This window comes from Quercus robur, chromosome 2, assembly GCF_932294415.1.
Source record: "Quercus robur chromosome 2, dhQueRobu3.1, whole genome shotgun sequence".
In the NCBI taxonomy this organism is placed as follows: Eukaryota; Viridiplantae; Streptophyta; class Magnoliopsida; order Fagales; family Fagaceae; genus Quercus; species Quercus robur.
Window position 1 is genome coordinate 16,213,275 of NC_065535.1, and position 60,948 is coordinate 16,274,222.

The 60,948-nt window shown below is 33.4% G+C and overlaps 4 protein-coding genes and 2 non-coding genes across 8 annotated transcripts; 1 reads left to right on the plus strand and 5 right to left on the minus strand.

The window, feature by feature from the left end:
• Window positions 1-5,449: 5,449 nt before the first annotated feature.
• On the minus strand, window positions 5,450-9,869 carry LOC126712625 (probable inorganic phosphate transporter 1-9). The gene is made up of 2 exons (XM_050412028.1): window positions 8,869-9,869; window positions 5,450-6,523 (listed from the first exon to the last, which is right to left on the minus strand). Exons 1-2 carry the CDS (start codon window positions 9,579-9,581, stop codon window positions 5,692-5,694), a joined length of 1,545 nt encoding a protein of 514 aa, XP_050267985.1. The 5' UTR covers window positions 9,582-9,869; the 3' UTR covers window positions 5,450-5,691.
• An 18,940-nt stretch (window positions 9,870-28,809) lies between these two features.
• On the minus strand, window positions 28,810-29,005 carry LOC126716235 (U2 spliceosomal RNA). The gene has a single exon (XR_007652048.1). It is a non-coding gene; the product is annotated as a U2 spliceosomal RNA (small nuclear RNA).
• Window positions 29,006-32,465: 3,460 nt separating this feature from the next.
• On the minus strand, window positions 32,466-41,774 carry LOC126712627 (increased DNA methylation 3). 2 transcript variants are annotated; one of them, XM_050412029.1, is made up of 3 exons: window positions 41,512-41,774; window positions 33,197-33,418; window positions 32,466-32,903 (listed from the first exon to the last, which is right to left on the minus strand). In XM_050412029.1, the coding sequence occupies exons 2-3, from the start codon at window positions 33,363-33,365 to the stop codon at window positions 32,632-32,634; spliced, it is 441 nt and encodes a 146-aa protein (XP_050267986.1). In that variant the 5' UTR covers window positions 33,366-33,418; window positions 41,512-41,774; the 3' UTR covers window positions 32,466-32,631. The 2 variants fall into 2 exon arrangements, with proteins under 2 accessions (XP_050267986.1, XP_050267987.1); XM_050412030.1 differs by having other exon boundaries at window positions 32,466-32,900; window positions 41,512-41,771.
• A 1,264-nt stretch (window positions 41,775-43,038) lies between these two features.
• Window positions 43,039-47,931, minus strand: LOC126712628 (increased DNA methylation 3). 2 transcript variants are annotated; one of them, XM_050412032.1, is made up of 3 exons: window positions 47,621-47,931; window positions 45,359-46,347; window positions 43,039-43,862 (listed from the first exon to the last, which is right to left on the minus strand). In XM_050412032.1, the coding sequence occupies exons 2-3, from the start codon at window positions 46,320-46,322 to the stop codon at window positions 43,627-43,629; spliced, it is 1,200 nt and encodes a 399-aa protein (XP_050267989.1). In that variant the 5' UTR covers window positions 46,323-46,347; window positions 47,621-47,931; the 3' UTR covers window positions 43,039-43,626. The 2 variants fall into 2 exon arrangements, with proteins under 2 accessions (XP_050267989.1, XP_050267988.1); XM_050412031.1 differs by having other exon boundaries at window positions 45,359-46,359.
• Window positions 47,932-56,826: 8,895 nt separating this feature from the next.
• Window positions 56,827-56,911, minus strand: TRNAM-CAU (transfer RNA methionine (anticodon CAU)). The gene is given in 2 exon segments: window positions 56,827-56,862; window positions 56,874-56,911. It is a non-coding gene; the product is annotated as a tRNA-Met (tRNA).
• A 633-nt stretch (window positions 56,912-57,544) lies between these two features.
• On the plus strand, window positions 57,545-59,212 carry LOC126712629 (heavy metal-associated isoprenylated plant protein 28-like). Its single transcript, XM_050412034.1, has 3 exons — window positions 57,545-57,984; window positions 58,283-58,355; window positions 58,760-59,212. The coding sequence occupies exons 1-3, from the start codon at window positions 57,979-57,981 to the stop codon at window positions 58,954-58,956; spliced, it is 276 nt and encodes a 91-aa protein (XP_050267991.1). The 5' UTR covers window positions 57,545-57,978; the 3' UTR covers window positions 58,957-59,212.
• Window positions 59,213-60,948: the final 1,736 nt, after the last annotated feature.

The window sequence follows — 60,948 nt, forward strand, 5'->3', positions numbered from 1 at the left end:
AACCAAAACCACATATATAAAGCCCTCACATTGTCAGTAGAAGGTACAGATACTGACACTCTAAGAAAGTACCCATTACTATTCTTGTTCATTCATTTCCATTTCACGAATTGCTTTTTTGTTCTAACTTTGGCATTGGAGGCGTTGTCGCAGGCACCACACCGATGACCCTCTTAAAGGATACATTGGTGCTAACGGGGAGTTCCATCTGCCCATTTCGACTGACGAATTCACGCTTCATCACCAAGTTTACGGTATCAAAACATAATTTAAAACGTTTGGTAGAATATACTTTTTGGTAAGAATATATTTTTTGCACTAATAACATTATTTTTTCCGGTGGTTTTTCAAAATAGTAATTATAGATTTATATTTTTTTTAAATAGTAATTATAGGTTTACATTGTATTATCAATACAAATCATATATTGTACACATTTTTTTAGTTTATAATATTACAAATCTTATATTCTTAGTACAATAGAAATTTAAAAAAAAAAAATCTTTTCAAAAATCATAAATTAGAAAAGTTGAACCAAAGTTACTGATGTTCACAGAAGCTTTCCGTATTTGATTGATGTTTATATCATATTAGAATTCATGACTGCATAGTTCAAAGATGGGAAATAGTTTGTTCTCTACTTCCATTTGCCATACATAGATTTTGGGGGTCTTTGCAACTTGCATGTATTAATGTACCACACAGGGATGGAGCTAGGACTCCTAGTTAGGGGGGCTGAAGTAAATAAATAAATAAAATTGGAAAACTCCAAATTTTTTTTTTTTTTTTTTGATTGAATATTATGAAACTCCAATTAGTATTGGTAAATCAAGGAAATCAATTTGACTAAAGAAACAAAATATTTCTATACCAGTTGACACTAGTTTGCCATTTTGGAATTACCGCTACTTTAATATATATATATATATATATATTTATTGCACACTATATAATATCAATATATTAAACTAATATATAGTAATATGAAAATATATTATACATGAACTAGAATTATATTATCTTTTCTTTAATATATTATACTTGAACTAGAATTATATTATCTTCACTTTAGTTTTCCGTTTCCCACATACTAACCCACCTACAAGCCAAGTTTTTTGTTTTTGTTTTCATCTAATTTATTCTCCTCCACTCATTCCTTTTCTTCTAAACCTTTCCTTTACTTTTTTTTTTTTTTCTCTACCTTTTCCATATCCACATTGATGGACAAGATAATTACCTCTGTCCAGGAAAGCCAACCTGGACGAGGACAGACTACCACGAAGGCCACCATTCAATGCCCCGACGGTTACATATCAGCAAGAAGACCATTGGGGCTCTCATAAAGACCAAGTTAAAGACTAGAGACATTACCTAAGCAAGCTTTAATTCACCATTTAAGAAGAACAACGGCTAGCGGAAATCCCTGAAGAGGGACAGATTTTCATTTTGACTACTTATTCTTGCTCTTGCAACTAAACTCTCTTGGTTATTCAAGTTCCATTCACTGACTTTATTATCAGAGACTCCGTGGCCGACACCACACCGGTGACCACACAAACTCTATTCTCAACCTTGCAGGAACGAGGATGAGCCCATGTTGATTCATCGGGACGAACCTGATCAACTGATGATTTTAGCATCATCAGTTTGGCATCATCTGTGGGGATGATAATATCTCACTTCAATTCGAAAGTGCAATTCCATTCAATCCTAGAGTTCAAATGGAATCTAGCATGCCACAAGGTTCTGCAGCACTCACCCTGCAAATCCAAACACTCACAACCAACATAGAGGAGCTTATGAGACAAAACCAAGAGATGAGGTTGCAACTGTAGGAGGAGGAGAATTATTCTAGGACTAACCAGAATGACAATGAAGACAACCATAGAAGAAACGATCACTAACGAATGAATATGTAATACCCGAAAAAAATAAAATAGAATAAAAGGAAGGTTATTTAAGTAAATTTGTTTATGGGGACAATTTTATAATTAATAATTATAAGGGAGTTTTTTAGAAAATAAGGTTGAAACCCTAACTATATAAGCTTATTAAATCAACGTATATGGAGAGATATTTTGAGAGAGGAGACTACCCAAAAGACTGAAGTAAAGAAGGATTGATTACACCTTTGAGGTAAGAGCCTAAGAATCTCTTTTTATCAAATCTAAGCTTTATTTAGAATTAGAGTATTCTTTTAGAGGAATATTTTGGCCAATAGTGAGACTGTTTATATATGAGATTAACGATGTAAACAAAGAAGGATTTGATTTTTTTTTTCTCTGTGCCTGTGTTACGTTAAGTGTAAAAGAAGGCTCTTGGGTCCGATTCTGCACAGGTTTAGAGATTGGGGTTTTGGCAAATAGCAAAAGGTTATGGTGATCATATAGGCTTGATTTTGTATGACATTGAATATAGTACCTTTTTCCTAGTTTTGTCCTGATCTCCAAGAGAACTAGGGGTGAATGGAAAAAAAAAAAAAAAAAAATGAGCACAATTATAGAAGATTAGGTGGTGTACTTTTGACCCTACATGGCTACACGTATGGTGTATCTATAGGCTTTGTCCCTTGGTACTATTAATGGCAGAAAGTGGAGGAAATACATATATATATATATATATATATATTATGAATACGGTGGATTTTTTTTAACTAAGATAATAGTTGAAAATTATTAGATATTTTTAGCAGTTTTTCTTCTGGTCGGGTATTCATATAAGTTTTATTTAAAAATATTAGATTATTGAGTAAATGATATTTGAAAAAAATGTTTAGGTGATATCTAAGTTTTTAGAGGAAACACCAGGGAGAAGTTCCTTTTGATATGGCTTTTTGAAGTAAGTAACCTTATCCTAATTGGTTTTATTTTGCGTAATTCTAACTACTAAAAATTGTTTACAGTTGTTATAATTTTATTTCCATTGTATTATTGATTTTAAGTAAAGAATTATCACAAATATATCTGACTACTGAATATATGATGTATTTTATTTAATTGTTTTTTTTTTGCTATATTGATTTTAAGTAAAGAATATAGAAATATCACAAATATATTTGAATATTGAATATATGATTATATATACGTATTTGAATAAGATATATTTTTGTTAGAAACTATGATTTGATATATATGATTATGGACAATCTAACTATGAAATGATTCTGATACCCAAACCAATGGGGATTATTCATTGGTAATCTGATACCCGGTCAATGGGGGTTATTCATTGATATTTTGATACCCAAACCAATGGGGGTTATTCATTGGTATTCTGATACCCAAACCAATGGGGGTTATTCATTGGTACTCTGATACCCAGCCATTGGGGGTTATTCATTGGTACTCTGATGCCCAATCACGGGGATATAGCGTGACCATAGTCATAAGATTGTTAAGAATATGAATTACGTTTGAGTATTTGAACTATTTTGAGTCACTAAAACTGCTTATGTGTTTTTGGAACCTATTGTAAGTTATAGCTTTTGATATAAGGAAAACTGACTATTTTCTAAACCATCTATGATATATGTGTAAGATTAAAGTATGTGACCTATGTGCAACTTATTATTTTAAGATTATGAAACTTCTTCAGTTATTTTGAAAACACATAGTACATTATAACTTTTGAAAACACATATTACATCTTATACTTTACAAAATCTATTGCTTGATAGAATTTATTAGGACTTAGGTTACTTATTGAGTTGTCAACTCACCCCCTTTTTCCACTCCAGTTTCAGATTGTGAAGAATACCAAGTTTTGGGAGTTTTGATGTTGTGTTGTGAGCAGGAAAAGAAGCTTAGTGATTTTGGGATTGGATGGTCTTGTAATAGTTTTATATTTATTGGCCAATTGGCATTATGTACATGAGGTTTGGATTTTGTTCCTATTAAATTATTGGAGATTTATTCATAAAGAAATTGTTGAGGTATTTTGGATTTATTTGATTTTAATTTTTGAGGATAAATTTTAGTTGCTAAGAAGGCCTTGCACACTTGTAGGGTGCTTACTTTATAAGCGTGCGGCGGTTGTCACGTGCCTATCTTTGTAGTTGGGTTCGGGGCGTGACAGAATATCTCTGAAGAAACAAATGCAGACCTCCTCAAGGAAATGAGGAGAGAGATGGATAAGCTGAGAAGTGCAGTAAGGGAGAAGACAGATCGAAACTTGGATGGGATGGTCCAAAGGACGGATTCACCCTTCACAGTGAGGGTCTTGAAGTGCCCTATGCCCCGAAGTTTCGTCTTCCACTATTTGAGTCGTTCGATGGTCTGAAAGATCCACTGGATCACATCACCACCTTCAAAATGACTTTGAGTCTGCAACAGCCCCCAGACGACATTAGGTTGTAAGTTATCAATTATATCAAAAGAACCTATTGGTTCAGCAACACTTCTTGGTTACAAATCAGTCCACTTTGAAGGAAATACCAAAATTATTATTGATTCCATTAATGATTCAAGCCTGAATCTAGGTTGGGAATTCCAATCCACAATTGCAGCCATCAGATCTTATTTCCCCTGTTTCACTTATGCTTTTGTTTTGGGTCCCAAATCCTATTATTGGTTTGGCTCAAAATTTAGCCCGTTGGGCTTCTTTTTGTAAGATCTGGGGACCCATTACTGTCCCACCTTGGGCCCTTGAAGATGTGATGGGCTGTTCCTCCAGTCCTCTTTCTGTTTCTCTAATAAAATTATTCCTATTTACCCAAAACAAAAACAAAAACAAAAAAACAAAAAACAAAACAAAATAGATTTTAAGTCATCGATTAAAAATAAAAAAGATTCTATCAAAAGAATTGTGTAGTTATCACTTATCAGGCATGTTGTCATTCTGAAAATGACTAGCATGAGTGCCATAACCTGGACTCAGAGTCATGAATTAGGATGTCATACACATTATTGAAAGACTTTTTTTTTATTGTTGTCATTTTCCTAATTTGTTATTATGTATTTATCTTCTTCATTTCAGATATTTTTAGGACTTTTTTAAGTCAAAGTCTTTATATGATAATCTATTAGAATCTGTTTAGAAATGTTTTTACTCAGAATAAAATGTTTTTTTAGAGACATCAAATTAGCCCCTAAGCCATAAAATGAAAATAGAGAAACCTATTATAAGTAAAATATCAGCTTTTTATTTTCCATTTTTCAAGTGGAATATAGATTTCGAAATTCTGAATTCCATGTGTCATTAGGATCTAACCGTGTATCTGCCTTCCTCCGCTATCACAGCATCGGCATAAGTATTTATATACAAACTGCTTTATGTTAATAGCTTTTACTATCCAGATTCCAGAATGTATGAGGTCAAAGACGCATTTGTGCACTTCTATAAAGCCTTCCAGTTCTGTATGACCAAACTACAAGGAATGTGTTAGCTAAGACTAGGAATTTCAGACAAATGATGCTATCAAGGCAAACATTTCACTCTCTGGGCAGACGTGTTTCCAGCTTTATATACAAGAACTTTGCCATTTCAAATACAATTACAAGTTCTCTGCCATACCTCAGCACAAAATCTAAATTACACAAATTTCTCTAGCCTAGTTTGTGCGTGAGGCCGGAGGAGATAAAAGAGACTCATCATGTCTTTGATATAAAAGTACACACGTAGAAAGAGCTCCAGGCAGCCCCAGCTTCGTTGAGAAATGAATATGAGTGGGTATAGACAGTACACTAAAAAAATTTAATTCACATTCTCATCCTCACTTTCATTCTCATTTTCTTCTAATGATCTCCCCATGGTTTCTCTTGTGAAAAAAGTTGTTACCAACAATCCCGTAATACAAACTAAGCCCAAAATTACCAAAGAGATTTCCATTCCAATTGCTTTGGGATAACCATCCTCTTTCTTGTTATGTGAAGCCCACAAAAATCCAACAGACCCAATAATTGCCCCCACCTTGCCAGCAGCACCAGAAACACCATGACATGTAGATCTAAATCTAGCGGGAAAAAGTTCCGCAGGCACTATGAAAGTGGTAGTGTTGGGCCCAAAATTTGAGAAGAAAAAGGTGAGCCCATAGAGGACCATGAAACCTACATTTGTGTTATGCTCCCAATACGTGTAATAGGGTATTCCAATTGCTAAATAAACAATTGCCATGAATAAGAAGCCCATTTGTTGAATTCTCACTCTTCCAATGCGATCAATGAAATAGACGGTGAACCAGTAACCTGGAACTGTGGAACAGATTGCTACGATTGCTTGAAGTTTTGCTACATTGAAAGCATCTTGATAGGCGTTCTTTTTTCTTCGGTCACCAAGGTACTTTTTATATATCTGAGATTGGAAGAGATTGTTGCTGTAAAAGACAATGTCAAGAAGAAACCATGAGGTGGCACAAGAGAATAGGTCACGGCCATGGCGACGTAAGAACTGCTTTGAGAAGAGGGGATAGGATGGTTGATGTAGTGGCTGTGGGTCATCTTCTGCAATCTGACTTATTGAAACATCTAACACTTTCTCCATGTCCTTGGCTGCTTGAAGAACATTTAGCTCTACCAAAGCTGTATATCTGTCATAAACGTACAAATGAATTATGATAGATTATATCAAAGCACGGAACAACAAGAACTCATACTTTTTAAAAAAATAAATTCAATAGTTGCAATAGAAAAAATGAAATTTGAATCCTAAATATCATAGACATATTAGGAGATTTCAATTAATTGAGTTACAAGGTTCTTAACAACAAAAACTCGTACTTTGGTTACTAAAAAAAATCACTTTTTCAAAAAAACACTTATGGTATTTATGATAAATTTAAACATTTATTTTATATTTTCTATATATGAGTGAATTTTCCTATTTTGATAAGTGATAAATTATCGATTATATTAAAGCTTTAAACTGTGACAAAGTAGTAAATTTAATTAACATACACCGGAGTCCGGACCATTCAATCGGGTCCTGTTCTTAGTCAAAAGTAATTAACTAATTAAGAAAAGCTCATACATTGGAAGAGCACTTTTGATTCAAATTTCAAAGGGGCCATAGAATTCCAATTCAATCTGATAGCATCGACTGTTTTCCTTTTGTTTTCTTCCAATTCCATGTAGAAAATTAATGAGCGGTTGGTAGGTTGGTACAAAAAAATTTATTGTTCAAATTAAGCCCACCAATATATTTGTTTCGTCAACATTTCTTCTCCAATTTTTTTATTTTTTATTTGTTGGTGTGTGGGTCAGTATCACTTCTCCAAATCGATATTTTTTCATCCGTTTATTTTTTTCATGGTTGTGTTTTTGGTGTGGTTAATTTGTTTAGTCACATATATAATTTCGTTGAATTGCGGTTGGTGTAAGACTTTGGCCAATGTTACTTCTTCTTAAGCTATTCTATTAATTTACATGTATAAGAGGTGCTTCTCTTATTATTATTATATTTACGAAATTTCTCTTCCATTTGGCTTCTTTTTAAAAAAAAAAATAAAAAATAAATTCAATAGTTATAATGGTGTAGAGGATATTTGATTCTTAAATGTTTCTATTAGAAATATTAAAAAGTATCAATTTGTTGAAATACAAGACTTTATATCTCTTTTGTTTGTCAAATATTAGTTTACTGTAAATTAAGAATCAAAATTTAGGTTTTATATTGTTTTTATATGTGAAATTTTCAATTTGACATTTTTTTATACTTTATCAATAGGATATTAATTGAAATTCAGTTGTGAAACGTTTTGCATACATGACAAGAATTAGAACATCTAATTTAAGGTTTAAAGAATGAATAAAATCTAAATTCAAACGATGAATCGTAACACCAATTATTTGCATACACATCATGAATATGTGTGGAATGATATGCATATGTGTTCTAAAATAGCAACGTCATGATGACATGCATACACGCTTGAAAGCAAAAATCTTGGGCAAAACAAACAAATTCGCAACGTTAGATGATGCATGCTGGACCTACATTGCTTATTGCCAAACTCAGCCCTGTTTTTGTTCCCCAAGTCATTAAAAAGTAAAAACTACCAGCCTAGAAAGAAAAAAAACCATTGAAGGAAAAACCACGTTACATGTATTTCAAGTTCACAAGCTGTACCGTATACTACACGGAAGTATATATATATATATATATATAAACTTCTGTCAACTATACGAAACAAAAATACCCTAAATAATATAGATTTTTTATTATTAAACATGTACAACACATGTATATTAAATTTTCTATATCATACTTGTGCAAAAATCCTTCAACTTGACTGATCGAGTTTTAATACTCTTATCAACAGTTTAATTGTTTACTTTGTTTAGGTTTGTCATTATATATGGATCGATCGTGACGATAAAATTTTCAAAATTAATATTTTTAGTTCCATATTTTACTATATATATTAAAAGAAACATTTTAGTAATTTTAGTATAATCTTCGCTTTTTTTTATCTATTAGGCTTTCTATATAATTGGAACAATTTGATCTTATTACCATATACAATAATAATATATATAATAACAATAATAATAATAAAATAATTCAAATCATAATAATATGATATAATAAATAAATAATTTCTTGCTAGGTGAGTAAATGAATTAATACTTGCTACTTGAAAATAAGTATATATATTAAAATGAATTTTCTTTCTACTTGAAAATAAAAATTAGAACTGAAAACTAAAAAAATACTATATATTTTTTTTTAAATAGCTGAACATATATAGCTGTTGCTGTTTTTATTTTTTATGGGATATACTACATTGTTTGTTTTTAGACGAATAGTATTACCACTCTAAAACCAAATACTTAAACCCTGAAAGGTACAGTGTGAGGACACATGTATATGAATTGTCAACCAAAACATAAATAAATAAATAAAATAAGAAGATAAGGAAAAATGTGTGGTTACCTGGCAGTCTCAGGCATCATCATCCTCCAATAGTATGTCAATGCAGCTGGTACAGCACCCAGCATCAGTATCAATCTCCATGCAATATCAACTCCTCTCGGCGTGTGATCAACCGAAACTGTGTGTGATGTATGATCGTGTGATCTCGACACATGCTCGAATATGGCACACACGACCATCGTGACCGTCGATGATGCCAAGATTCCAAACCCTTGCATCGAAAACACAGCGGCTATGAAGGCTCCACGTGTCCTCTTGTTAGCGAACTCCGACATAATCGTTGCCGACAGAGGGTAGTCCCCACCAATCCCAACCCCCAAAAAGAACCTGAAAAACGAGAGGCTCACCAGAACGCACTCTCTCGATTTGCAAATCGAAAAGCCACAGCCCAGCGAGCTCAGCACCATTATCATCAATGCTATGCCGTACACGCGTCGCCTTCCTATTCGGTCCCCGAGTCTACCGAACACCAGTTGACCAATCGTGGTGCCCAACAGAGCAATCGCTACCGTAGCTGAAATAACCCCAGGTGGGATCTGGTACTTTAGCTTGTCTTGCTCATAGTACACCCTTCCGATCAGACTTAAAATCGGAGGGATACAAAATAGGTCATATGCATCAGTGAAAAGACCCATCCCAGCTACGATTATGGCTTTGAAATGATATAACTGAGTTTTTGCAGTGTCAAGCGCTGAAAGAACCTTCAAACCCATTTCTGGACTGGAAAAAAAAATGGGGCTGTCTTTTTTTCTCTTTTGTTGACAGGGTAGGGTTTTAGTTATATATACGGGTATATTTATAAAAATTAAAACTTTGAAATAAGTCCGATAGGTTAATTCAAGTTGATCAACACGATGGCGTCAGGTTGTTTCGTTGACAGTGATGGAAGGGTGGACCATTGACTTGTTTGGGTCTATTATTCCAGTGAAGATGCGGATCCCATGATTTCAAGAATATTTCTATATTGAATTATCTGAATACCACTGTATATATTATGGTGCCCCATGTTTCTTGTACTATTTGCTTTGCTTATTCTATTTGTTCAAAGGGTTGGGCTTTTTGAGAGACGGTATTGTATTCTCAGTCATGAATTTCCAATACCAATTGCATTGCTGTGAGTTTTCTTGTTTTGTTTTCCTGAGACAACTTTAAGGTTATGGTTTCCTATTTGATTCGTTGGATTTTCTAACTTAACAATGTTAGCCCCATTAAAAAATAAATAAATACATTGTATATGACCATGTTTATGATGGCATATGAATATATTTATGGTCTTATTGGTCACTATGTCCTTAAAAAACAACAATACCGGGTTCTGATTTTTTTCCCCCCCAAATGCATTTCGGCTTTTGATAGATGTGCACATAGTTATAAGTATAGTACGATACGCAATACATATCGTATCGTGTGTAAAAAATTTTGTCTCATATTGACGTATCGTAAGTGCTCGTGAATCGTACAATATAGTGTGCATATCGTATCGTATCATAAAATCATATGTATCGTACAATCCATAGAAAAATGCTTTAAAATGAGATTTTTTTGTTAAAATTTGTACTTTTATTTAAATCTAACAAGTTGTTAGACTTGCTTCTAACACAAAATTATTAGTTCACTTCATTTCGCCTAATAAAATAACATATTTATAAGTTTTTTTCCCCTCTTTTTCCTATAAAATTTAGACTACACAGTTCCCACTTACACTTCACTTTAATATTTGCAAATTTATTTTCTATACTATGAATAAGATATTAATTGACAATATAATTATTTTTTTTATTTTTTTCATTATTGTTATAAGTCCAAGAAACTAGAATGCCAAGAAGAATTTTTTTTTTTTTTTTAATTATTAAAATAAAAAGAACAAGGAGAGATAGTAAATGTTAATGACGATGAAGAAAATTTTAATGAAGAGATAAGTTAGCAAAATGATAAACATGATGATAGCATTGACTTAGATGGGGTTTATTAGGCAATGTGATGAAAATAAATTATTATTTTTGGATCATTTGTAATATATTATCACTTTTAAATTTAAACCATTTGAATGTGTATGTTATAAACGCATGCTAGGTTGATTTATTTAATTAACTTGTTAAATATTATTACTTAAGTGATGAATAAATTAGTTATTAGTTGAATATATTTAAAATTTATAATGAATATACCATTTATATATGTATATCTATAATTTTTTATAAATTTTATTAAATGTTTATGTATCTTACGATACACAATATGGAAAAATCAAAAATCGATTCACGATACGATTCACGTTTTGATAACTATGGATGTACATAATAGAATGTGGCTTCTTCTTTTTTGCTTTTATTTTTCCTTTTTCGGCCAGCTTGTTGGGGAGAGGGGTGTTCTTTCAAAATGTCAGTTTTGAATACAAAACAAGGGGCCTTGTTATAACTATGGATTTCTTAGAGCATCTCCAGCAACTTCTCTATATTTTTATACTGTTTGAACAGTAAACAGTGACATTTACCTTTTACCTACCTATTTTTTCAAATACATCTTCCAACAAATTCTCTATCCTTTTTCTAGTTCATTTAAATATTATTTTTTTCATTCATTGTTTATTCATATTTTAACACACGTCCCCATACCCCCCATCCCCACTCCTTTCTTTGCTAATTTTTTATTTTGTTTTATTTTTTTGCTAATGAACAGTAGCACATCAAGTTTGGAGAATGACTATTCATTAGCAAAAAACTTTTTGAGTTTTAAAGAAGTTGTTGGAGGACTATTTTTTGGTTTCATTCTCCATTATAGAGATTAATTTGCTTTTACCTAAGCTATTGGAGATGCTCTTATAGGTCCAATATCTAAGCCTAACCAAAAATATAACAATCTCGGAAAGAGAGATCTTTGGGTGGAATAATTATCATAGGACTTATATATATTATTATACATTTTCTGCAAATGTGTACAACATTTACCATTTTTTGTTTGTTTATAATATAAGTTTACGTTGCTAGTACAATATAATTAAACTAAGAATTTTCCATAATCATATAAGCAGCGAGATGTTTCTCAATCAATGGGTTTCATACATGTGAGTTGTGAGAGACATGTATCTATAACAAAATGAACAGTGTTTATTACACTTCACAATTTTAGTTATTTTTTTATTTTGTTAGTGTGTAAGTGTGCCTAAGAGCATGTGTGTAATAACTTTTTCCCAAGAAGCACCTTTTTTGAGTGAGTTCTCTTCTATTTTGGGAGTTTCTACTAGTACAATCCTTCTTCTCTTTTTGCCTTTTTTTTTTCCACTAAAAACCATTTTTTATTTTAATTTATATATCCATATTTTCAAATACACATCCCAAGATTATTTTTATTCTTTAATATTTCATTTAATTATTATATTTTTTTTCTTATCTTCTTTTCTCTTTAGCAGTTAAACATTCGTTCTCCCAAATAAGTATTGCGAGAGCTTCAAACCAATTGCCAAGATCAAATTAACATCAAATTTATCCAGGTCAAGACAAAAATTAGTTTGATTCTATGTGATTAATTTAGTTATAATTTCAAATATATTTATTTTAATAAAAAAGTTTATAAATTGTAAGATGTGTGGGGCTAGGTGGATTAACACGAATTAAAGTTTTATGGGACGAGGTCTGCTGAGCCACAAGGGGCAAAAATGGGGCAAGACAATTTGCCTGTCATGCAGGACAAGGTAAGAAAATAATCATCCAGATGGGGGTGAAGACCCTATCCTTCAACTCTGCCACGCCCCATTGTTATCCCCAAACTTTGGCTCAACTAAACATATCGTGAATGTTTGCCAAAAGTTTCTGTCTAAGCACTCAATTTCTATTACTGATCTTGTATTTTCACTCGATTGAAATCTTTAAATATGCATTCGGTCTAACAACCTATGTCCACAAATGAAATCCTTAAGGGCTACATATTTAATATATGAGTGAAGTATAATTCATATATTATAGTGAACTCAATATAAGTATTTATAATAGGCTTAACCCTACATTAACTATAGTTAATGGACTTGTAATACAAGTATATGTCTTGGCTTGCACACCAATTATGTCTAGGCTTGGGCCTTGACTACTTGGACTAATATAAAGAAGTATCTTAACTGTGCAATAATTTAACGTTACCATTGGTATCCTAATAAATATAACTGGTTGAAGAAAAATATTAACTACTAGTTAGTATTATCTATAACAAAGTATCATTTGATCATAAGTATAAAACTATGTTACTATGTAAATTTTATATATTATTATATTCGTTATGCGGGTCTATATATTTTTCAAAAAATTATGGATTAACATATTAATAATATTAGAGATATGCAATCTCATTACTAGAATAAGGCTGGGTCGTCAAAACTTATAAAACATTAGAAATTATAATATGAAATATGAAAGGCATTATCAAAGTTGTGTATGGACTTGAGAGTAACCCTTCATAAAACTTTTCATAATTTGTAATTAATGGATAAAAAGTGATCATAATGACGAACCTATGTTTTAGATAATCAGAACTTATTATTTAATTATAAAAATATTGTAAAATATGTTATTTCCTTGCTTGTGCCTACGGTGTCAACTTTCGTACTTAAACAAATGAATCTCTTATTTAAAATGGGTTCATTTCATAATCACGCCCAACTTGTGGTTCACATTAAAACATAAAAGATGTGAGGTAACTTAATTCTCAACCAAAAAGAAAAACTGATATGTGAATGAGGTACGACTCGAGAAGGGGAAAAAATGATGTGACGTAATAAAACGTAAGCCAAAAATTCTTTGTAGGAGGGCAGTGGAGCGTAATTAATGTTATGTAAGTGTATGAGAATAAGTTAGTGGGTTTAGAATAAGCCAAAAACTCTCTTTTGCAAGTAGTCTAGAAACTCTTTTTTAGTGGGTTTGCCTTGGGTTAAATTACGGCATAGTAGTTTTTCTTTTGAATAAGTTATTCATTTGTTTTCCATTTCTACGCCAACTCATATATATTATTAAACACTTTCTGCAAATGTATACAACATTTATCATTTTTTGTTTGTTTATAATATAAGTTTACCTTGTTTGTAAAATATAATTAAACTAAAAATTTTCCATAATCATGTTTCACAATCAATGGGCTTCATACATGTGGGTTGTGAGAGACATGTATCAATAACAAAATGAACAGTGTTTATTACACTTCACAATTTTAGTTTTTTTTTTTTTTTGTTAGTGTGTAAGTGTGCCTAAGAGCATGTGTGTAATAACTTTTTCCCAAGAAATTCCTTTTTTGAGTGAGTTCTCTTCTATTTTGGGAGTTTCTACTTGTACAATCCTTCTTCTCTTTTTGCCTTTTTTCCCACTAAAAACCATTTTTTATTTTAATTTATATATCCATATTTTCAAATACACATCCCAAGATTATTTTTATTCTTTAATATTTCATTTAATTATTATATTTTTTTTCTCATCTTCTTTTCTCTTTAGCAGTTAAACATTCATTCTCCCAAATAAGCATTGCGAGGGCTTCAAACCAATTGCCAAGATCACATTAACATCAAATTTATCCAGTTCAAGATAAAAATTAGTTTGATTCTATGTGATTAATTTAATTATAATTTCAAATATATTTAAATTGATAAAAAAATTATAAATGGTAAGATGTGTGGGGTTGGGTGGATTAACACTAAGTTTTATGGGATTAGGTCTGCTGAGCCACAAGGGGCGAAAATGGAGCAAGGCAATTTGCCTGTCATGCAAGACAAGGTAAGAAAAAAATCATGCAGATGGGGGTGAAGACCCCATCCTTCAACTCTGCCACACCCCATTGTTATCCCCAGACTTTGGCTCAACTAAACATATTGTGAATGTTTGCCAAAAGTTTCTATCTAATCACTCAATTTCTATTACTAATCTTGTATTTTCACTCGACTAAAATCTTTAAATATGCATTTGGTCTAACAACCTATGTCCATAGATGGAACCCTTAAGGGCTACATATTTAATATATTAGTGAAGTATAATTCATATATTATAGTGAACCCAATACAAATATTTATAATAGGCTTAACCCTACATTAACTATAGTTAATTGACTTATAATACAAGTATATGTCTTGGCTTGCACACCAATTATGTCTAGGCTTGGGCCTTGCCTACTCGGACTAATATAAAGAAGTATCTTAACTGTGCAATAATTTAACATTACCATTGGTATCCTAATAAATATAACTGGTTGAAGAAAAATATTAACCACTAGTTAGTATTATCTATAAAAAAAAGTATCATTTGATCATAAGTATAAAACTATGTTACTATGTAAATTTTATATATTATTATATTCGATATGCGGGTCTATATATTTTTCAAAAAATTATGGATTAACATATTAATAATATTAGAGATATGTAATCTCATTACTAGAATAAGCTAGGCTGGGTCGTCAAAACTTATAAAACATTAGAAATTATAATATGAAATATGAAAGGCATTATCAAAGTTGTGTATGGACTTGAGAGTAACCCTTCATAAAACTTTTCATAATTTGTGATTAATGGATAAAAAGTGATGATAGTGACAAGCCTATGTTTTAGATAATCAGAACTTATTATTTAATTATAAAAATATTGTAAAATATGTTATTTCCTTGCTTGTGCCTACGGTGTCAACTTTCGTACTTAAACAAATGAATCTCTTATTTAAAATGGGTTCATTTCATAATCACGCCCAACTTGTGGTTCACATTAAAACATAAAAGATGTGAGGTAACTTAATTCTCAACCAAAAAAAAAAAACTGATATGTGAATGAGGTACGACTCGAGCAGGAGAAAAAATGATGTGACGTAATAAAACGTAAGCCAAAAATTCTTTATAGGAGGGCAGTGGAGCGTAGTGTTATTTAAGTGTATGAGAATAAGTTAGTGGGTTTAGAATAAGCCAAAAACTCTCTTTTGCCAGTAGTCTAGAAACTCTTTTTTAGCGGGTTTGCCTTGGGTTAAATTACGGCATAGTAGTTTTTCTTTTGAATAAGTTATTCATTTGTTTTCCATTTCTACGCCAACTCATATGTTTGTTTATTTATATTTCTTATTTTATATTTGTAGGTACCTAAGGCATGCTTAGGCATGCAAGGCAACGTCCTAGGCATGCAAGCAACGTCTTTGGCCGTCCTCGGCATGCTTTGCTAGTAGTGGTACACTACTCCTTCACTTCAAAACTTATAAAGTAGAAAGTGAGGAGGATTTCTATTCGATGTGGGACAACTAGGACTTTGCAAGCATGCCGAGGTCAGCTAAGGACGTTGTAAAGCATGCCAAGGACGGCCAAGGACGTTACTTGCATGCCTAGGACGTTGCCAAGCATGCCTTAGGTACCCACAATATTATTTTGTGAATTGTTGATTTGCGGTATATAATACTAATCTTGCGGATCATGTAATTGAGGCAAATCGATAATTTATTAATAATTTCATGCATATTTAATAAACAAGAATTTTTTTCAATTTTCCTTCTTTTATAAACCCTTAAAGAAAATAAAGTCACATCTCTTTTCATTCCATTTCGTATTTATAAACTTCCAAACATTGTACAAGAGTCTCAGATGTTAAAGAAGATGAGTAGGTTTACATTTCCTAACATTTTGACACCAGAAAAATAAATAAATAAAAATAATAAAGAGATTTATAATTATAAATAAAAAAATCCAGAAAGAAGTCTCCTAATAAATATTGCAGGGGGCAAAAAGTCGAGATGTGTCCTTCGGTAGCGAGCTTGGGCTAGATCTTGATCCCAATACAATTAATTTCTTAGAGGTGGATGTGCAGGTCAACACTTTGGTTCCTAGGATTACCAACTTGATGAGTAAAGAGAAAATATTGAGTCCAAGACTTGGTTAACAATAATGAGAATTAAATGAAAGCGAAGTTCTTATTTATCTTCCTCCTCAGGCAGGCTGAGGATCTTTTTTATACAATTGTGAACTATAATTTCTATCCTAAACCTCATTTTTGCTTTTTTCTCTGAACCCTGTTCATGTGGGATCTTCCCCCTTTTATAGTCCTTCGATTTACATCTTAGCCTTCCACTTGGAGGGCTTCCAATGTTCTCCTTGATACTTGTCCCATCCTTGCATGGCTGGTGGTGGTAAAGTAGGGTATAGGCTAAAGGTGTGCGCAAAACCGAGAAACTTAAAAAACCATCTAAAACCGGCCGAATCATTGCCAAAATTTTAGTTTAGTTTCAAAGTGGCTCGGTTTCGGTTTTCATTTCTTACAAACTGAAATTTTCAATTTCGGTTTCGGTGGCTGGTTTGTAGGCACCGAACCTGCCAAAACCGAACTGAATTATAATATATTTTACATTATATATATAATATAAAACATGTATTGGGCCTTGCAATGCTAACATTGTGCCTTTTTTATTTTCATAAACATTGGGCCTTAGGCTATTTAAAACCCATTAACCCATTAGATTAACTAACTAACATTAAACTTAAACTTAAACTAATTACATTAAATATAAACTAATTGAAAAAAATAAATAAATAAATAACCCTACGGTCCCTACCTACCCCACATTTAGTCCCTCTTGTCTCTCACACTCACATGCCTCCATCACTTCGTCTCACACACACCGGCCTCCATCAATCTACATTTGCCGCCAGCCTCCACACTCCGACCTCCACACGCCGACCTCCATGGCTACTCCACATGCCGGCCTCTTCGTTTCTCATGGAATGATTCTTTTCATTTATTTTTCTCTTTTCTTTCTCTGTCTCTAATTCTGATATATATCAACTTTGTTCTTGCTTCGTTTCCAGCAATCTCTCTCTCAACTGAAAACCGACCGAAACTGACCACAATCAAAATAAACCAAAACCAATTGATTCTCAATTATTTCAGTTGATTTTGGTTGAGAATTTCACAAACCGAAATTTTCAGTTTCGGTTGGCCAAACACAAGAAAACCGACCGAACCAAACTGATTACACCCCTAGTACAGGCTGTGCTTGACATTGTTCAGGTGTCATTCGACCATTAATGCAATGAGCTGGGTTGTTATGGTATATTTAATGCGGATGCGATGGTTGCTTTATTTGGAAGTTTCATCTCCCTTGCCTGCACTTGTCACCATGTCTTTTTGTGGTTCTCTATCTCTCAGCCTGAGTTGCTTCCTCCCCGTTTCACACGAGGTGCACTTTATGGGGCCTCCTCAGGTGAGAAAATACTCCTTGGGTTGTCAGGCTAGTTTGAGCACATCATCTGAGCTGGATTAGGCCTAGTTTGATGGTGAATTAAGCCCAATTACTCCTCGAGCATGCTTGGCTGAGGGTGCTTCCCCCCACAAATAATTGGTAGAAGAAAAATATTAATTGCAAGGTATTATTATCTATAAGAAAATATCAATTCATAAGTAAAAAAAACTATGTTAATATGCAAATTGTATATATTATCATATTTGTTATTGTGCAACATTGATATCAAAGGTTGGGTTCTCAAAACTTATAAAACATTAGAAGTTATAATATGAAACATGAAAGGAATTATCAAAGGTTTTTTTGTACTTAAGCAACCCTCTCTGCATAAAACTTAGGGCTGTCCATCAACCCATCTAACCCAATTCGACCCTAAGGTCCATGGGCGGATCTGAATACCCAGACAGGTCAGGTGCAGGTCCATCAATGTTAAAAATTTATTTTTCGGTTCGGGTTCGGATTCCACATATACTAACCCATAGAAACCAACCCGAGCCATTAGAAACTTAAAAAGAAAAAGAATGGGTTTTCACATCTCAATCTCTCTCACTCACCGTTAGAAACCCAAAGGACTTTCTGTATTTTTTTCTATTTCACATTCCGCCTCTCTCCCTTTCTCTCTCAAATCCCTAACCCTAGCCCCCTTATTTCCGTCGTCGTTGTCAAGTTGATCGTTCTGCCGCTGCCGTTGACTCACCGCCATCCTAGGTTTGGTCTCACTCAAACCCCTCTCTCTTGAAGCCTCCTCTGATCTACAATTTAAGGTTCTGAACTTGTGCATCTAATAGTGGGTCAAAATATTGTTTAAAAAAAAAAAAAAATTTGCACTAATCTTGTGATGGATGTGGTGATGGTGGGCGATGGAGTGGTGGTGGTACCAGTTTGGTGTTATCTTTCTCTTTGTTTTAGTTTCATAGATCTAGGTTTTGTGGTGTGTTATTTGATTTCTGAGTTTCATAAATCTAGGTTTTGTGGTGTTTTATTTGATTTCTGTAGGTTTGGATTGTGATTTTTGTCCTCTGGGTTTTTGATTTCTTATTATGTTCTTCAGGTTTTTTTTTTTTTTTTTTTTGGAAAAATCTCTATGTTCTTTGGGTTGATTTCTGTTGGGTCTGGGTTTTGATTTCTGTGTAACTGTGTTCTTCAGATTTTTTTTGTTGTTGTTCTCTTTGTGCTTTAGACCCGAAATCACCCGACGGCTCCAACTCGCTCATCCAACTACCTGAGCCACCGGGTCCGGCCAAATGTTTGGGCAGTTGCGGGTATATTCTTTGTTCACCCGATCTGACCTGACCCGTGGACAGCCCTAATAAAACTTTTCATAACTTATGATTAATGGATGAAAAGTGATGATGGTGACCAACCTATTAAATAATCGTACAATTGAGGGTTAACTCTTCTAAGCCGATATCTATCAAAATCAAAACGAATGATAAAACTATTTGGGTACATCTTAGGCTTGGTCGATTCATAAATATCATGTATTCACGTTTAATGAAATTGCTTGACACGTAATATGATGATTGCCACATTAATATTCACACAAACAAATGTGACATAAATAAAAGATTTCACAATATTTTTCATAACAATTGAGTTGATAAGTTTTTGCTAGTTCTCATCTAAGCCTCCCACTAATATTATTTTCTTACCTATCACTGACAATATGCTAAATTAGTTGTAAAAAAATTTATTTGTGTCTATACTCTATAGGCTTTATCTATCCAACAAGCAAGGAAGGATCCACATGTTGCTCTAGGGGTTCAAATGAATCCCCTTACTTAATATATATATATATATATATATATAATCTTTTTACTAGTTTAATTTACCTTTAAAATATTTTTGCACATCACGATCACATATCAACCCAGCACAAAACCAAATGACAACACAAATTAGCCCATCCCAAAACCAAACAACAACTAAGATCACATATCTCTCTCTAATCCAATTTATTATCTTATTTTTATAAATCTCATCTCATCTCTCTTCTCTATCTAACTATCTCAGTATCTTTGACTTTGAAAGTTTTTTTTTTTTTTTTTTTGAGAGTGTTTCAACCTATGGCGTCCACTCCTGATGATAGCTCTTTATCATCAGACTAAGACACCAATCAATTTTTGGTGTAGGCAAGGATTGAACCCCAAATCTCTTATACAACCATTAGAGATTTTACCAGTTGAGCTAACTGGAACCCACTGACTTTAAAAGTAAAGAGTGAGTATTTGTGAGCTGTATCTCTCTTTTTATTATAAAATTATATTATATGTGTGCGAGTGTGTCATATATTGATTGTGTGCGTTGTTGTTATTGTTATTATTATTAAAATATAATTTTTTTTGTGTGAATGTATACATGTATAACTTTATATAATTTAATACTTAGGAAATACAAAAGGTTTGTTACATGTATGTGTATACTATTGTTATCATGTTTATTTTGTTATAAAGTTAGTGATTCAAGAAAAAAAAAATGGTAAAGCCAATGAGTTATCATGTATGGATGAGTATAACTGTATATTGATAATGAATTACCATGTAACAAATTCGAAATATGAAAATTCGTAGAAAAAATTTTTGTAAAATTTCATATATTTGTATATGAAAATTCTTGAAGACGCCGCAGCCAAAAACAAGATGTATAGGAACATGGAGATAGGCACATGGCAATAACGTGCTCTGCAGTCTGCGTAACATATTATAACATCACCAATTCACCTCACGTATTTAAATTTGACAAAACCATCATTTTAGTATACATGCGATCGTTTTGTACGGTGGAGCCATCTCTTTTTGGCAGTACCAGTAGACAACCCTACAGTTAAGTCAGCGACGTGGTCTTTGGGCACAAGTTAATAGTTAATTTCATAATAAAGCCCTTGTTTTTTTGGGGGTAGTAGGAGACTGGAGATTTCCCTACATTGACTCAGTGACTGTGACACAGGTCTCTCCTTTTCTTTTCACCTAAACAGAAAGCTATATTATTTATGTGGAGTTGAAGACTAATATTATACGGTCCAGATGTGTCCAAAGTATTGAAAAAATGAATCTCTCTCTTAAGAAAAATAATTATTCTTTTTCTTGTTTCTCCAAAAAATTGTGTTAGATATATTAAATTCTAATTGTTGAAAAGATTCAAATTTTTAAAGAAGCAAAATTAGTTTCATAAATAAATAAGAAAAAAATTATGATATTTTAAAAGACAATACAAATGTCTCATTTTCATTCACATTTTAGTATAAAATTTAAATCATTCAAGTTTATTCTATAACACTTTCTCCAAAAAAAAAAAAAAAATTTATTGATCTATAACAATTTCGTATTAAGTTTTGTGTAAACTTATATGAAAGAATCAATCTAATTAAAACTCATAATGTTAAGAAATTATTAATAATAAAAGAACATAAAATTAAGAAGTTCAAAAGAGAATATTGAATCAAGAATATTTATATGGTGTTAGTTTACTCACTTCAAAAAAAAAAATGATATTTTAAACACTTATTAAACAGAGAGAGAGAGAGGTTTTACCGTTTTAGACCGATGTTGATTACTTTTAATCAAATTAATCTGATTTGATTATTTAACCAATTATGATTTGGATGGATATTTGATTAGCATCAATACACATAACCAATATGGAATGCAAATAAAGTGTAAAAATATAAAAGACACATCAATATGGTTATGAAGAAAAATCCTAACAAAAAAAAAAAAACCTCGAAGGATATATTGATAACCCTCCAACGGAAGAATCTACTAATAAAAATGAAGTTTGAAATATAGAATTACCCAATATTAACCCTTCACAAGCAGCTCATAACCCTACTGTAGAAGTAAGGGTCCAAGATCATATATTGGGTTTTGGGCTTCACCCAGGACAATTAACAAGTCCGAGGAGAGACAAATGGTTGTTAAGGGATCTCCAGTTAAAGTCTCATAAGCAAGGAATAAATGAAAGATGATCCAAGGAGGAATACCTCCTCGGATGTGATGAATGTAGCTCAAATGTGTACTCTAGCAATTAGAGGGCCCCTCCAAAAGGCTCTAGCGATAAGAATGTGCCTCATAAACATACGGGGAAGAAGGAAATACAAAATATCTAAGGAAAAACTACTACCACCGTATTAAATGCATTGCAGCTACTTTTCTGGCCGCATTTATGTGGAGAAAACCTCTGAACAGTGCTGTCTTGGCTACCACAACTCACAAAAGGCTGAAATGGAGTGTTTGATGATATGGGCACTCAAGTAGGGACTCAGATGATCAACAAATATAGGATCAAGATGGCCCAAAAGGGGCTATATAATGTGAGAGACCCTCCATGAGATATGGAGGGGAAGGGAGAGAGAAAAAATAGTATAACAATCTGAACCATTTTGAGATTCTAGAGTGATCATTATATAAAAATTTAACCTCCTCGGACTGAAATTTTATTGATACTAGCATCCTTTATTTGTGTTTGATCGTCATGCAATTCAATACTAGCCGTTATCCAACGCATTAGGACCTAACTCTTTGACTCATTCTCTATAAATTCATTGTATTGGGCTCATTGGACCAAGACTCCATACGTTTTGGGCTTGGGCCTCAAATTGTGACCCTACGCCTACCATTAAACTAGCAATAATTTTATATTCCCTAACTGAATGATGAAATGACAAACAAAAAGTCACAAGAAATATATTACATATATTTCAAGAAAATGTATAACTATTAAATTAATAAGAAGAATTCTTAGAATCCACAAAGAAGAAAAACGGAAATCTCTTTGAAATTTCATTAATTAAATTTTGAATTTTCAAGGAGGCTAAAAACACAATTTAAATACTAAAGAAATCGTCGGTTAGAAAACCCTAGAAATTCTTTAAAAGAAAATTTTGAGAAAATTACAAAATCAAATCTTGTGGACTCTAAGAAATGTCTTAGAATGGAAGAAACCTTATTATGACTCTTAAATTGAAAATTATAACAAAAAAGTTAATTACCATAACTAAAAGAATTGACTAAACTCTAAATAGAAGCCTAATCGAAAGAATTTGCCTGAAAAGCAAACATGGGTATAAAACAATGAGTTTTAAACTTTTAATCATCGTGGTGATTCCCCTTTGGTCACCATATTTGACTTGATTACATCACAAAACCCCACAATCAATTCCCATTCCCATGGGAGTCCCTCAAATTAAAGATCTCCACTTCTATCAGTCCAAGGTTACCTAAGGAATTGTCATCCATGTTAACCTTTATGCAACCTACTTAGGGTGTGGCCCAGAAGAAAAGATCCACATTGGAGACATTGGAAAAGTTAGGTGGAAGGATCGGGGCAACTGATAAAATTTTCAATGTTTGTTGCTAACTATCATGGATGAGCTCCTGCGATGAATGTGGATTTAGTTAAATATCAGGCTGTGCATATTATTGACTATGATTGTCTGCTTGTAATAAGTGTTATTAATTTGTCTACTTCTATTTCAAAATTGAAAAATGTTGCTACCAACCTACTTCTCGTTCATTCTCAAAAAAAAAAAAAAAAAACCTACTTCTCGTTGACAATGTGATTTTTATGCACAATTTTAATTTTGTTAAAATACTATTTTGATTTCTAAACTTTACCAAATGTTTGTTTTTCATTCCTAAACTTTAAAAGTATTGTTTTTCACCCCTAAACTTTTGAAAAATTCGTCTTTCATCCCTAAACTATTAGAAATATTTCACTTTTTGTCCTTAAATTTAAAAAAAAAATTCCTAAATTATTTAAAAATTCGTCTTTCTTCTCTAAACTATTGAAAATATTTTACTTTATGTCCTTAAATTTAAAAAAAAAAAATTCATTCCTAAAATATTGAATTAAAAAAAAACTCATCCTTATTTTTGTCTTTAAATTATTAAAAAAAAATTCTTTACAAAATTTAAGGATAAAAAATGACCTCTTTAAAATTTTGGGAACTAAGAGTACTCATATCTGTTAGTGTATAATACAAAAATGCGTAAATTTTACACATTTTTGCTTAAAAATAACCCACATCAGTAAGTATAATACTACGTAAATTTACAAGTTTGTTACAGTAATAATGTAAATTTATACTAATACTATTCATTTTATATTTTATTTTATATTATTTTCTTTATTTATCCAAAGATGAAAGAAAAAAATGGACAATAGTTTGTAGTATTTTACGTATCTAAAAGATATATGAAAGAGGAAAGTAGAAGGTGGTTAATTTATAGCATTTTTATCTTCTTCCTTTTTTTCTATTTTTCTAAGGCAATGTGATTCTTATGTGTGCCGTTTTTGTTGAATCGTCAATGAGGTATTTTCCTAGATGATCATGAAATGATGAGATTTGACTGCAAGAGAGAACCATGTCTGCAGTCAACGGACCAATTCGTCTGATGCCACATGCCTGAAATTTCCTATTCTTTGCAGTCATGTGGAGCTTGCGGCCTTGACGCTGTCTTCAACAGTTCAACTGCCCAATTTTTAACTCCAAGTTGACTAAACTTTCTCAAGTGTGTGCTAATATATAAAACAATTTCCAACTTCTTTATAAAAACAGTAAAATTTTCAACGACGTTTTGAAAGATATGCAAATGAAATGATAGTGGATGTTAATTTTGTGCAACTAGTACCTGAATGGGTCTAACTAATATTATCTCATCAGTGTAAAAAAATTGACCTCAAAATGACATTGTAATTTACTAAGTTAACGTAATGATTGTCTTTGACTTCGTAACCACAAGCCTGATAATGATGTCCACTTAGCTCTTAATAGTTAATAATTGAACATCCAACGAAAACTATATGCATATTTAAAAAATTAAAATGTCGTGAACATTCATTCTCAAAAAAAAAGAGAAGAAAAAAAAAGGGTAAAAGTCATCCAGATTCGGTTCATCGTATTTGATTCTTTAAAAAAATTAAAATTAAGAATAAGTCCATATATGGGTCCTAAATTTCAAGGATTATGGAAGAAAAGAATTTGTCACCCGGATTTGCAGCATTATCCCATTAAAAAAAAAAAAAATCTCCTTTCATTATATTGTGAAACCTAATTTGAACAATATTCATATTTGAAAATATCAAATATTATAGTTCTTTTTCTCATCATCTGTAAATCAAATAAAGATCATTTTTATTGTTTTATTATATGCCATCACACAAATTATTTTGTTATTTTTTTTTTATTAACGCGTTAGGCTAATATGCCCGCCCAGTGGGTTAAAAAAAAAAAAAAAAAAAACTCATGGGTAGCCGGCCAGCCCCATTAAGATTCTGAGCTACGCACAAGCCTCCTACAACAGTGGAATGGGCCACAAATTAGCCTAGTGGGCTAGCGAGCTGGCCTGTGGGTGATTTGGTAACCCTCATCTTAGCTGAAATACACAATCTAAACTACCATTAAACCCATTTCCAAATCCTTCCACTGGATCACTACGCCATCGTGAGCCCTGCTGGAACCATTGCCATTTGAAAATGGATGAATGATAAGGAAGGCAATTTCAAGGGTTGAATGGCCTTTTTCGGCTGACTGACTATTAATTACTTGTTTTACAGTCCATTATTTTCTTTCAAATTTCAAATCGTTACTATTGAGGGTAATTTGTGATTTCCAATTTTCCATTAAACATATGCTAACGTGTTAGTGTACACTAACATTTTGTCAAAAATCAACATCTTTTAATAATTTTCCATTATATTTTTTTTTTTTACACATTGATTAAGGTTTCTAAAATCAATTTATGTTTTGAATTCGCATTTAGTCTTGTCCCGGCCCAAACAAAATTCTGACTTTGTTAATGGATAATATTATATATCACAAGCAATCTTTTTTTCTTTTCTTTTTTATATTTTTTTTATGAATTCTTTCTAAATAATTTGATAGCTTTTTTTTTTGGGGGGGGGGGGGGGGGGGGAGAAACTAATTGCTTTTAAAAAAAAAAAAACTAACTTCTATAAGGGGGAAACATGTATATTGTTTTTAATGATTGTGTACCAATCAAATCTTATTATTATATTTTTTTTTTAAATATGATCAAAACTACAAAGTTATCCCATGCAAATAGCCCATTAAACAATTTAGAATTCGAGTCTATCAATATCAGACACGCAACAAAATCATGTAAAATAATTTGGAAAAGGTTTGGAGCCAAATAATTATTATAAAATCAGGTCTTTTTTTTGGGGGGGGGGGGGGGGGGGGGGGGGGGGGGGAGCATCATGAATATGTACAATATTATTTCTGAATCTTTTCAAATTTCAACCTACAAGTGACATTCAGAAACCCAGGTACCCAGCCATATACATCATATGTCACTCATTTATATTTATATATATTTTATATATATATATATATATATATGTAGGGGCATTGGGCCCCGGAGTCCATTATTTAGATATATAATGGACCTAAGGCCCAAGCCGAGGACTAAGGCGTCAGAAAAGGGTAAACATTATCAAAAGAGCCCATGTTAGCAGATGGAGAAGTCAGTTTTGATCATAATGTTACAGGGGGTTGGGCCGAGGATGATAGCATCCTCAGCTAACCAAGGTCGAGGTCCATAGAGGTGGTTCGCCATTCGGGAGGACGTCCCAGGAACACTCTGCTGATACGGATAGGCACTACGGGAACACAGGACAAGAAGGTGTCCTAAAATATCTAAAGGGAAAACTGTTACCATCGCATTAAATGTCCTACAGCTAACTTTCTGACCGCATTTATGTGGAGAAAACCCCTGAACAGTGCTGCCTTAATTACCACAACTTACAGAAGGCCAGAGAGGGTGTCTGATGGAACAAGCACTCAAGTAGTGGCTCAAATGATCAACAAGTGTAAGATCAAGATCATCCAAAGGGAACTATATAATGTAAGAGATCCTCCATGGGCAAGAGGGAGAGAAAAAAAGAGAAAATTACTATAACATCAAGAACTAACTTTGTGATCAAATCTGAAAGAAAGATATAAGAACAGATCTCCTCGGACATTGCCAATGACGATTTTATTCATTATAAACTTGTCCATTTACATCTTCTTGTCATCTAAATCTACTTTTGTATTTGTTTGATTCATTAGAGTCCAGTTTTCCAACATATTCTCTACAAATTCATTGTTTTGGGTTTTTTGGGTCTTAGTTCATCTATCTGTTGGGTTAGGGAACCAAATCGGGTTCTCACAATATATGTGTATATATATATATATATATATATAACCGAAACTTCTAAAACTCTCATAATTTTCCACATCATCATTTTAATTTATAAAAAAAAAATTAATTTTTTAAACTAAATAGTGAAAAAAAAAACCTAACAGGATTCTCTCTCTCTTTTTTCCTTAACCTAAAGTCTTTTTTTTTTTTTTTTTATCATGAGTCTTTCTTTTTTTGAAACGTAAAGTAAAAATAAAAATAATAAAATAAAATAAAAATCTAATGTGTGGTTTGTTTTAAATTTTTATTTTTTATTTTTTAAAATAAATAGTCTCTCTCTCTTTTCCTTAATCTTTTTTTTTTTTTACGTGAGTCTTTCTTTTTTTTCTTTTTCTTTTTTGAAACCTAAAGTGAAAAAAAAAATTCTAACATGTGGTCTTTTTTTAAACTAAAATGTGTTTACTTTTTAAAACTAAATAGTGAGAGAGTCCTTACAAGAGTCTCTCTCTCTCTCTCTCTCTCTCTCTCTCTCTCTCTCTCTCTCTCTTCCTTAATCCTAAAGGTTTTTTTTTTTTTTTTTTTTTTTTTTTTTTTTTTTTTTAACGTGAGTCTTTCTTTTCTTTTCTTTTTTGAAACCTGAAGTGAAAAAAAAAAAAATTCTAACATGTGGTTTTTTTTTTTTTTTTTAACTAAATAGTGAGAGAGTCCTAACAGGAGTCTCTCTCTTTTTTCCTTAATCATAAAGTTTTTTTTTTTTTTTTTTTTACATGAGTCTTTCTTTTTCTTTTTCTTTTTTTTTTTTTTTTTTGAAACCTAAAGTGAACAAAAAAAATTCTAACATGTGGTTTTTTTTTTAAACTAAATAGTGAGAGTTCTAACAGGAGTCTCTCTCTTTTTTTTCCTTAATTCTAAAGTTTTTTTTTTTTTTTTTACATGAGTCTTTCTTTTTTTCTTTTTTCTTTTTGAAACCTAAAGTGAGTCCTTTTAAAAATAAAAAATTCTAACACGAGGTCTAATTTAAAAAATATATATATAATTATTTTTTTTAAACCTAATTCTAATGTAAGTCTCTCAAAAAGTCAAAAATTTATGTTTTATATTATATATAGATAATAATAATGATATGACAAGTTCTAAGGATATGAGAATGTAATTTGTAAATCTACTATCAAGATAACATAAATTAGATTGGTGGTGGATAATAAATTTAATTGCAATTGAATATTATGTGAAGTCATCACCATAAAATAGCTCACACTAGAATGTCTTATGTGGAATCAATGATATGAAAAAAAAAAAAAAAAAAAAATTCTAAATATTAAACAAAAAATTACTTATTTTCATTCATTTTCAAGTTATATATTTTTTTAAGTTAAATAAGTACTTTTAAGTATCGATGCACGGATTAACCACCAGTAAATTTGTGATGATTTCGTCTGTGGTACGGGTACGCCAAGAATTTTTTTTCTTCTTATTTTTCATTGCCCAACTTTCAGAATCCCACCTAAAACGCTCCATAAAGACAAGAAGAAAAGACAAGAACAAACTTTGAGTTAGACTTGGTGGGGTGCGCCAGGCCCGTGCAGTAGTGCAACGCATGGGCGACGCTTGAGGACCCCAGTAGCAAGCTACTGTTGTGGGCCTTCCCCCTCAAGAAATAAATTTAATATCGTGTGACCCAATGGGCCACATATCAGATATTAAACTGATAAGAACAGATACTACACTTGATCTTAGCCAAAAGGCCGAGAAAGGTATGAGTTGTTTAGAGTCACTGTTCTTATTTTATATCTCGGCCTTCACTCCTCGCTTCTCCCATTCTTCGGTGTGGGACTACCGAAACTTTCACTGTTGTCGTGCTATACCAAATGTAACTTTTCATCAATATCGAGAGCAAAAGCCGTTGTCAACGTGATCAAGCTGACATCTGTGGCTTTCAACTACAAAAAAACAAAGACTCAAATCGAGGTTTTTTGAGCATCAAATATTTTTGCTTACCAAACCGGCCAAAAAATTTCCCATCGGTCAATAATTCAATACCACTTGCCCCTTAAAACATATTAGTTAAAATATCAGGTTGTTTTGACCCTGCTAAGCTTTAAGGATTTCAGATTGATTCAGCCAAAACAAAATCATGTGTATATGAGTATGAAAGAAAAGTAAAATGATTGTTACAATTAATTTCTAAGTTATGAGAAGGGGAATTCACGATGTAGGAACCACACAAAAGATTAAATTAAAGACTAATAAGATTGTGCAAATATCCTTATATTCTCTTCGGCCTGACTAATGAAGATTCTTACAAGTTAGGATTTACACTTTAGACTTTTTTTTCTTTCTAATATTTCAATTTATACTAATTAGAACTTTCTCTCTCCAGTCATTTGTGTGATGGGGGAATGGGGAGGATGATACTTATCCTATCAAAGGTATCTTCCCTTCTTTTGAGGAAGTAAGTAGGGGGAGAACATTATTCTAACAGATTGTTTAATGTAAAATGTAATCTGAATGGTAAGTATAGTCATTTAATGCAAATGTAAAAGTTGGGTTTTTAGGCACGACCTTCCCTAGTTCATCAGTTGTCTAATGGTTTTCAAGTACTTAGTTTTCCCTCAATTAGATAGTATTCTTGATCACGGGCCGAGAATAAGACTCTCCTCAACCATATGCCTAATGAGAAAGGGATCCTTTAGTAGATCGGACCTTATTACCCATAAAGGTCCTTTGCTTGCTCCTCCCTCTCCCTCGATGCTTGGATTGTTTCTTTTGCAACTGTCTTAGGCTAGACCTATTGCTTCCCTTTCCTTATTCTTATTCTTATGGCCTTTGGGCCCATGGGCCTCTTGTACTTAATTCATTCCCCACAATACGTATTTTTGTAATTTTTTTTAATATTGAAGAATAAAATCTTCTAAATAAGATTTTATGAATCTAATTTTATATAATAATGATTTAAATGGAATTACTTAAAATTCTTTTCTACACACACATGTAATATGTTAAATTAAGCGCTAACTTTGAAACAAGATGTTGACACTAATTTGAACCAAGATATTTCATCCTCAAATTAAATCAAAAAATTTCTCTAATACGATATGATATATAAATTATAAATTTTAAGAATTCCACTATTATATTACTGTAAGGATTGGGTTTGAGCACTATTCTTAAGAGATAAGTGAATTCAAGCCCAATACAATAAATTTGTAGAGAGTGGATAGAAGAACTGGGCTTTAATGAGTGTAACAACAGTTGAAGATAATTTAAAGAATGAATAAGTAAAACAAATATGGACTTGAGCAAGCAATTCAATCCTCGGCACTAGTCCGAGGAGTTTCAACTTATTATTTCTTGAGTGACAGTGACAATGGTTACAAAGTTAGTTCAGATTGCTACAGTGTTTTCTCTGGTAAAATCTCTGTTCCCTTTTTTCAGAGCTCCTTCTTCCTTATATACTACTTTCCTCCTTCATCTTCACCATACACGTGCAGGTCAGATTTGCTGTTGTTGGTCTTAGTCACATCAACCTCCTCCCAAAACTCTTAGGTAGTAGCTGTGAGTCTGAAAAGCCACTGCTCAAGTATCATTTTCACATTAATGTGGCCAGAATGTTAGTTGTGAAGCATTTAATGTGGAGGCAACAGCTTTTCCTGGAATTGCTCTACCGCTATGCTCTAGTCTGCTTACTTGCTGTACTTATCTTTTTCCTTAGAGTGCTTTGGAAGGTTGTCTTTGCCGGTAAATCACTTTTCTTCTACCTCGCCTTTGGCTAGCCGAGGACAGAGTTGTCCTCAACACGGTTTCCTGAGTTGCCATGATCACCACTGTCTTCTTCATATGCGATTATGGGCCTCGACATGGGCCTCAGGCCAAATACAAAAGGTGGATGTATATCACTGGGCTCTATAACCCCACAATTACCATAATAACTTAGTTCATTAACCCTTGCCCCCAAAGCACTTGTTTGACACCAATATTTTTTTTTAATAGTATTTTTGGCTTATTTTGCTTATGTACAGTTTTTAAAAATCTTACTTTCCTTTAAATACGATCATACATTAACCAACTTTCAACAAATAATTTTAAGGTTTCTCCTTGCTCACAAAAAATCATAAAATAGATGGTTTAGATTATTTGAGAATAATATATTATATAATGGCCTAAATTATTTTCCAAAAATAATACAACTATAAAAAAAAAAAATTTAAAAACTATTTTTTGATGGGTAGCTATAAAAATGACGAAGTTTTCCTTCAAATCGATTTAGAGAAAAGTTCTTCCAACCTTTTATGTGACAACTCGATCTAAGCATACTTGTAATTATATGATTATGATCTACTCTAATAGTTATGTGACTTATTTAAAAGATTTAATGAATCAAGTGGTATAATTCAATTTGGGTAGAAAAGTCTACAAACATGGGCTTGTGCTAAAGTTAAATACTAGAATTTCATGGGTTGAACATCTGTCCATTTTTGTGCAAAGTAGCTTTTTTTTCCTTTTTTTTTTTTTTTTTTTTTTTAGAATTCAATTCTTGCAACAATAAAAAATAGGAGATTTGAATCCTAAAAATATTGGTTGAAAATATCAGAAACTGTATGATCAACTATAAAACTCTTAATGTGCAAAAGAACTTTCAAAGGTTCATATTTCACATATTTTATTTCTAAAACAGGTCAAATTAGTACCCATACAAAGCCTCGTATGCATGTTTTAAAATGATAATATATTAGTTTCATCTCAAAATTCCACTTAAAAAGTGTAGTATCTTTCTTAGAAACGAAAGATGATGAAAAGATAAATTCCACACTTTCTGAGTACACGATGAAAAGAAAACATATGGGTCAATTTCTACAAAAATCGCCTTCTTAGAGCAAATTTCATTTCTGGCATCTTACTTAAAAACGAAACTACACTTATGTCAGCTTAGCACATATTTTACGTATAAAATACTACAATTTAGTATCCATACAAATACTCCTATGTCTGCTTCAAAATTATACTACTATATTAGTTTCATCTCAAAATTCCACAATTTCTGATGAAAAGAAAAGAAAACATAGGCCAATTTCTACCCCAAAAACAAAAACAAAAACAAAAAAAAAACTGCTTTCTTAGAGCAAATTCCATTTTTGCCATCTTTCTTAAAAACCAAACTACAATTATGTTGGATTAGAGAATGCATTATTACCAAAATTTGCAATATTTGCAGCCAACATTTCTCAATAATCATCATAATGAATTTGAGGATTTAAGGACAATTAATCAATACAAAATTAGGTGTCTACATTTGCAATTCTTCAATATTTGATATTGTACACACAAAAAAACAATATTATATATCTTCCTCTGGCATTCTTAGAAAAAAGCTCTTTGCATAAAGCTCATTGAGGAGGTAACCCACCATCTGTTGGAGGAGTTCTGCGTTTCATAACTACCACTTCTAGGATGCCATCAGGCCGAAAAGTTGGAGAAGATAATCGGGGGTCTACAGGTCCAGGCAGATTAAAGGAAATAGAAAATGGTCCAGGTGGGCATAGTTGCTGGACTTTCATCTGGAATACAGCTGATGACTCTTTCGGAACTCCTACACCTGTTATCACTCCTTCTATGTGAACCTTCCCGTCACGTTGGATCTCACATTTTACCTTAGCTGCTAGAGTAAACATAATCCAGTTTGTCATCTCTATCTTTTCACTATTTTAAAAGGAAACCCAAGTTCATGCCATGCAGCAGTCATAATAGACACCAGTGAGTTTTAATTTTGCTTTTGCTGAGGAACTTACAACCACCCCCAACACCCCACCCCACCCCCACAAAAAAATAAAAGAAAAAAGAAATTGATGAGGGATGAAATCTACAAATGTCATTTGTGCACCTGGCTCACTTCCATTGCAAAAAAACAAGCACAAATGTCATGCATAAATAATGAAAATGGAGTAAACTTACATTGATCCTTTCGGACACCAGGAAGTGCAACTCGAAATAGGTAGGCACCATCACTAACACCAATGTCAACAAGACCAATAGGAGGTGCAGCACTACCTTCCTTTGCTGTTCCAGTTAAAACAACAGCTGGCTTCAGTTGTGAACGATCTGCAAAATCTTGCCCATCCATGCTGCCTATTGTAGCTGCTCTGTTTTGAGCACTTCTCAAGGACCACCTTCAGACTATACAAAAGCAACCAACGAAACTTATAGTGAATTATGTGCACAATCACAATGAAAAAAACAGGAAGGGATAAGAATGTGATATATGTTAAATGGCAAAAAGTTGCTTCTGCTTCCAATTGACTATGCGCTTAATAAAACAAGTCCAGAGGGAACTTTGTGAATACATATTAATTTTGACAAATATATGTACTAGAAATTATTCGCCAATAAAAAATATGACATGAACAAAAAATTAATTCTTTTTTCTTCTGGGCTAAAATATTTTATAAACAATATAAACAGCAAAACTGTCCACCGCCTATATGGGGAGAAGATCTTACCTCACCTCTGAAATGGCAAGGCCAAAATTTACAGGCTGAAAATAAAGGAAAGAAGCCTGTTGAAAGTAGGAATAAGGATTTGCCCCCCCTGGTTTTTATATCCCTAAATATAGCTGAAGCGGTATTTTCGTCCTTAAATTTAAAAAGTTCTATTTCTGTTTCTGAAAATGATAGCTAAAGATTTTGTAAGTTGTTCTTTTGGTTGGATCATGGGTAACAGAGTTGCCCATGTGTTGGGCAGATGGGCTTTTTTGAATTCTTTCTTGGGCTCCAACCCCCCCCCCCCCCCCCCCCAACCCCTCTCCTCTCCCTAAGTTGTTGGTGGTTTTGGAGGAAGAAGAAACCTAGTCTGTTGTGGGCTTGTTTTGTTTTGTATCACTGCCCTTTCAATAAACATAATATAAAAATGTTCCACATTCTACTCTTCCGTTTACTCTTGTTTAAGTTTCAGGGATAAAAATAAAACCTAGATGATATTCTATGGATAAAAATACAACCTAAACTATATCTTTTTCGTCCCTGAAATATAGTTTAGGTTTTATTTTCGGCCCTAAAATATATATATTGTTACATGTTGACAAAAAAATTTAGCAAAATGGGTAACATCTTAAATTTCTAAAATTTCCAGACAAATATGGAACATGTAAGGATAAAAAGAATATTGTTTTCCTTTTTTATAAGGATGAGTTATTCTAGTAAACACTTGCAAAGTCCAAAAGTCGTGTCCATAATAAACACTAACAAATACAGAGAACAGGTTACAGGGCTGTTTATGATGTAGCAAATAGTTTGGAGACCATTGTCTTGAGTGTTCTGCAAGGTAAGGACTGGCACTGGAAGCCTGCAAGATTAGAAGTTCTGGTATCCATCCAAAGCAAGCTTTCTATAGTTGAAATTGATGAAAAAGAGATGCCCATTTGGATCCCTTCCAAGTCAGGTAATTATTCTAGTGCAGACACTGGATATGGTATCAGATTCCAACTTCCAGAGGACAAATAGTGGAAGATCATTTAGAAATACTGCATTTCCTAGACAGCATGTGTACAATGATGATGCATTGACTACTAAAGACAGATTACTCCAATGGGGAAACAATGGTTATACAGCATGTGCTTATTGTAGAAGTCTGGAAAGCAGGAATCATCTGTATTTTGAATGTGGATTCACAAAAAGATTATGGAAGGAGGCTATGAGATGCTGTCTGATAAGCAGGCTTGAAACTGGATGGGAGAAATTTGTTGGATGGTTTTTAAAGATCTTGAAAGGGAAAAGCCTAAAAGCTGTTCTTTACAAGCTTGCTTGAGGAGCTACTCTGTATCCTGTTCGGTATCAAAGAAATGCAAGGACTCTAGTGGTCAAGTAAAATCACAGTTGATCTTTGGTTAGGTTGCATTTGGAAACTTGAATTTGGATTTGGATTAGGATTTTAAATCAAAAGATTTGGAATGCCTTGATTTCAAATCCATTGATTTTAGATGTCATTTCAAATCCAAGGATTTTAAAGGTTTAAAATCCTTGGTGGATTTGGTCAAATCCAACTCCTTGATCTTTCAAAACTATCCAAACAAAGTATTTGAATTTTAATCATTCAAATCCATATCCACATGCCCAAATTCTGCTATCAAGTTGGAAGTCAAAGCTCAAGTAAAAACAAGAGAGAACTTCAGTAATTTAGTCATGAATTGAGCCTTATGTTGTTAGCGGGATAGTCCTTTGTCAGTCCTTAGCAAAAAAGCCTGTGGAAAAAAGTAATTTAGTTTTTTCTTTAGTTGCTCAGGTTGAGAGGATTTTTTCTTTTGTTCTGAGTGGTGCAGGTCTGTCTGATGTCTTTTCAGTGCTTGTGTTAGTAGCCAATTAAGCTGCATGACTTGCATGTAATTGTGTTCTTTTTTTATTTTTTTCAATCCAATTGTTACAGCAAGTGTTGTGGGGAAAAGAGAGGGGGGGGGGGGGGGGGGGTGTTGAATTTGAACCCTTGTCTCCTTTTAAAGGAAACCAAGTAATGCCACTGAGCTATAAGACTCTTGGCACTCGTAATTATGTTATTCGTTAATGAAAAGTACTAGCTCATTAAAAAAAAAAAAAAAAATAGAGAGTACAGCTTTGCAATTCATTTCATAAGTAACTAGAAGACGATACCATGTAAAGAAATAACTAGCCTTAGACAAGCCACAAGATGCTAAATAATTTGACAAATTTAACATGTATAAAATTTCACTATTTTACTCATCGAGTATGGGTGCCAGAGACAGCTCAACCATAGACTTTCCAAACATATGAAAGCTTGGAATATTAGGGAGGAAAATCCAGTTTTAGAAACTCTGCATGCCTGCATCTTGATAAATAGCTAATACAGAAAGCACCTAAACATTTCAGATATAAAATTCACCAGCAGTAAGGTCCAGTGTTGTAAAAGCTCAAAATTCAAGACCTCAAGCATGCTTTTCCGAAACTTTTTGAAGAAGCCAAAAGTCACACCTACGTGTATTTTTCTATTTTTTTGCTGAAAAATATATGGACCATTAAAATAACTGCTCGATCTTGAAGGATATGACATGGACATTGATGTAATATACAAAAACTATTCTTGGTGTTATATTACACAAACAATTTGTTGTTTACATATCAAGAGACATGAACAAGGATAATTTACTATTCTTATGCTTTTTGGTCTTTCCCTTTTGAATATATTTTGATCAAATCAAATACTTTATTTGATCATATCTATCACGGTCATATATTATTATAAACAAAAGAGGATTATATAGAAATTTTATGTTTATATTTTCTCTGACTAGATTATTATACTATCATCCATTAACAACTGTTATTACTGTATTGAGTTTATAAACTTTATTATTATATGTTATGTATCTTTTTGTTTTTAATATATATATAAGTGATAGTGATAATTTAATGAAAAATACTAGTTCATAAACAATGGACATAAAGAAGTAGTAAAATCTCTAATAAAGGTCCAGTACTTTCTGCATCCTCAAATATATGCCAATTACATCCACATCAAATAACCCACATCAAGCATAATGAAACTAAGTTCCAAATCGTTGATGAACACTTACTAGTTTCTCCATCCAAACAGCAAATCAATGACCTCTTTCGGTAACACCCATTGAATCCCAAATGATCAAACAACAAAATTGCACAATTTGGGACCTTCGATGCCTTGGCTCGAATTTTATGTTGTAAGGTAGGCTATTTACCCATGTCTTATTTGGGGATGCCCTTGGGGGCCCACTATAAGGATTCCTCAATTGTGAACCCTATCGTTGAAAGAATGGAAAAAAGCTTGTAGGTTGGAAGCAGTTATATTTGTCAAAAGGAGGTAGACTTACTTTATTGAAGAGCACTTTATCAAGTCTCCCTACTTATTATTTATCTTTGTTCACTATTCCACAACATGTGGCGGACAGATTAGAGAAAATTCAGAGGAATTTCCTTTGGGGGAGATCTAATGATGTCTTTAAATTCTCACTTGTTGCTTGGGAGAAAGTTGTGTGGCCAGTGGAGTCTAGTGGCTTGGGGATCTGGAAAATTGGGCTGTTTAACCAAGCTTTGCTTGGGAAGTGGCTTTGGCGATTTGGGAATGAGGTCACTCGTTTATGGAGGTAGGTTATAGCTTCCAAATATGGGGAGGACAGTGGGGGATGGTGTACTAGAGTTGTTAGAGGGACACATGGATGTGGTATGTGGAAGAACACTAGGAAGGGGGCTGAGAGTTTCTTTGGTCATGTGTTGTATGTGGCGGGTGAGGGTTTTCGTATCAGATTCTGGCATGACCCTTGGAGTAGCCCTTCTGCCTTGAAAGTTTTATATCCGGCATTGTTTGCTATTGCTGTGAACAAGGAAGCTATGGTTTCTGAAATGATTGATTATGCTCCAGATGGGGGTGGTAGAAGCTGGAACTTACGTTCCCGTCATGCATTTCAAGACTGGAAGACAGATCTTTTAGGATTTCTTTGCGTATATCTCCTCCAAGTTACCTAGGGGGGTGATGATACCATGATATGGCAATTGAATCGTAGTGGTGTTTTTAATATGCGCTCTTTTTATACTTCATTGCTAGCAGCCCCGTTGGTGTCTTTTCCTTGGAAGAGCATTTGGTGTGTTAAGATACCTAAAAGAGTGGCCTTTTTCTTATAGACAGGTGCTAGGGGTGGGCTTCTTACTATAGACAACTTTGTTAAGAAGAAGTTACCTCTTGTGAATTGGTGCTACCTTTGTCGATGTGAAGAGGAAACTGTGGATCATTTATTGATCCATTGTAAGTATGCGTATACCTTATGGAGTGAAGTCCTTCGTGTGTTTGGGGTTCAATGGGTGATGCCGAAGAATGTTGTTTCTCTTCTTACTGCATGGTGGAATTGGTTGGGGAGTCACACTTCAAAAGTGTAGAATATGGTTCCAACGTGTCTTATGTGATTAATTTGGAAGGAGCGCAATGCTCGTACTTTTGAGAAAACTGAGAGACTTGTAGACTGTGTGAAGTCTTTGCTACTTAGGACTTTGTTTGAGTGGTCTCGGATTTGGGGGTTTACACATTGTCATTCTTTGTTTGACTTTCTTAATTCTGTTAGTCTTTCTTTTTGATTGGTTTGTACTCTTTTCAGTGCAATGAGTTTACTATTGTAAATTCATTGTGCTTTTATTATCAATAAAGCTGTTATTACCTATCAAAAAAAAACATGGCAGTGCCTACATCAAACGCCCCATCAACAGTCATGCTAAGACTGAATCCAACTACCAATGCCTACATCAAAATATATGTACTGTATAAATTTATCCCCCCCCACTCTAGTGCTCTTCCGAAAACCACATCCATGAGTTCCTCAAACAGGTTTTGAACTCCAACCAACCTACTCAACCACACGCCTCCATAAACTTGTTTCCTCCACCCGCAAGGCACCAAAGCCACTTCCCCAACAAAGCTTGGTTAAAAGTTGCAAGCTTCCTAATAATCAACCTGCCCCGAGCAACAAGAGTACACACTGTATCCCATCCTACCAAATGATGTTTTAACTCCTCTGCCACATCTCCCAACAAGAAGTTCCTCTATAATCTCACAATCCTTTTTGCCACCCTAGTTGGGATAATAAGGAAGGATAAATAATAAGTACATAAAGTCAGCAAAGTGCTATTCCAAAAGCATCATCCTCCCCCCTTTCGACAAGTAAAGTCTCTTCCAACCAACCAACGCACCATCCTCTCTATAATAGGGTTCCATATCAATGTCAATTTGAAAGATGTCCCTATAATAGGGGTCCATCTTCTCTATGTATCTTTTTATTAGAGTTCTTTATATATATATATATATATATATATAAATAAATTAGAGGTTACTCTATATTATATTTGAAAAATGTGCGCTATACTTCAATTAGATATATATATATATATATATATATAAATAAATTAGAGGTTACTCTATATTATATTTGAAAAATGTGCGATATACTTCAATTAGATATATATATATATATATATAAATAAATTAGAGGTTACTCTATATTATATTTGAAAAATGTGCGATATACTTCAATTAGATGTGCAGATGCACTTGGTGCTAGCCTCCAAGAGGCCTGTACACTCGAGTGTGCTTGACGCTTTTACCAACTCTGGTGAGGTCAAGAGGATTCCAGCTATCAGATGCATAAAGCATTATGATATATCACCAAAAGTGAGGTCAAGAATATTCAAGCTATTAGGCTTCATTGATAAGCTATAGACATCCCACAGATACAAACGTCCCAAGTTAATTGTGTTATAGCTCTCTCTCTCTCTCTCTCTCTCTCTCTCTCTCTCTCTTATTTCCCTGAATTGGGCCAAAGAGAGCAGCATTGAGAGGAGAGGGGTACAGAATGAGTCCCAATGACCAAATCTCACATCATTCAGGCAGTGCCAACTCTAGCAAAGTCACGTTTTGGTACTTAAATTACATAAATTTCATGTCATTTTTCTTTCCCTGAATTGGGCCAAAGAGGTCAGCATTGAGAGGAGAGGGGTACAGAATGAGTCCCAATGACCAAATCTCACATCATTCAGGCAGTGCCGAACTCTAGCAAAGTCACATTTTGGTACTTAAATTACATAAATTTCATGTCATTCTTCTACTGACATGTGGATGCTATAGAGCAAAAGGTACATCCATAATTGCTTCCTTCTTTACCAAATAAGATAAAAAGAAATCAAGCCAATTTCCTCATTGATTGCATGACAAGGAGGTTTGGTTCCGCATTAAATGGACAGAAAGTAACAATCAATTTTATGTCATTACTAACATGATCACTTCTTATAACTCTAAAAAGGCCCAAGAAATCCTAATTAAGCTCTTCTCTAGTTACATATGTAATGTTAAGATCTTCTCCAATTACCTCTAAAAGTTGAAAGACAAAATTGACATCTCAATAGTTAAGCTACCGAATTGACAGAATTAATAATTAAGATACCAAAAAGAACTTTGGCTAAATTAATAATTTAAACCTTTTTTTGCTTAAATCAATAAGTTACACATGTACCCATTTCTTTCTTAAAAAGGAGGGGGAGTGATTTTGAGGTAGAATTCATTACAGCTTTGATAAAAGCATCAAGTGCACTTAAGCGTGAAAGTCTTTTAAAGTCTAGGTGCAAAGCGTGAAGCCCAAGCACATGCTTGATTGAAGTGCACATTCTCAAAATATAATTCTATAACCACTAAAATTGTCACCAACTTCTTCACATAATTTCTTTCACCCTTTGTTTTGTGGTGGGCCCAAACTGTGAGTGTGTGAGAGAGCAAGTGAAATTTTATGTGAAAATTTCAGTGTCAGTAGCACAACATATAAGGGGGAAAAAAAAAGTTGGTAATATATATATTTTTGGCCTATTAGCTAAAATGAATATTGCAATTGCACAAAGTTTGTAAGTTCAAATTTTAACTAAGTTGTTTCGATTTCTCAAAAGTTTTAAATAGTAAATTCGAAAACAATTATTATTGGAAAATATGGTAATAATCTAGTCACAGAATTTTTTTTTTTTTTTTTTAATAAGTCGACATAAAAGTTTAAACATATCATTTTTACGTAATTATTCAGTGTTTTATAAAAATGCATAACCAAGTATATGCTTCAATTAACATATATCCAAAAGGCAGAGGTACAAAAGTACAGGGAATATTAAATTATCCTATTTCAATGTTATGTAAACACAAAATTTTTTTGTGTGATACAATTTAAGAATAGTGTTTGTATAATGAATCAATGTCAAAAATATCAAAACCATTTCCTTCAAGATCGGGCAGTTAACGGTTTTAACAACACTGACACATTAGCCCTTCCAATTATTAAGGTTGCGTTTGGATACTTGAATTTGGATTTGAATTTTAAAGTGATGGATTTGAAATGTCTTAATTCCAAATCCAAATATTTAAGTATGTCATACGGATTTCTAAAATTCTATAGGTTAAGAAGTTATTTCAAATTCAAGGACCTTAACGGATTTGTATTTAAATTTTAATCACCCAAATCCAAATCCAAATCCATGCGCCCAAATCTTACCGTCCAAACACACCACAATTACCCCCAAATATTTTAGAGTTAGCTTGGTTTAGCCAAAAAAAAATAAAAATAGAGTTATCTTGCTTTAACAGAAACCCTAAGATTAATTTAAAAAATCAAAAATCAAAAATCAAAATATAAAGCAGGACATGATATATAAGTAAATAGTAAGATCGACGAACCAGAAATGAAGGATTGTAATAAACGGAAAATAAATTACCGGAAAATTTGCCGGGAGGAAAACGACGGCGTTTCGGAGCAGTGCCTCTCTTTCTTTCACACTGTGAGGGGAGTGTGTTTGGTTCTTCTTAGAGGAGAGAAAAAAATGCAGGGGGTAAGTGAAGAACAGTCATTAGCAAATCGGAGAGTGCCACGTCAACGTTCGTCTCTCCGCTGCCATTTGGGCGGGAAGAGAGGGAGCGAGTGAGTCCAAATATGTGAGTTTCTCGAGGACTCCCTTTTTATGGCAATGACTGATTAGGATTTTGATTTTCTTTATGTAACGGCTTGATTTGATTCGTTGTTGTGTGTAAAAACTTAAAAAAAAGGTTCTATTTTGCTTAAACGACTGCCGTTTAGACGCAGCATAATCTATGGCATGGCATTTTCATAAGGAAACACTAAAGAGCACTTAAAACTTTTAAATTATGGCATGTAACCAAATTAAAATTTGGATGAGAACAAGACGGAACGGTTGGAATAAGGTCAGATTATGATTGTCCTATCCTCACACTAAATAGAGATTATCTTATCTTATCTTGTCTTGCCCCTCACTATAAGTCAAATTAAAACAATTATACTTAAATATATAATTCATTATTTTTAATGAGCAATAATACAAATCAATGCCTATAAAAAATAATAATACAAATCAATGTGATGTAGTAGCTTTTAGCTTACCACTTATAATTGTAACAAGTTGAATTGGATAAGATATGAGCCAAATTATTTAGAAATATTGTTGTAATCTGATTTACAATTTATTTTATGAATAGTCTAAGTTAGAGCTCATGGAGACTAAACCAAACCAAGGCTATGCATTTATAAATAGCCTCACTATTGTAAAGTATAGTAGTTTTTGGAATAATAACATTTTGAATAAGTCTAAGAGCTTTGTTTCCAAGAAAATATTCTTGAAGAATTGAGATTTTTTCATTCCCTTTAACACAATTTAGAGTCATCAACCTATCTCTTTCTACTACCATGCATTCTTGACGCGATAATCACTCTATAAGTACAAATTCTTATGAGGTGTGGGAGGGTAAATCCTAGGCTTCACACAACCTAGCCTAGCCTTAAAAATAGTCTGCATCACGGCATTTTACACACACACTAGAGGGAGGCTGGGAGGGACAAACAAATTCTGTTCTTAACCAACCCACCCGGTACTTCGAGACAAAGAACTCACCTGTCCCCACCCCATTCCCTCTTCAGAGGAAGAAAACTCACATAGGGCAAGGACTATTTTGATTCAAAACAGTCTGCCCATTTCCAAGATAATCTTCTTCTTTTTTATTTTGGAATTTTATGATAGTTGTTGACTCGACTTAAAACTACCATTTAGCTAAGTGCAACAACAAGATTGTTTAATTAGATAATTGTGAATTAACAGTGGTCACAGTATGCGAATCAAAATCATCCTCATTTGTTTTGAAATTGATATATGGTCATTTCCTGGCGAAAATTTAATTTCCATGAAATTCCTGGTATACTTGCTACATAGTCTCATATGATTTAAAATCCCCAGTCAAATTAAGTACGATAATTAATTTTACTTAACATGACACCATGTACACTTTTAAATTCCTGAAAAATTAAATCTTCACATGAAATTATCATTTTTTTTTTTTAGGTACGAGGTGTGACAGGAAAAGCTCCTGTTTATCAAGCTTGAACTGGAATAAAGCCACATCCGAACAATAGTGAACTATAGTTCCTCCAATTAGCAGCAGATGTATAGCTCTCCCCAAACAACCCGCATAAAACAGTAAACACACAAATAGTAGTATGCAAAGTTGCAGCTCATAAATTGCAAATTAGCTACAGTAGGCATTGTACACATTTTCAGCAGTTAATCTCCTTATTTTGCTTTACTTACATGCAAATGTTTCTCTGCATCTTTGCCAGCTATTAGCAGACCATCAGTAATCAGACATGACATTCAAAATCCGAGCACCAGGGTTAGTACTTCCTCCATTACGCTTTATCACACTATGGACAGTTAAATAGCATAGGAACCACATGAGCCAATTCTACTCCAGAACATGCTACAACAAGGGCTGTACTCCATTGTTTATGATTCCAGAACTGACCATCTACTTAAAAAGCCAAGGCATCACTCATGTTTTAGAACAACAGCTTCGAAAATGCCATCAGATCTGAAGTTAGGAGCAAACAGCCTTGGATCAACAGGTCCTGGAAGACTGAAAGAGAGCGTGAATGGTCCAGGTGGGCATAATTGCTGGAATTCCATCTCAAAAACACGCGACCGTTTCTTTATAGTTCTTCCACCAGCTGTTGACCCTTGGAGATGAACCTTGCCGTTAGATTCAATCTCACAGCTGAACGGGCCTGCAACAATAAATGATATCAACTTGAGGAAGTTCAGAAAAGAGCACGCCACTTTTGAAGAATAGCATGAAACCAGGAAAGGAGAGCAACAAGTTGAAGCAAGTTAGTTGGATTTGCTGAGACACTGAGGCAAGCATGTGTTACAAAAGCATGCATGACATTGTTCACAAGACCAATAGATATAGTTCCATTCTCAAGAACCATGAATTGACTTGAATTTGTAAAATATTGTCAGATTATTGAACTGTTCCTATATACTTGAATGATGCCCATATGACTTTTTATTTTCTTAATAAATTACTAATTACTGAAACATAACTTATAGGGCCAAACTAAGCTCTATGAATGATATACACGAGGCATGCTCACAGCGCATAATTAGAGGGTTCAAGCAGAAAAGAAAATTGTATATCCTCCAAGTGGATTACTTTCTACCCTAATTTACCTGGGAATAAGGGTAGTACATCATGCGCACATATGCAGAGATAGGAACATGGTCTGCTGCTCATTCTAGAATGTGCAGTCTTTTGCACATGGACATACTCCAAAAACCACTTTTATGGATCTAAATTATCTGTCTAGCAAGCAGGAAGTCTTTACTTATCTAGGATCTAATGTCATCTTATGTGCAATACTTTGTTTTTTATTAGCAAATCTGAGAAATTCTGTGAAGGAAAGGAAAGAAAAAATTTGAAATTAAGATTCATCAGGTAAGCATATCTCTGTATTGATACAGCAGTAAACATGTCACTATGATCAATAATCCAAATCGGGAAAAAGGTATTTTTATTATGTTTAATAATACCTAACCTTGCTGAGAAACAGGAGGGACATACAGATCTATCCCATGAATGGATGTCAGCAATAGATTTTCAACTCTCTTTTTTTAGGCAAGTGTGCGGATGAGAGACAAGTGAGTCTATGCTCAACGCACAAGAAGAGACTTGAACCCTTGGGGCATTGACACAAACTACGAGACTAAATACCAATTTCTATGTCAGAAAAACTCAAAGGAATTGGCAGGGGCCACACAAGCAGATGAACCCAACAACATGATAGATGAACTAAAAGCAATACAGCTTACCAGAAAATATTTTCTATTCACTAATATGGAGAAACACTTTACAACACACATCAGAACAGATTATAAGCACCACTAACCAGAATACACTATGAGTCTATGACTAATTTAGAATGCAGCCTCTGCAAACATTTATGGCCTTGAACCAAAAAGGCCAACCCTCAGCTTCTGAGGTCTTTCACAGGACATCTCTATGGCCCATTATAGAGGTGCTCACCAATATGAACACAAGGGTTTGTAATTTAACAGAGCAACCGTATGCAAATGGAAGCATGAAGAAACAGAGAGCAGCCAACTGATATATGTTATATAGTGAGCATGTCCATGAGTGTAAGACTTATCAATTACCAACGTACTAAATATCAAATATTAGCATGAAGAATTGAAGGGAAATGGGGAAAGGAAACAATCATACAAAAATCCTTCTTAACTCCCGGTAGAGCAACTCGGAATAAATATGCAGCTTTGCTGATACCAATGTCCACAGCACCAATAGGTGGTCCAATTTTCCCCTTTCTAGCAGTCCCACCCAAAACAATAGAAGCATGCGAGTTACAATCTTCTACATTTGGAATAGAGAGAAGAGGCATCATGACAGGTCCATCTAATTTACAAGTCCTCTCGTAAGTTCCTCTTTTACTTTGATGTTTTGACACAGGAACTACATGGGGAAATGCTGGTGTTGACGGAGGATCATTGCGGTGCCTTCTCATGTATTTTTGTCGAAATCTTGTTGATGAATTACCATTTCCATTGGCAGAGTATTTTGCAGCTTTCTCCACACTACCATTCATGTAATTCTGCTCACCATCGTTGCCAGCTTGGTACTCATACTTGTAACATAGGGCTTCATTTATGTCTATTTTCAAATTATCAATACCAGCTAAAGATCTGAACCTTTCCAGATCCTCCTCTTTCATAGATGATGTAATAGGATCACAAATAAGAACAATTCCCTTCACAATCCTGAAGCTTGCAGGGAACCATATCTGTTTATGAAGATTCAAAGGGAAAAGACTAGTGAACTGCTTACTTTCTTCTATCAACCCTGAGCTTGGGGAAGGAAGGGTTCCCTTTAGGTACATATGCAACATATTTGGTTTTAAGACAAGGCTAGGACTAGCTTTCCTCAGGACATAGTAATATAAGCTCTCCAATAGAGAAATGCTGACATATGAAGGGCAGAGATCGCTCAACGTATATGTTGCTAAACCTTCATTTAATTTTTGAAGTGCTGAGCACCTTGGGTTATCAGACTTGACATCAGGACCAAAGTAAGTGCTCATGATGAAATTGAGCAAAAAATGCTGGTTATCAAATGGTGGTTGGACTGAGCTTCCAGGAGTTCCATTTTCACCTTCTGAGCCCATGCCTTGCATCAACTTCTTTAAAAGTCACAAAAGCCTGCTAAAACACCTAAAAATAAGTAAAATCAAATTATTATTTTTTCCTGTCTAGAAGCATCACATTACATATTTCTTCTATAGTTTTTAATGTTTTATTGACTTTGATTACTATCATGATTAATAATAATCAAAATGCAACAAAATGCTACTAGGCTATTCAAAAAGCACTCCTCAAGGCTCATTGAATGCAATATTTTAATGAATGAAGAAATGGAATATGTTCAACCAAGTAAAAGGGCAGCTTCATTTAAAAAATGGATCTACGTTGGTTTACCTATGAACTATAGAACGCTATGAAGCCATAAAGGAATACAAAAATACATATATTCACACACACACACACACACATATTTTCCCTTGCTTTGTAGACCACTAATATCCAAATTTTAGTCTTTCAGATGAGTTAATTCTGCTTTATAGAGTTTAAACAAGTACATATGTTTCTTAATTCTTCAAACAAATATAGACAATATAGGAAAAATCTCTTATATCTTACTTGGCAATACGAAGTAGTTCTATACAATGCTATACCAACATTCTCATATATTTATTTACGAAGTAAACCCAAATTTTTACATCCATTTTTTCACATCCACTTTTATGTTTTAAATGTGTACATTTTTTTTCCCACTTTTTAAAATGTGTACAGTTCCGCATCAATTGTGGATATATGTGTAAAATAATAGATATAAACAAGTGTGAAAGAATAATTAACCTATTTATTGATAAAAAAAATTAAAACAAAAAAACATTCTCCGTTCACACCGTGAAACATGATTTCCGTTAAAACTGTAGAATCGTATTTTAAAAACACAATTTCAGTCATGCGACGGTGTGTGTATGGTGAGTGTGAGTAATAAGGAGTGTACGACCATCATTACTCATTTATCTTACGCTGCCTCCAATTTTCATCACCCCGTAGCCCTAGTCAGTCAAGACAAAAAACAATACATGCACTTTCAGATTTTATTTGCCATCAACTTTACCCATGAAACTGTGGTCCTAAGCTAGGCATTTAATATGGTCTAGACCCACACTCTCACTCCCTTGCCCCCACAACCGGACCCGGCCGTATTAAACAGTAATATTGGAAAACATTTTAGAACAAAGGCCAATTTCAAAACTTTAGAACAGTGAACACAGTTTTAACACGAATTAAACAGTAATTACTACAAAAAAAAAAAAAAAAAAATTTCACTGTAATGTAAATATTAAAACACCTAAAAAAGGTGGCATTAAAATTGAGAATGTAAGCGTGGGCTTAAGTTTACCGTATCTATTGTGGGGAGAACGGAATGATGATAAGCATTTGGTTTACAATGACGGAATGTGTTCAGTAATTTGCTCCTGTTCTGGCCCCAATGTGAGTTAAAAATGGGAAGTAGTGAGAGAGCGGCGCAGTGAGAGAGTCTCCTCTAGTCTAGTCTAGTCTAGTCTAGAGACTCTAGTATTTTTTTTTTTTTTTTTTTTAGTGGGATGTAAAAGTTGGGTGTACCAGAGGAGAAGGTATTAGGTGAGAGACAATGGGCTTAAAAGCCCGTCTCACCCAGAACCAGAATTTTCTCGTACCAGAGGCAGCGTGTGGAGTGTGAGGGCGTCCACTGTAGTTGTAATTTCAGTTTGTAACATCAGGAGCTCGATTGGGCCCGACGTCGTTTTGTGTTACTAAATCCTGCGCCTTCTTTTTTTTTGAAGTAATTTTAGTGGCGATGTGTTTGTTAGGTCAAAAACCCGAAAGTTCTCGCCTTAACAAATGCTTTTGGTAATAATGAAATGATAACGCAAGCATTTACAGTAGTTATATAAAATAATTTATATAAATAAGTTGAAGAGTTCATAAAATAAATATGAAAATTGATAAAAATAAGCATGCCTAAATTATTAATTAAAATTAAGTCTAAAAAATAAGCCACTTAATATAATTCAAACCCTAAATCACATAAGTAACATCACTAAAAAAATATGAAATTAAAGGATGTCATATTGTAGCAAAGTTTTGGCTAAATAAAATCTTATTGCATTATATTTCTTAAAATTCTAGAAATAAAGGCATATCTTACAAATCAAAGTCATATTCTATGCATATTTCATATCTCATTGGTTGCTCTATTCTCATGGATTACGATCTAAACTAAAACTTGAAGCTCTATCTTTATTGAAAAGTCAAGCATCAATCTCATTATAAAATTATTGTTTTCATTATACTTTAAATTCAAACAAGGGTACTACAATAACCCATAAATGTAATTTAATTCAAAATTAAAAAAGTGGATGAATCATAACACCTCGTCTAGCTTGCACAGGTTGCAAGAAAACCATTGGGTCTTACTAGGTTTAATCAGTTCAATTGTATAAGTGGTCCAATTAAACAATTGGATCAGTTTAAGCACCAGTTCATTGGGTTACTAGTTCGATTAATGAGTTGAGTCAAATTTAATAATTATGTCAAACTATATAAAAAGAGAATATGTTATATGACCTAAGTAGATAAGGCCAAATCCAAATGAAAAATTGGTCATCAGTAAGTTTAGTGAATGAAACCCAATCCATCAATTTTATAAGTTTTTAATTTTTAAGTCTTTTTGTAAACCTGGTTTATAACACTAATATTACTATTTTCGTGTGTGTTCTAATAAGTATTACTGTTTACTAAAAAAAAATGTCTTTTTATGTGAGTGCAATTAATTCAATCTTAGATTCTCTCACCTCTTCTTGATTGGCTTGTAACTACCCTATCTCCATATTTATCCTTACACAACACCTACTCTCTCTCTCTCTCTCTCTCAATTTTTCAATTAAAAAAAAAAAAAAGCAACATCCGGTAATAAATGTTAATCTGTGTACAAATGTTAATCTCTATACCTAACAAAGAAACAATATAAAAATTTTGAATAACATCTGGTATGGGATATGTACGAGGATGGTATGGATTCACGAAGATCAATGTCAATTAAGAAATTAGGAGTCTTTTGGCTAAATATTGTTAAAAAATGAAGTTTATTTTTATATGGGCATTCTTCAAACTTATTTGGAAAAATGAGGGGGGAAACAAATTTAGTCAATAATGTTGCCAAAATTCTAAGAAAAAGTATGAGAGAGGAGAGAGAAATGGTGTGATGGAAGGAGAGAGAGACAATTGAATTTCAATCATGTAGTTACCGAAATTCCTACCCAAAATGCAAGCTACCCAAATTAGAGGAGTGCCGAAAAAAAGAGAGAAAAAAAAAAAAGAATTATGACAATGGAGTTGCTGAAATTGTAGGGGAGAGGAGAGGGATAAAAAAGAATCAAGGCCATGGAGTTGCCGAAAATGTGGAGAAGAGAAAAGAAGAAGAAAGAATTATGGCAATTGAGTTGTCGAGAATGTATGGGAGGAAAAAAAAAAAAAAAAAAAGAATCATGGCTTGCTGATAACTAGAGAAAAAAAATTATGGCAAGCCACAATTTAGGCAACTCCATTGATCATTGCCTTTTTTTTTCCCAATTTCAGCAAGCCACAAAATTTTTTTTTTTGGTGTACCTATGAACTGTAGAACTCTATGAAGCCATAAAGGAATACAAAAATACATATATTCACACGCACTCATATTTTCCCTTGCTTTGCAGACCATTAATATCTAACTTTTAGGGCCCGTTTGTTACAATTGTTTAAACAATAATTTTCAGTATTTAAACAACATTACACGTATTTTTACACATTTTTTCACCCACACGTATTTCCAAAAAATATGAATAGCATTACTAAAACAATATTACCAAATAGGCCCAAAAGTCTTTCGAATGAGGTTATTCTGCTTTATAGAATTTAAACAAGTACATATATTTTTCTTAATTCTTCAAACAAATATAGACAATATAGGAAACTTCTCCTATATCTTACTTGGCGATACGAAGTAGTTCTTTATAATGCTATACCAAGTACTAACATTATATATTTATTGGGGGCTTTTATTCTCTAACATCCACATTTTTACATCCATTTTTTCACATCCATTTTTATGTTTTAAATATCTACGCTTTTTCCCGCTTTTTAAAATGTGTAAATTTCCGCATCAATTAGGGATATATGTGTAAAATAATAGATGTAAACAAGTGTGAAATAATATTTAATTTATTTACTGATCAAAAATAAAACATAAAAACATTCTCATATATCTTCAGAAAATCTTATTACACACTCACTTTGTTGCACACTTCGTTCACACTGTGAAACATGATTTCAATTAAAACTGTAAAATCATGTTTTAAAAACATGATTTCAATTATGTGACAGTGTGTATACAGTGAGTGTGTAATAAGAAATGTATGACATTCATTACTCATATATCTTGCGCTACTCTTCATCACCCAGTAGACCATCAAAGTCCTAATCGGTCAAGACTCAAGACTAAACCATACATGCACTTTCAGATTTTATTTGCCATTAACTTTACCCATGAAATTGTGGTCCCAAGCTAGGCATTTAATATTTCCTAGACCCTCATTCTCACTCCCTTGCCTCACAACCGGACCCTTTGTTCTAAAATTGGTAAACATTTTAGAACAAAGGCCAATTTCAAAACTTTAGAACAGTGAACACAGTTTTAACACGAATCAAACAGTAATTACTACAAAAAAATTTCACTGTAATGTAAATATTAAAACACCTAAAAAAGGTGGCATTAAAATTATGATTCCAATTGTTTTCCAATCCAGAAAACTATAAAGCTAAATGGACAATTTGACATATCTGCTTCTTTCCTTCTTTTACTTCTCTCCACTCATCACGTAGCTATAATAAATGAGAAATGCTATGTCTACAACATTTCTACAACATTTTTACAACAAATCCTAAGTGGCAAGTTGTTATTGGTTGTTTTTGTTGGGGCAAAAAAGTAATCTTAGTGTTAGTTTTAAATTTGAACCAATAACAACTAACCTCATAATAAATGGCAAACTAACCTTCATGACAGCAAAGGCACTATTTATATGTTTATGCTTTTAAGGCATACCTCTGACCGAATCCTGATCCAAACAAATGTGTTTCAAAACTGGTGAACAGTAGATAAACGAAGCACCCAATTTGATCATCAAATATAACAAGTTGAACTATAGCAGTATCTTCCTTCAGAAAAGCCTGTGGAGAAGAAAGTCAAGTAACCTGCTGCAGTTTTATAACTAATCATTGAACGGAATGATGATAAGCATTTGGTTTACAATGACGGAATGTGGGCAGTAATTTGCTCCTGTTTTGGCTCCAATGTGGGTTGAAAATGGGAAGTAGAGGTGTGTCTTTTTTTTTCTTTTTTTTTCAGTGATAGAAAGTAAAAACACAATTCTGGAGTGTGGAGAAAGTGCGAGTGTGAGTGGGTTTTGTTCCCAGTGGCGTAATGAGAGCATTAACAACTGGGCTTACAAATGCCATATGTAAGCATATTTTAGCATTAAGCTTCAAAAGTACTCAACAGCTGTGATGCTAAACTTGTAAAATTGTAAATTTTTTTGGCATTGTGCTACAGTATCATCGTAAATGTTTAATGGTACTGTAGCAACTTGGATAAATTTTATATTCTTTTTCTCTGCCTCTGTCAACCACTGCTTCTTTCTTTTCTTCCTTTCCTTTATTTTTTTCTTTGATTCTCTGTTACTTCACTTCTCACTCCCTTGCTCACATCTCTCTCTCGTTCAAGCTCGCCACCGAAGTGGTCACGGCGTGGAAGAAAACAAAGTGGTCACGGCGTGGGCACAGCGAATTCCAATGGGTTTGTTTGATTTTTTGCTATTAATTTTTGTCTTTTGGGTTTGGATGGGTTGGATTTTGGATTCCTATGGATTGGTATTTTGGATTCTAATGGGGTTTGGGTTGGATTTGGATTGGTTGGTTGGTTGGGTTGGCGTGGTGGGTAGTGGTGGTGGCGTGGTGAGTAGTGGGTTGTTTGGTTGTTTTTGCTATGGGTTTGCTGGGTTTTTGGTGGGTTTTGTTTTGTTTTTATTTTTTTATTTTGGGTTTTTGGTTCCAGTGGGTTTGGTGAGCAGAGGCCAATAGTGGCGTGGTGGGCATGGTGGTGGCATGGTGGGTAGTGGGTTGTTTGGTTGGTGGAGGGCAATGGTGGCGTGGTGGTGATTGTTTGGTTGTTGAGAAAGTGAGGGAGAGGCAGGGACAGAAATGAGAGAGAGAGAGAGAGAGAGAGAAAATTTGTTTATTATTTTATTGTATAATTTATATTATTTTAATATATTGTATAGGAAAATAAAAGTTGGGATGTTGGGTGTGTTGTAAAATGCTATGGTATAATTGATAAAATAGTTTTTTATGATGGTAAAATAGGATGGCATTTCCAAATGGGAATGCTCTAAGAGTCTCCTCTAGTCTTGTCAAGAGACTTTAGTTTTCTAGTGGGATGTAAAAGTTGGTGTACCAGAGGCAGTGTGTGAGTGTGAGGGTGTCCACTGTAGTTGTAATTTCAATTTGTAACATCGGGAGCTCGATTGGGCCTAACGTCGTTTTGTGTTACTAAATCTCGTTCCTTCTTTTTTCGAAGTAATTTTAGTCGCGATGTGCCAATGTGTTTGCTAGGTCAAAAACTTGAAAGTTCTCTCCTTAGAGCAAGCATCCGGTCTCTCAAATGCCATATGTTGGTATGTTTTAGTATCAAAGCCCCAAAACCCTTCATTACCCGATCTCTCAATTCTAAAAGTTTTTACAATTGTGCTACAATACCATCATAAATTTATGATGGTACAATAGCAAGGTTGTAAAAATTATAATATATTTTAATCTAAAATATCAGCCTCTTTTTCACTCACTCTCTCTCTCTCTCTCTCTCTCTCTCTCTCTCTCTCTCTCTCTCTCTCTCTCTCTCTCTCTCTCTCTTGTCATAGCTCATCTCACCAAGCCTCTCTCTTTCTCTCCTATGCCTCTGTCGAGCACTCTTTCTCACCTCATGAGTCAAATGGGTTAATTTTCTTAGTTTCATCAAGGTGGTCCCTCCCTCTGAACCCAAACCCACCCTTCTCTCTTTCTAATCTCGCCCAACTCATTGAGCCGAAGCTCCATGGCCTTTATGGCCAGAGCTTCGAGCTCCACAACCTCCATGGCTAGAGCTTCGAGGTCCATAAACTATTTGATCTTTGTTTTGGCCATGCAAAGGCCATGGGTGGTTGAATTTGTGGTGGCTGGGTTTTTTTATCTTTGAATTTTTACGATTGCTTTTTTTTTTTTTTTGGAGGTTTATTGCTAGTTTTTTGTTTAAGGTTCATTGATGAGATTTTATTGCAATGGTGGTTGAATTTTTTCGGGCGTGGTTCGTGGGTCCGGCGTGTGGGTGGTGGCTAGGTTGCTGGCCAGTGGGTATGGCTGAATTTTTCTCCACTCTTTCTTTCTTTCTACATATGGCTAAATGAACAAATCAATGGCGTTAAATCTTCATTGTTTTAAGACTTGTTTGTGAGTATTAATTGGCATAGGAGAGAAAAAAAAAATCAAAGTTTTTTTTCAAAGTTGCAGCAAGGCGTGTATTGGTGGGCAGTTGTTCTGGGTTTGGGTTGGTCGTGGGTGGATGAAAAAGAGAGAAAAAATGGAAAGACAAAATTTAGATAGAGAACAAAGATGAAGAGAGAAGAGAGATAGCTTTTTTTATATTAATTTATTGTGTAGTTTATATTATTTTAATGTGTTGTATGTAAAAATAAAATATGGGATGTTGGATGTATTGTAAAATGGTATGATATAATAGATAAAATAACTTTTGAGATGGTAAAATGGAATATTTTTTACATACAGGATGCTAATGCACTTAACAAGTGCTTTTGGCAATAATGATATGATGACGCAAGCATTTAAAATATTAATGCTTCTTTGGACGACTTTTACCTTATTTTTATTTTGATTCCCCTTTGGCAAAGGAAGGGAAAGGGGGAGGACTGCGCCCAAAAAAAAAAAAAAAAGATAATACATCTTCTTCATATTTTGTTGGGTCATTGGTCCAACAGTATAGTTATATAAAAATTTTAAAATTTATGAAAATAAGTGTAGGGATATGGTTTGCAGCCCAAGCCCAAGATGTATGGGATCTTGGCCCAATGAGCCTAATACAATAAATTTATAGAAAGTGGGTCGAAGAACTAGACCCTAATGAATTTGACAACGACTAGTATGGATTTAAAAGATGATCAAGCAAGAACAAAGAAAATAAAGCTGAATGAATTCACTATCTGAGGAGATATTTTGTCATACAAATCAATAACAGTTGGGTAAAAGTATAATTTTGATTGCTACAGTAATCTTTCTCTATTTTTCTGATCCCTTCCTTATGGAAGGTCCCTTACATTATATAGTTCCTTTTGGATTATCTTGATCCTACACTTATTGGTCATCTGAGCCCTTACTTGAGTACCTGTCCCATCAAACACATTTTTTGGCTTTCTGTGAGTTGTAGTGGCCAAGGCAGCACTCTTCAGAGATTTTCTCCATGTAAATACGGCCAGAAAGGTAGCTGCAGTGCATTCAATGCGGTGGTAGCAGCTTTCCCTTAGATATTTTTGGATTCCCCTCATTTTCGTATGTTCATGATGCACGTCTCTATCAATGGAGCTTCTTGGAAGGTCATCCTGATTGTTGGAATACATATTTGAGTTGTACTTATCGTATCCGAGGAGTTATTCCTCCTCGGACCGACTTCCCATTCGTATCTTGTTCATTTAAATCCTGAGCATGAATCATTCATTACCATTTGTTCCTCCTCGGACTGCTCATGCTCTCGGCCAAGGCCCAAGGCCCAATATATAATTTGAGCCCTTAACCCTACAATAAGTTTAAGAGTTCATAAAATAAATATGAAAATTGATAAAAATAAGCATGCCTAAATTATTAATTAAAATTAAGTCTAAAAAACAAGTCACCTAATATAATTCAAACCCCAAATCTCACAAGTAACATCACTAAAAAGATATGAAATTAAAGGATGTCATATTGTAGCAAGGTTTTTGCTAAATAAAATCTTATTGAATTATATTTCTTAAAATTCTAGAAATAAAGGCATATCTTACAATTCAAAGTCATATTCTATGCATATTACATATTTCACTAGTTGCTCTATTCCTATGGATTACGATTTGAACTAAAACTTGAAGTTCTATCTTTATTGAAAAGTCAAGCATCAATCTCATTATAAAATTATTGTTTTCATTATGCTTTAAATTCAAACAAGGGTACTACAATGAACCCAAAAATGAAATTTAATTCAAAATTACAAAAGCGGATGAATCATAACACCCCGTTTGGCTTGCACAGGTTGCAAGAAAACCACTGGGTCTTACTATGTTTAATCGGTTCTATTGTACAAGTAGTCCAATTAAACAATTAAATCGGTTTAAGCACCGGTTCATTGGATTACTAGTTCAATCAGTGAGTCGAGTCAAGTTTAATAATTATGTCAAAAAGTATAAAAAGAGAATATGTTATGTGACCTAAGTAGGTAAGGCCAAATCCAAATGAAAAATTGGTCAACATTAAGTTTAGTGAATGAAACCAATCTATCTTATAACTTTTTAATTTTTAAGTCTTTTTATGTGATTGCATTTGATTCAATCTTAGATTCTCTCACCTCTTCTTGATTGACTTGAAACTACCCTATCTCCATATCTATCCTTACATAACACCTACTCTCTCTCTCTCAATTTTTCAATTAAAAAAAAAAAAAAAAGCAAACATGGAATCAAAAGATTTTGATATGGCATCCTCTCCTTATACGTCACCATCGTCAATAAGATTCAAAATCAAGCGAAGCACTCCATGAATTCCTCTGCATCATGATCGCAATCACTAGAAGATCAACCTAATACCTCACCTCTTACATCGACAATCCATGTTTGTGTGGGACGGAGCTGATGTGTGATTTTTCTTTTAATATTAAAAATGTTGTCCCTTAATTTTAAAAATGACACATCATCACTTTATTAACCACATGAGCAATGAGACTAACAATGCACATTTTTTAAGCTTCAAATACCAATATCTTATTTGAAACTTTAAAAGATAGAACAAAGCATCACGTATTAATTCATACTTCATAACTTTGTCGTGGCTTCGTCGGCATTTTAAAACATTAGTCCCCCACTCCCCATTGCAGCGGCCAATGCAGCATGCGAGATAGAAGAAGTTTGAAAAAGCACAAGTTTATAAGTATGACCAAACTGTGATGATGTGATGTGATTTTCAAGAAAACAAAAATGTAGTATGAAAATTCGAGATCCTGATTCTAAAAATTAAAGCTATTCCCTATTCTATTCCTTCATTCTTCACAGCGATCCCCAAGCATTTGGGGTTGAATCTTAAGGGTCCCCCTTGATCTGATCCATTTCTTTATCGCTTTCTGTACAAAATGGAGCCCACCCACACTCTCCGACCTGGAAATATGACATCAAATTTTTTGAGCATTTAAAACAAAACAAAAAAAGTTCTTATCAAAAAAATAATACAAGAAATTAAAAAACTAAATGGGGTGAGAGAGGCTCGAACTCTCGACCTCAGGATCACTCAGAAGCTATGAGACCTACGCGCTAGCCAACTGCGCCACCACCCCTTGTGCCATATTATGTGCAATGTTTTTAATTAGATACATAACAAGGAAGTGTATGATACTGCCATTTCGAAGTTCACAGGGTTCTTTAAGAAATTCCTTCCAACCTGGCTATATGACTGAACTCATTGGGATTGCACATCTAATCATTTGGTCCATCAATGTTGGTCCTTTAAATCTTATCTATAGTATAAGGCTAAGCAAAAACTACACTATCAAAAAATACCAAACTTGCAGTGTAGTTTATTATTTCTTGAGGGTGTAGAAGTTTTTATTCTCTTTTCTTTTTCATTTGCTCTTTTCCTTTTTTCCCACCTCGCTATATCCAGGGCTAAGTATATGGTACATACTGAGAGTAAACTAACAAGGAAAGGATTCACTTTATGACATAAAAGAATTGTACAAACGTGACAAATGTTGAATATGCAAGCTGTCACAAGGTTAGGCCCACAAAGAACCGATCTTAACTTTATCAAAGTGTTTGGCATAACCTATTAAACCAACGGCTGTGATCATCTCTGATCATATATGCATGCACCATGTGAACTAGATGTGGATTATATACTATACTTCTTTCTAAATTTTCCCTTCATATGATCCTAAATTCTCAAACCCATCTCCAAGAAAAAAGCTAAGTTGGACCCGTCAAAGCCAATCATTTCAAATGCTTGAGAGTTGAGACTTACATTGCTTTGAGCTGACGGGAAGCCTTGAACCTTGAGCTCACACAACTCCTAAATCCCCCTCTCTCGATATTAACTGTTTTCTTGTTTTCTGGTTTCTGTGTCTCTCTTTGGAAAAGCAAAGCAAGACAAAGCAGATTATTTCATCTAGTTCTAGTAGCTGACCAAAAACCAAGACCCACTTTACTGTCTACTCCAACTTTAATTGCTTATGTTATGTCTTCTCTGCTATATATATGTGCCTGACATTCCCTGTCTGTCTCATTCATTCCCACCTATCATTCCAATTGTTTCTTCTAGACCATTGTCTTTGTTTCACTTTATTGCTCCATTCCTATTACCAGTAGATCATCATCAAATTATCGTCTTTCCAGTCTAAAATTCTTCATGGAGGTACATTATCTACATTTCCTATTGTTTTCGTTGCAATCTTAGAGGCCCTCTGTGTGCGTGCATGTGAATGTGCACTTTAATGACATTGCATATCACTAGAAATTGGACAATCATTGATTTCCAAAGCATTATTGATGCATTTCTAAGATACGGGACAATGCATTTTTCTCACCTAACCACCATTTGCAAGTGGTTTTACTTATCTCCTATCACTCTACTAGTTAACTGCCAACAAATGCAATTGTTTTCTCTGTAGCACGTTTTAGTTAAGACTGAGCTTTTTTTTTTTTTTTGGCAGACTGTTGAATTGAAGGTGGAGATGGTTGGCATACATGAGAAAAGACTCAGGAAATGCTTATCAAAATTGAAAGGTATATATATGTTGCTTTCTTTCCGAGTTATTGATCAGTGCAGCCAGCATGACAGGTAGCTTTTTAACAAAGCTAATCATGACTCTGCATAATGTAGAAGCAACTTGGCAATCATATCCGTTAGAATTATGGTTAATTGATTAAACTCATCATTTTCTAACAAGTCAAACTTTTGGGACAATGGATAATTTATCAATATCATTGTTCAACAAAGTTGATGATTGAGTGCTCATTCCCAAAAAAAAAAATCTTCATTTTAATTAGCAGGACAATGCCATGCCAGCATTTCATCTTTATTGCACCTCTCTCTCTCTCTCTCTCTCTCTCTCTCTCTCTCTCTCTCGTTTTTTATTCTTAACCAATTAATGTAATTTGCTTTATGTTTGATCCTTGGTCACTTACAGGGATAGAGAAAGTGGAAGTTGATGCAAATAGTCAGAAGGTGGTGGTCACCGGATATGCACACCGGAACAAAATTCTTAAAGCAGTAAGGAGAGGTGGTTTGAAAGCTGACTTCTGGTCTGCACAAAACGAGCTTCTTAGTACTTATGCCAGTGCCAGTTACGGAAGCTTGAGATTCAACAATTTCAACTTGTTTTAGGAGTTTTTTTTTCCTCTTTCTTTTGTTTTCTTTACTCTTATGGGATCATATACCGAGGTTATGTTTGTGTTTTTCATCTCATTTTATTTTTTATTTATTTTTTGTTTCCCCTTTTTCTTTTACAAAAGAACTGTCCCAAGTTCAATGATGATACATAGAGTGAAATGGAAGAGTCTTAAGTTTTGCAGCTTTGCCCGGTACCTTGGACTCGATGATCGATATAGTATTAAATTAAAATTCTTGAATTATATATCAATCATTATTCATTATGATGTGGAAGTGAATGGTTGGTCTAACATGAAAAGAAGATTTCTGTACTACAACTCTCTCTGCCTCTGGTCCCTCTAATTCCCACTAATCGAATTCGAATTCTTGGAGTACTGCTTGATTCGCATTGTTGCTGTTTTGAGGATAAATAATTTTTCCATTTTGTGAAAAATTGTGTCCCTCGACAATGTCCACATAAAGGAACAACAGGTATTTGCTGTCAACCTTGGTATAAAGTACTATCTCATACTCGTTTCTCTCATATGCATACTGACCCAAATGAGGAATAGTAAACATATCAGAAGAGATATTACATAAAGATTACATAAGATACCTACCCCTACCCTTTTTTTTAATTAAATATATATATATATATATTTGTTAAACATATAAAATAGTCATAATTAACTCGTTATTATAAGAATAAATAAAGTCATTAATGTGCAGTAATACTCTCTGAGAGGAGTTAAGTCACCATTTTATTTGTAAATATAAGCAGTTAAGCACATGAATTTTCACTTTTTTCTGTAAAGGTCTAACTCAAGATATTGCACTCCAGAATTAATTAGATTTAATATAAAATAATCAAATTTCCCATCAACCTTTAACCCTTGTTTTAAAACGACTTCTATGCCATGAAATGTTTCACTTTATATTAGTCTGTATATTTTTAAAATGTTACAAAAAAATTCTTGAAATCAATAGGTATATAAAAAATACTAACGTGACAAACAAAATTCAAGTAATTGGGGTCATATAGATGCATGAAGCTTATGTATCATGAACACTGTAAAGAGAGAGAGAAAAAAAAAATCACCAAATGCAAGGTCTATTGGGGATTCGCTTATTTTGCTGAAATTGAAAACTTTTTATTAAAAGTATTATAGATAAAGGTAAAAGTTAGCTGAAACAATACAGTGAAACCCATAAATAAAGTCATTAATGTGCAGTAATACTCTCTGAGAGGAGTCAGTCACCATTTTATTTGTAAATATAAGCAGTTAAGCACATGAATTTTCACTTCTTTCTGTAAAGGTCTAACTCAAGATATTGCACTCCAGAATTAATTAGATTTAATATAAAATAATCAGATTTCCCATCAACCTTTAACCCTTGTTTTAAAACGACTTCTATGCCATGAAATGTTTCACTTTATATTAGTCTGTATATTTTTAAAATGTTACAAAAAAATTCTTGAAATCAACAGGTATATAAAAAATACTAACGTGACAAACAAAATTCAAGTAATTGGGGTCATATAGATGCATGAAGCTTATGTATCATGAACACTGTAAAGAGAGAGAGAAAAAAAAAATCACCAAATGCAGGGTCTATTGGGGATTCGCTTATTTTGCTGAAATTGAAAACTTTTTGTTGAAAGTATTGTAGATAAAGGTAAAAGTTAGTTGAAACAATACAGTGAAACCCATGAATAGTACCAAAAAGTGTAATAAGACCCATGAATAGTAATAAAAATAAGCCGAATAGTAAAATAACCTAACAAAAAATAAGCTCTCCAAACAGACACCGTAGTGTACATTCACTAAATTTAATGATAATCAACAACTAAACCAAGCCAATCTGAATCCTAACTAGAAAGTGTGGCAAAATGAGTACTCATGCCTCATTTTCTCACATCATATTTACATAATCAAATAGTTTTAAAATTATTTAAAGATCAATCAAGAAAATTCAAAGGGTATTTGAATTCAATTATCTTTGAGT

Excerpts from the sequence above, each read along its gene's own strand:
- LOC126712627 (XM_050412029.1), bottom strand. The coding sequence starts at position 33,365 with ATGGATGGGCAAGATTTTGCAGATCGTTCACAACTGAAGCCAGCTGTT. Across the intron at positions 32,904-33,196 it reads TGGTGTCCGAAAGGATCAAT|CAGCTAAGGTAAAATGTGAG; the intron begins GTAAGTTTACTC and ends TGTTTACTCTAG.
- LOC126712628 (XM_050412032.1), bottom strand. The coding sequence starts at position 46,322 with ATGCAAGGCATGGGCTCAGAAGGTGAAAATGGAACTCCTGGAAGCTCA. Across the intron at positions 43,863-45,358 it reads GGGAGTTAAGAAGGATTTTT|GCCCGTTCAGCTGTGAGATT; the intron begins GTATGATTGTTT and ends TTATTGTTGCAG.
- LOC126712629 (XM_050412034.1), top strand. Across the intron at positions 58,356-58,759 it reads ATGCTTATCAAAATTGAAAG|GGATAGAGAAAGTGGAAGTT; the intron begins GTATATATATGT and ends GGTCACTTACAG.
- LOC126712625 (XM_050412028.1), bottom strand. The coding sequence starts at position 9,581 with ATGGGTTTGAAGGTTCTTTCAGCGCTTGACACTGCAAAAACTCAGTTA. Across the intron at positions 6,524-8,868 it reads ATGATGCCTGAGACTGCCAG|ATATACAGCTTTGGTAGAGC; the intron begins GTAACCACACAT and ends CGTTTATGACAG.